Raw genomic sequence first — 72,089 nt, forward strand, 5'->3', positions numbered from 1 at the left:
TCTCAGAGAGAGTTATTGATGGTGCATCACTTATCTCCAACTTTCACTTCCCATTCAGCTTCAGGAAGTGTTACATTTTGTCCACTTGAATCCAGTTTCCATCCAGACCATAGAACTAGCACAATATTCTATAGGACTGGCACAGTGAATTTCCCATTTGTACAACCATATCCTGTTCTTCCCCTGTACATTTTGCCAGCTTCATTCTAACCCAGTTGCATTCCTACTTACCAAAATGTCATGCATATTCGTGGAAAGGCTCCTTCTGTATCCCTACAATCATCCACAATGTGCATTGGAATTCCTTCATAGTTTTACTTCCTTCCTCTTCCTAGATTTTAATACAAATTCAACACAGTCATTCAGCTTAAATTTTGAATTGGACTTCAAATAATACAATGATACATCACCAGGATCAGAAGCTTCCTCCTTCAAAAGATGACTCTCTATCAAACCTGCCTCATTCATGTCTAATCTTTGCAATATTTTCTTTTCTAGTCACCTAGCTTTCCACTAACCTACCCAACTTTTCACTCGCTTATCACCTCATCCTGCTCAGCTTGATTGACAGGGTGATCACTCATTTTCCAAGCTTTCCAGACATTATTCATCGACCATGAGCTACGGTTCCTTCAGTTTCAGGCTACGCCCACACTAGACCGGATAAATCCATAACCAAAGCTTTTTCTCTTCGTTTTGACCCTCCGTCCACACTGAAACAGCGTTTTCCTCCCCCGAAAATAGAGCTTTTCTAGAACGCCCTCTAGAGTGTGTAAATTTGAAAACGCCGCTTGGACAGAGCAGTGTGGACGGGGTAACCGGAGATTTCTAGAAACGCTGTCATGACGTGCCGGAACAGATGGCGGCATTTCATTGTTTTCCTGAACGCAACCCCCCCCCCCCCCCACACAACCTAACATTTTCAGAACAGGCGGCAACGAGACTGAAGCCAGAAGAGTTAGAAATGTACTCACCAAATACTTTGACCCATAACTTACTGAATAAATAAGTATACTCACTTTGCTCTGTTTTCTATCCTTGCTTGTATGAAGGTGGTTTACCTACTTACCTATCGAGCCAAGTTGGAAGCCCAGGCTAACCAGAGGGATGCCAGTAGACTATGGCAGGGTCTAAATGAGATCACTGGGCACAAAGAAAAGGCTGGGAATATCAATAACTGTAGCGCTTCTCTTCCTGACGAACTTAACGTATTCTACGCAAGATTCGAACAGAAGAGGAGCGTCCCGCCCCCTCTGGATGAACCGGACCTGGTGGCATCAAGATTCATTGTCACCGAGGAAGACGTTAGAAGAGCCTTCCTGAAGATAAATCCAAGGAAGACGACGGGCCAAGATGGCGTCCCAGGACCGGTTCTCTGGGCCTGTGCAAGCGAGCTAGCTGGAGTGTTTGCTGACATCTTCAACTGCTCCCTGCTTCAGTCTAAGATCCCCTCGTGTTTTAAGAAGGAAACGATAATCCCGGTGCCGAAGAAAAGCAAGGTGGCATGCCTGAATGACTACCGACCTGTGGCTCTAACATCAATTGCTATGAAGTGCTTTGAGCGATTGGTTATGGCACACATCAACCATAATCTACCGGTCAACCTCGACACTTTGCAAATCGCCTACCAGAGCAACAGTTCAATGGCAGATACCATCTCTCTGGCACTACATTCTTCTTTAGAACACCTGGAGAATAAAGACGCATATGTAAGGCTCCTTTTCATCAACTACAGCTCTGCCTTTAATACCATCATTCCAAATAAACTGATTCCTAAGCTCCGGAACCTGGGTCTTAGCACTCAGATCTGCAGCTGGATCTTCAACTTCCTCACAGACAGGACCCAGGCTGTAAAAATAGGGGACAAGCTCTCCTCTACAATCACTCTGAGCACCGGTGCCCCACACGGCTATGTACTCAGCCCCCTGCTGTACTCACTGTACACCCATGATTGTTTCAATCGAACTCAATATATAAGTTTGCTGATGACACCACAATTGTAGGCCGTATCTTGGGTAATGATGAGTCTGAGTATAGAGAGGAAATTAAGAACCTGGTGGCATGGTGCGAAGACAATAACCTATCCCTCAACGTCAGCAAGACTAAGGAATTGGTTGTTGACTTCAGAAGGAGTAGTGGACCGCACAACCCCATCTGCATCGGTGGTGCGCAGGTGGAACAGGTCAAAAGCTATAAGTTCCTCAGGGTGAATATCACAAATGACCTGACTTGGTCTAACCAAGCAGAGTCCACTGCCAAGAAGGCCCACCAGCGCTTTTACTTCCTGAGAAAGCTGAAGAAATTTGGTCTGTCCCCTAAAACCCTCACTAATTTTTATAGATGCACCGTAGAAAGCATTCTTCTAGGGAGTATCACAACCTGGTATGGAAATTGTTCTGTCCAAGACCGGAAGAAGCTGCAGAAGATCGTGAACATAGCCCAGCACATCACACAAACCAATCTTCCATCCTTGGACTCACTTTACACCACATGCTGTTGGAGCAGTGCTGCCAGGATAATCAAGGACACGACCCACCCAGCCAGCACACTTTTTGTCCCACTTCCCTCTGGGAGAAGGTTCAGGAGCATGAAGATTCGTACGGCCAGATTTGGGAACAGCTTCTTTCCAACTGTGATAAGACTGCTGAACAGATCCTGACCCGGATCTGGGCCGTACCTTCCAAATATCCGGACCTGACTTGCACTACCTTACTTTCCCTTTTCTATTTTCTGATTATGATTTATAATTTAAATTTTTATTATATTTACTTTGATTTGTACTTCAGGGAGCACGAAGCACAGAAACAAATATCGCTGTGATGATTGTACGCTCTGGTATCAATTGTTTGGTGACAGTAAAGTATAAAGTAAAGTATTTATGCAAGTACTTCTCTGACAATAGATGTGTAACAGTCTAATGTAACATTGTATGGAAATACAAGATAACACTGACGCAGACATGTTTTATACATTTAACAAGGGGCTTTATTAGTGCAACAGAGTTAGTCAGTTTTTCAATGTTCGTCGTCAGCCGGGTCATACTGTCCGTGAACTCCCTGTCGGTTGCCTCCGTACACTCCAGTATTTGTTTTTTTTAGTTTTAAGTCCTCCTGCACGAGAGCCAACAGTTATCCATCGTTTGGCAATTTCCTTTTAAGCTTTTCTAGTCTGTAACTGCACAAACGTGGACTTTCACAGCGAGATTCAACACCAAACATGTTGCTTGTTTTCTGGAGATGTGCCCTGCGCATGCCCAGTAGGAGGAGGTTTGCCCAAACACCCGTTTTAATGTGGACGGAGGTATTTTCAAAAACACCTGGTGTAGACGCCTATCGTTTCTACACGAAACTGGCATTTTCAAAATTATCTGGTCAAGTGTGGACGTAGCCTCAGCCGGCTGTGTGTCTCCCACTCCCTCCATTGCCATCCCAGGCAGATTCTTCAGGTGTTTGATTTAGTCAATATTTTTATCCCAAATTCAAACTCATTTTTATACCTTCCACACACTTTTACAATTTTTCATTGGATATGCAGTATCTCTTTAACCACAGTTGTTATCCACAAATTTCTTCCTCTTCCTCCCTACCTCTGAAAACCACAAAAATGCATTCCTCCACTCCATCATAAACTATAAATTACTTCAGAAACTTTTGTTAAGTTACTTGTCTGTTCTGAACAAATATAGGTAGATTCATTTCATAATGAAAATATTCTTTTGTGGTAGTTGCAGCTGTGCAAATAGTAATCTAAGTTATTAGAATCAGAATCAGGGTTATTGTGAAATTTGCTTTGCAGCAAACGTTTTTATTTGCAAATAGTCTATTTAGTTGAAAGACATCAAAATGTTGATTCAATTGGTAAACGTTTATCTCCATTTTCAATTATTTTAGCAATATGTTAATTTGAACACATAATATATACTGAAATATTGGAGTTTCTTTCCATATAATTGCAGGGTGAAGATTGTAATGCCTTGTTTTTATGGTTGTTCAATTGCTCTGCCTGCCATTTGAGATATTAAGCCTCAGCTCCATGTGCCTTGGTATCATACTTGATCCCAAGATGAGTCTTAGATCACACTTAAATGCCAAGTCCCACTTACTAACATCATCTAATTGTGTCCTTGCTCTGGATAAAAGTGAGGCACCATCATGTCCTCTCAGAGGGAGCCTGGGCACATCCTCAAAAGCCCCGGAAGAAGGACACTACTGCTGATGCCATGACCAGGTGCTGAAGGCAGTGGCAGAAAGTATCTCCTTGGCCATTAACAACAGTCGACACCTCTGCCAATCCAGAAAGCCCATGGTCTTTGTCAAAGCTGGAGACCAACCACAGCCTCAGCCCAGATCACCAGCAGGCTTGCTCGCTACAGCGTCTGACTGGCAGCTGAAAGTCGATCTTGGCAAGCAATTAAAGATCCCTGACTTCATGACGTCATCATCCCTGAGGCCTAACATGGTAATTCTGTCAGAAACCACAAAACAAGTGGCCATGGTAGAACTGACAGTTCCTTGGGAGACCAGATTGAGGAGGCGTTTGAGTGTAAAAAAGTCAAACACCAGTAGCTGGTAGAGCAGTGCCAGAGACAGGGGTGGAAGGTGCAATGTGAGCCTATAGAGGTGGGGTTTAGAGATTTTGCTGGCTGCTGCTGTGCAAAACCTGCTCTCTCCTCGGCATTACGGAGGCTGAACAGAAAAGAGCCATCAGGACTGTCACAGAGGCAGCTGAGTGAGCCTCCAGATGACTATGGATGAAGAGGTGTGAGCTATGGACCGATGCTGTTGGAACACAAGCCAGGGTCTGATCAACACTGGCTGGATCACCTGGGCGAGAGTGTCTGATGAAAGACCCAAAACACTCGATGACCCCAGGTTACCTCACTGATGATGTGTCCCAGAGCATCCTAGGATGTATCTCAGCATCACGTTGATTTCTTTTTAGCTGACCTCTAACCTTCCATAATTTTATAACCATCCAAAACTTCATTTTCCATTATTTCACGAGCGCAAGTTTGGTTCACTATTCATCCTTATGCTCACTGATCTATGGTGAATGTTTGACAAATAGCCTCCCAATTTTAAAAATTGTTGCTTGTTTTCAAATCCCTCAGTTGCCTTCTATGTGGTAAGAAAATAGACTAGATAGATAGATAGATACTTTATTCATCCCCATGGGGAAATTCAACTTTTTTTTCCAGTGTCCCATACACTTGCTGTAGCAAAACTAATTACATACAATACTTAACTCAGTAAAAAAAAAAATATGATATGCATCTAAATCACCGTCTCAAAAGCATTAATAGCTTTTAAAAAGTTCTTAAGTCCTGGAGGTAGAATTGTAAAGCCTAATGGCATTGGGGAGTATTGACCTCTTCATCCTGTCTGAGGAGCATAAGACATAGGAGCAGAATCAGGCCATTCAGTCTATTGGGTCTGCTCCTCAGATATGAGAAATATAGGAAATACCTCTGTAAACCTCTTCCATCCTTTACTGCTGTAACATTTCTGCATTCATCAAATTTTGCTCTTAGCTACCCTGTCACCAGTAGCCATATCTTCAACTGCCAAGGCTCTCAACTCCGGAATTTCCTCCCAACTCCAACCTCCTGGACTTTTCATCCCTATTTTAAGATGCTCTTTAAAACTGTTTCGATCAAGTTTATGTGGCAGGAAAATTACCCTTCAATAGAAATGATTATTATTGACCTGAAGCTTCAATACTGTTGCTCTCTCCACAGAAACTGCCTGATCTGCTGATAATTTCCAGCAGTTTTGGGGTTTTATTTCAGATTTCCAGCATCTGAAGTTTTTTTCTGTTTGCAACCTTTGTCCAAGCCTTGTTCAGCTATGCTAAAAATCAGTTTATCAGTGTTATTCCTATATTGTTTTCACCATTTTACAAAGTTAATACTGCTATTCAAGAACAAAACTTTTTAAAAAAATTTATTTCCAAGCTTGCAAAGATCCAAATCAACACACACAAAATGCTGGAGGAACTGAGCAGGCCAGACAGCATCTATGCAAAAGAGTACAGTCGACGTTTTGGATCAAAGCCCTTCAGCAGTACGAATCCCTAGCAACGTTTTCCAAACGAGTGAACGATTTTTCTTTGCCTTGGCTGAAATTCTTCCTACAGCAGTTCTTTCAAAACCTGTTAGATATTCACTTTATTATTTGTAAGACTTGGCTATGAGCATTTGGCTATCATGTGTCCACAAGCCAATGGTGACTATAACTCCCCATCAATAGCAAATAAACATGGGCTATACAGAGTCCATGAAGCAGCAAGTGGATCCTATATTAGAAACTCCTAATCTTTCTCTCTTAAAGATCACACCTACCTTAATTTAGGAAAAATACGTATTAAGCAAAATTCACTGATACAGTATGTGACTTTGTCTTTTTGTTCAAACTGTGCTTTTTTATTAAAATTGTGTATAATTTATGTTTAATTTCTGTTTTTCTTGTGAATATTATGTATCTGATTCTATATGTCTGCAATGCTGCTGCAAGTAAGTTTTTCTTTGTACCGGTGCATATGTGTACTTGTGCATTTGACAACTTTGACATTAATATGGGAATTTTGGGAAAAAGAAATCCTAACATCATGTGACATCATCAAGAACCTTGACCTGAAATGTCAACTTTCTGCTTCTTACGTAGTCGCTACAGACTCATGAGGTTCCTCCAGCATCTTGTGTGTGCTAATCGTTGGCACATTCAGTGGTACACAGGAGCAACTAACAATCTGCTGAAAGTACCCAGTGGGTTGAGCAGCATCTAATCATATATCATATGATGATGTGCTGAGCTAACTAAACTAGTAATTAAGAGCTTAACTAAACTTGTCCCTTCTGCCTTCATAAATTCATATTCTTCCATTCTCTGCATATTCACGTGCCTTTCTAAGAATCTCCTGTTTGCCTCCACTACCACTCCCGGTAGTGCATTCCAGACAGCCACCACTCTATGTGTAAAAAAAACTTGCCCTGCAACTTGACTCTGCCCCTCTCATTTTAAATGTATTCCTTCCAGTATTAGAAATGTACTGGCTGCCTACTCTGTCTATATACCACATAAACTTTTATGAAGCACGCACCAAAACAGACGTCAAGTGCTGCTGTAAGGTCATCAACTCAGTGAAAGATGCCCTTTGGTCTGCGTGAAACTTGTTGATCTTGCCGCACAGCAAGATGTCCCTAAGGGAATAGTGCCGGAGAACTACTGATACACTGAAGCTAGGTGCAGTATATGTAAAGGCTCGGTGGGGAAGAGCCACAATCTAAGCTGCTTCTGCGATCGCACCGGCTGGGGAAGCCCCTCAAATAATGAAAGGGTGTATCACCTTGTGGGGGGGGGGGGGGGGGAGGGACAACAAACGTGGCAATGGTGGTATGATTTTAAAAAATAAGCTAACACGACTGAATGCAATGACCATGAACGTAAAAGTTGTTTGTTTTTCGAATAAAGTTTAGTTTTGAAATATAACACAAATAAACTTCTATAAGGTCTCCCCTCCGCCTCTTTTATATCCTATCCGATATAATAGGTATCAGATGCCGCTGGACCTGCTGAGTTCTTCCAGCAGATTATTTGTTGCCCCAGATTCCAACATCTACCGAATCTCACGTCACCGATGGTACAGCGGATTGGGTTACAGGAAAGCTCTGCGCATGCATAGTTTGGGGCGCGAGTTCGGCAATGCTCGGTTCCGCTCGGCTCCTCTCGTGGTTGTCCTCATCCGAGCTCCCGTATTACCCGGCGTGCAGCTTGAGGCAAGATGGAGGAGCCGAGTGACTGAGGGATGTTGACAAACTAGAGACTGAATCGGGCCTTAGATCCTGGGAGCGGCGATGCGAGGTAGGCGCGAGAGCGGGAAGGCAGTTGCCTTGGCTGGGCTGCCGGCGATCGGGGCGCTGGCCCCGAACTGTTGCGGAGCGCAGGCCGAGAGTCGACCGGCAACGGACAAAGCGGCCTGGAGCTCGGTAGAGTCCCCGGTCTTCCCCGGGAGCCACGCCGGGTCCCGCGCCCACCAGCCCGGGAGCGAACTCGGTCTCGTGGCCACCACTCTCCCTGACAAAGCTCGTTCCCCACAATTGGCTTAACTTAATCCGACTGACCCTGGAAATTAAAAAAAAACAGGCATGTGCCTCAGTGAAAAAAGCGTTTCCACTTTCAGGTGATATTTTTGAACAAACGTTTAAAGTAACAAATTTAAACGTTAAAATGAAGTGCAATAAAATTGTAATTTTGCCCTGATTGGAATTTTAATAGATAATTTCCACTGTCAATCTGCTATAAAGTAAATTAGACCACACTATTTGCCATTCAAATCCTACACATCTGTAGGTAAGTTGGCTTAATTCAAAAAATATTTATTTAAAAAATAATGCACATATGCTGTGTCCTTTGGAGAATATTCTCTCTCTCTTCCCCCGCCCGCAGCACCATAGAAAACAATGGGATTCAGATTAGTGAGTGCTGATCTTGGGATGTTCCAACAGCTCAAATTATTTGGTTCAGTTATATTTCAGTCACCTGTGGTCTGTGTAGTAGTTCAGGACCTGGGAATGCTTCCTGTTGATTCTGTCAGTGAAATGACCTCTCAAGCTACTGCATTGGACTATCTCTGTTGCTGAGGAAAGCAATTTGAATCATTCTCTTTGTTTTTAAAACTACAGCAATTTTCTCATTATTTTTCTTTAAATATGGTATCTGTATCGCATTCCAAAACATTTTTAGTCTTCTCTCTGCTTAATAAATTCAGTTCTTGCCAATTTTATTCTCTTAACTTGAGGTCCAAAATGAATGCACGATTAATCAGAAGATCTAAAATTTAACTATAAAAAAGTGCAATATTGTACATTTCATTGTTGATCTTCCTGAAGTTCATATTTCAGATTGTGCTTAGTTAGGAACAAATTGGTACATTGTATCAAAAGCTGGACATCAAACTTTTTAATGGTGTTGGGCTTCATAATTTTTTTTAACTTTCAGCAATACAGCACAGAGTAGGCCCTTCGAGCCATGCTGCAGAACTCCACCCAGCAACTCCAGAAGCCTGATTAATGCAAACCTAATCACAGGACAATTTACAATGATCAGTAAATCTACCCAGTACGTCTTTAAATTGTGAGAGGGAACTGGAGCACCCGGGGGAAACCCATGCATTCCACAGGAGGACGTACAGAGACTCCTTAGAGAATGGCACTGGAATTGAGCTACCAGCTCCAGAACACCCCAGGCTGTAGTAGCGTCGCAATAACCTAATCATGGATTACAATCAGTACAGCAAAAGACACTTTTAATGCTTAGTTTTGCTTGTTCCCTTATTTTAAATATAAAACTAAATCTAGGAACCCCACAATTCTAAAATATTGAGGTAAAGATTTGAAAGCTTATATTTCTGATTAGTAAATCAGTTTTGTTATTTTTGTGCTGCTTCAGTCTGGCTTTTGGGTCATTTTAGATTACACATTATTATTTAACATGAGACCCTTCTGGAGTATTTAGTGAAATTGATGCCTCTAGACAGCTTTGAAAAAGAGGAGAACCCATTCTATTTTCTTTTATGGGCAAAGTATTTTGGACTTAAAGTGCTCTTTCATACCCATATTCTTTTCTAGTTTAATCACTGATAAGGACAGTGAGTGTAAAATGTGATTGGATACTTTCTGAACAGTATTTTGAAAGTATACAGAACTGGGGTGGGTGGGGGGGGGGGAACTTCTGTTCCTGCAGATGTGCCTTCTCTGTAGCTCTTTTAGTTCTTTTGGTGATCAATTTCAAAAAATTCTGTTTCTCAGGGTGAGTATAGTATAACTGAGACCATAAGCTATACTGTATAATAACATGAAAGGCTGAAGATTGAACCTTAATTTTAAAAGTTTAGTTTGGAGAAGCATGTATTAGAACTATCTAGCTGATGCATCTCTATATTGATCCCATGTAACATGCCACTGTGACTGTACAAGCACATTTACCCGTGTCAGTAGACTAGATTTTGTATTCAGTGCACAAGTATTCACTTCACATACATTTGTCCACATACAATGGAGCATACGGTGATATAGAAATCCAAAACTCTACCGGATCTTCTGGTGATGTCCTGCACTGGAAATCTGGCGCCTATATGCACGGGGTAAGCGACTGCTTATATCCTTAAGCAATTGGACTGAGGAATCTTATTGATGCAGTAAGTTGTAAATGGAAAATGTTATTTAATGGGCAGAGAGCAAAATGTAGAAAGGGGTAAGAAAATTTCCAGTATTTCTAGATCTTCACTGCTTAAAATTGGTAAGAATGAAGCTGCTAACTTATTAAAAATTTCAGTACCGGAGTGGTTTTGCAGTGATTGCATGTGACCTATATATCTTGTTCTTGAATGGAAAGGCCCTAACTATGTCCATAGTGTCTTGGAAGTCAGTTACTAAAGTAAGCTTGTGTATATTTGAGTGGCAAGTTTCTTCATTTGTATTAATATACCTGTGTGATTTGTTCCTTAACAATTCTGAGCAATGATTTTTTCTTTTTCCAGCAGAATTCGGGCATTTTATTTTACAAGCAAAAGTATATAGGTATAAAGGTGTTACCCACTTCTTAGTACTTCCATTCAGAATCCATGTTGCTTTGTAGCAATGTTTTTCTTTGCAGATTCAACTTAATCTGCAAAAAATGTTCAGTAGCTAGTACTGGAGATTGTGGAGTATATGAACTGCAGGAGTTAAATAAGTTCCAGCAAGACCGTGACCAAGTCCTGGAATTTTTATTGTGAAATTTGATCAAATTCTCAATCTTAGTGCGAGTAGTCCAGTATGGAGTTAGTCCATCAGTCATCCACTTACAGTAGATTGACATAAGAACAATGTTCATGCTAGATGAGCCAGGCTGACAATGGAAGCTACTTGACTGAAGCAACTCAAATAATGCCTTGAAATAAAATTGAGCTGTACTTAGTGATAAACTTAAGCTAAACACAGAGTTTAAAATATTATTATGAAATCTTAATTTATATTTTCATAATGGAAAAAATCTACCTTTGGAATGTGTAAACTTAATGATATTTAAAATTTAGAAGGGACAAGAGTAACTGCTCATTTCGATGGATGCTCCCTTTATCATGTCCCAAAAATATGCTTTAACTTCAACCTATTCTTCAGCAGATTAGCCCATGTTACACTTATAAAAAAAACATTTTTGTTTCATTCCCCATCCTTTAATTTTGTGTAAAGTAAATGGGTAATTTGTGTTAAATTAACAATATTTTTATTTTGTATGCTCATACATACTGAGTACTAAATTGTGAATGTTCAAGGGTGGTTTATAGCAAATTCAATATAAATTCTGCATTGCAGTGACTTAAGTACATACATAGATAAAATCAATTTTAGGGCTATAATCCATTAATGGCTTTGTCAGAAAGGTGTGGGATTTATTGAAAAGTTATGCTGAGAGTAAATGCAGTGGGAACATTAAAAGAAAAAGTCATCAAGACTTCCATTATGTCACACTTCAAACTGACTTATTTCCTTGTTGAGTTAATCAGGTCCACAAAGATGTGCCTATCAGCAAAAGTTAGTGTAGTATATTGAGAGGAGTTTCTTGAGGTATAAGGAATAACAAAAATAGAAATTAGACCTGTTTTGAGGAGATTCTCCATTACATAAATCTCTAAAGTTATTGTAGTATTCAGTAAATGGTTTGTAGCTTCTACTAGTGATTTAATTTTGTAGGAAGCCTGAATTAATTTTCTGTTGTTCATCATTTTTCCCTACAAGAGGTCTATATGTGTTGTTTCATCTTTCAGGTGCCTTAACAAGACCAAATTCATCTTTTGAACATACTTTTTTATATTGTGGTAGAAAGCTACCATGAGAGGTGCACTTTATCTGACAGACACTGTTTTCTGCTGAAATGCTGTGTTTAATACTATTTGCAAATAATTTGACCCAGGTGAAAGTTCACTTCCAAAAACTTACTTGTAGTTCACTAAATGAAAGCAAATCTGTTACTAGGTAATGATTATGATGTCACAGAGTAATGCTTTGAGTGGTTACACAACTATCCCTCCACATCAGATGATTGGCATTGTAACTTACTCTTGTGAACATAAGGATCCCAGCTTCTGTTACTGTCCTCAATATTGATATTCTCTTGTACCATTGTATTAGGAAATCAGTCATCAGTGCAGTATGTCATACCTTTGGCTATCAGGTGCATTTAAAGTTTGTAATCCTTTCAGTAGAAGCTTTTATAACATTGTATATACTTAGCTGTTTCATATGCCTAATATTTTTGTCCTCTCATTACTTTAGGAGTGTGCTATCGATCTGGCTTTGAATAATTTTAGACCTACATCATGAGCATTGTTCACGACAAATTAGGTAACGAATTCCTCAGGAACGGTGGGATGGAACCAAATTTTTCTTCTGGCATGATCATGTTCAGTCACCTCCCACCAATCACAAATTTTTCCAGCCTCGCTGCTCATTCTGTCACACCAGCTGTACCTCAGGATTTGATCCTCAAAAAAGATCCTGACGCTCCGGCAGAAAAATACCCATCAGAATACGTGCAGCCCATCTCAGATGTGAAAGAGAAGAAATTTTCCGCGCATGATGGATTTTTATTTTTTAAGAATAAGCTTCTCGAGGAAGAGGAGATGGGCAGGGGGCAGAACATCTTGACCCACAACCTAAATCATACTGGTGTAGTAAGTATCATGTTTTCCAGTCAAAGGCTTGCATTGCTTGTTAGTTGAATATTGTTATGAAGTTAAATCAGTTACTTTCCATTGTAGCAATAATGAAGATCTGTCGTTGGACTAGGCAGTCCAACTCAGTGGGCAGAAGCCAAAATAAGAAGGTGGAGGAAGGGGAAGTAACAGCTGGAAGATGATAGCTGAAGCCAGGTGAGGGATAAGGTGGGCTGGGGGGGTAGGGTGAACTTGGAAGCTGGGAAGTGATTTCTGATAGGGTAAAGGGCTGAAGAAGAGGAGTCCATGAGGAGAGGATAGTGGACCATGGAAGAAAGGAAAGGAGGAGGGACACAAGAGCGAGGGAATGGGCAGGTGAGGAGAAAAGAATGGGTGGCAGAGTAACCAGAATGGTGAATGGAAGGGTGGGGGACGGGGGAGAAACTACCGGAAGTTAGAGAAATCGGTGCTCATGGCATCTGGTTGGAGGCTTCCCAGACGGAGTATGAGGTGTTGCTCTTCCAACATGGCAGTAAAGAGGCCATGGACCGACGTGGGAATGGGAAGTTGAATTGAAATGGGTGGCCACCTGGACATCCGCCTTTTGTGGCTTTCAGAGTGAAGGTCCTTTGCAAAGCAGTCTACCATCTACATCGGGTCTGACCGATGTAGAGGAGGCCACAATGGGAGCACCAGATACGATAGATGACCCCAACAGATTCACAGGTGAAATATCACCTCACCTGAAAGAATTGTTTGGGGTCCTGAATGATCATGAGGGTGGAGGTGTACGGGCAGGTGTAGCACTTGTAACACTTGCAGGAGTAAACGCCAGGAGAAAGGTCAGTGGGGAGAGACAACAGGACAAGGCGTGACATAGAGAACATTCCCTATGGAAAGCAGAGAGTTGGGGTGATGAAGATGTGCTCAGTGATAGGATCCAATTATAGATGGCAGAAGTTACAGAAATGATGTGCTGAATGTGGAGGCTGATCCTTATTCCTAGGGAAGCCCTATTCCTGTCATGACTAGAAGGACGGGGTGAGGGTAGATGTGCGGGAAATGGAGGAGATGCAGATGAGGACAGCATTGATGGTGGTGGAAGGGAAACGCCATTCTTTGACAAATGATGACATCTCAGATATTCTAGAATAGAAAGCCTCATCCTAATATTAGATGCAATGGAGACAGAGGAACTGAGAACAGAATAGCATTTTCAGAAGAGGTGAGGTGGGAAGGGGTATAGTTGAGATAACTGTGAGCCAGAAGGTTTGCCAAAGATAACACTAGATAGTCTGACTCCAGTGATGGAGAGAGAGAGATTGAGAAAAGGAACAGGTGTCAGAGATGGGACAAGTAAATTTGAGGGCAGGGTGGAAGTTGGAGGCAAAGTTTATGAAATTGACAAACTCAGCATGGGTACAGGAAGCAGCACCAATTCAGTCATCAATGTAGTATAGAAAGAATTGGGGAGCAATACCCATGAAGGCATGGAACATGGATTGCCTCATGTAACCGATGAAAAGCCAGGCCTAGCTGGGGTCCATGCGGATGCTCATGGTTCCACCTTGGGTTTGTGAAAAGTGAGAAGAGCTGAAAGAGAAATTGTTAAGGATGAGAACCAGTTCCGCTGCACAGAGGAAGGTAATGGAGGAGAACTGGTTAGGTTTGTTGTCTAGAAAAAAGTGGAGAGCTTTAAGGCCTTCCCAATTGGGGATAGAATTGGACATCCACAATGGAAAATTAGGTGATTAGGTCCAGGGATTGCAACGTTCGAGAGCGTGTGAAATGTCACAGATGTAGGTAGGGTCTGAACCAGAGGGAACAAAATGGAGTCATGGTATGCAGACACAACCTCAGTGGCACAGGAGCAAGCAGAAATAATGGGCCTACCAATTATTAACATTGTGGGCTGAAGGGCCTGTTTCATTACTGTACTGTTCTGTCTTCTGCTGGGGCAGTCAGGTTTGTGGTTCTTGAGTAGGAAGTAGAAGCAAGCAAAGCGGGGTACATGATCCTTGAGGTTGGTGGCAATGCATGGGAGATCTGTTTTCTTTGTTGACATTTCAGTTTGCTATCAAACGTACACGGGTAAAATAGTTATCAATACTGTCTCAGTAATATACTATAACTTCAATCTCTGAAGGGCAGTCCTATCAACTGTGTCAACATTGACATTTTGTGCAAGATGTCCCTGAAGAGATGAACTGTGTCATGGCTTCTCATATCAGTAAAGAAAGGGACGCCACTACTACTCCAATGCATAATTGAGTCATAATCTACTGTACATCTCCCCAGTTTAATTTACTTGTTCTTGACATGAAGAACACGTGAGGAGTGTACTAGTTATTACTTACTACTGGTATCCCTGAAGGCAATCTAATGTGAGATTGCATTCCTTTATTTGTTCAGTAGTATTTGACTAGTGCACTAAACAGTTAGGAATGGGTGATATATGCTGATGTTAGGCATCTGCATCTCAGGGACAAACACTGTTGAAATAAGCATTTTCTAGGATTGGAGCATAAGCTTAATAACTTTGAGGCAAGATCACATGATGTGAACACAGCATAACATGAGGCATGTGATTTCCTGTTCTCATATTATCAAAATCGTATCTAAATTTCTTTGTTGTTTGCAATTTGGAACAACTTGACCAATTGCCCTACTGGACTGACACCATATCAAGTATTCAGTAAGATTTCCAATTTGACAGTTTTTTGGGATTATACAATATGATAGAGAAATATGTAGCTGGGCCTTTTGCCCAACAAGTAGATTCTGACACTCAACCACCCATTTATGCTCATGCTACATTAATTTTCCCTACATTCCCATCAACTCGCTCCTACACGCAATTGAGCAATTTGCACTGGCCAGTTAATTTATCGCCCATGCAACTTTGACATAAGAGAGGGAATCTCTGGTATCACAGTGAGAATGTACAGATTCCATAGAGGCTGCACTTTGGGTCAGGCAGTGGTTCTATTAGCTGCACGCTGTGCTGCCCGGAAGAAAGAGGTTGGTTGTGCCTATCTTTTAAAATATCTGCTTAGCTTGCCATGCTTGAAATATGAAAGTATGCTAACCAGTAATATCAAGGAGGTACTGAAAGTCTTTTTCATTCATACATATATGTGTATGTGTATATATATAATATATTAAAAGGGAGACGAGAGTGGATATTGGATAGGTGGAAAATGATGCTAGCAAGATAGTAAAGGGGGACAGAAATGGTGGACGAACTTGATAAATATTTTGCATCAGTCTTCACTGTGGAAGACACTAGCAGTATGCCTGAAACGCAAGTGTCAGCAGGCAGAAGTGAGTGTAGTTGTTATTATTAAGAAGATAATGCTTGGGAAGCTGAAAGTAGATAAGTCACCTAGACCAGATGGACTACACCCCAGGGTTCTGAAAGAGGTTGCTAAAGATACTGTGGATGTATTAGTACTGATCTTTGCAGGATCGTTAAAATCTAGAATGGTTCTGGAGGACTGGAAAATTGCAAGTGTCTCTCCACTCTTAAAGAAAGGAAACAATAGGCCAGTTAGCCAGACTTTAGTGGTCGGGAAGATGTTAGAGTCTATTGAGGATAAGGTTTCAAGATACTTGAAGGCACATGATAAAATAGGTCAAAGTCAGTATGATTTCCTTAAGGGAAAATGTTGCCTGACAAGTCTTGGAATTATTTGAGGAAATAATAGGCAGGATGGACAAAAGAGAGTCAGAGATGTTGTTTACTTGAATTTTCAGAAGGCCTTTGACAAGGTGCTGCACATGAGCCTTCTTAACGAGATAAGAGCCCATGGTTTTACAGGAAAGATACTAGCATAGATGATTAACTTGCTGGCAAGAGGCAAAGAGTAGGAATACAGGGAGCCTTTTCTGGTTAGCTACAGTTACAAATGGTGTTCCACTTTTTGCATTGTATGTCAACGATTTGGATGAAGGAATTGAAGGCTTTGTGGCCAGGTTTGCAAACGATACAAAGATAGGTGCAGGGGAGGTAGTGTTGAAGCAGAGATTGTGCCAGAAAAACCTGGACGGAGTGTTAGAATGGGCAAAGAAATGACAAATGGAATATAGTGTAGGAAAGAAAGTGTATGATCGTTCACTTTAGTAGAAGTAATAAAGGCATAAACTATTTTCTAAATGGCGAGAAAATTCAAAAATCAGATGTGCACAGGAGTCCTTGTGCAGGGTTCCCTAAAGGTTAACTTACAGGTTGATTCAGTGGGAAGGAAGGCAAATGCAATGTTTTCGTTCATTTGTTGAGAGAATAAAATAATTCATTGACTCAAAAAGAGAAAATGTGACCATTGCACCATTATCTCGGGATAGAGTCATTTTTTACAATTGGCCGATGAGCTATTTTATCCAAACTCAGAGTCAATTTAATTGGTGGCCTGAGATTTGAATGATGTCATTATTTGAACATAATTTTTTCCTTGAATACATTCGAAACAGAAATGTTCTTGGGAGTACTTTGGGCATGGGAAATGATATTCCCATGTAAGTTTGTAATTTCAAGATGTCCCATTTTATAGTGGTGTATTTCTCGTATGGAATAAAAAATAACTTTCATTTATAAAACACATATCACAGTCCTTGGTGTAAAGTGTTTTAACTTGGAGCATTGCCATAACTTGTTTGTTCATCTCAAGGTTTCTGTGTGGTGTTTATTTGTATGATCAGCGAATGTTTGCTTGACATTGGATTTGTTTGGCTCTACTTTGTTCATGGTGCTATTTCAGTCTTGCAAATTAATCTTCATTATTTGAAAAACTGTCCCACCTGAACTAGAAACATTTTCCTTTTTTTGAGTCAATGAATTCTTTTATTCTCTCTACAAATATAGTCTGACCTGCTGAGAACTTCCGGAGTTCTGTTCTTTTTATATTTAATTTACTGCTGTTTTCCCTTGTTTCTCTTCTTTCCCTGCTCTCAAGGCTCTGGTCCATGCTGAATTACAATTACCTTGCATCGCATCAGGCATCTCTTCAATAACTGCAAGTCAAAGCCGTGTATGAAAGCATCACTGCCAGGCTGTTGTGTCACTACACCAATCCCTGTATTAGGTTATCCAGCAGTGGTGACTGATAACGTCAGGACTTGGAGCCCAGAAAGTTAGAAGTTACCAGTAGAAAATGGAAAAAATTATTTTAGTTTATGCCGCTCGCCAGATCTTATTCCAGATGAATAGTTATTGACCTCTGACTTGTATATGACAATTATTACTCAAACTGTTGTCAAGACTGAGATTCTAAATCTCCTACCCTAGTACTGTAGTTACCAACCGTACTACTTGAAAGTTATTTGATAAATATCCAGTCAAAATTTTCAATAGTTGTGCTATTTCTGAATTAGTAATTTAGTGCATTTTGGCATCAGAGGTCATAATACAAAAGAGTACTTCAACCCACTAAAAGACTTGCTAGGTATGTTCATTCTTTGCTGCCTTTCGGTATATTTCAAGTTGAGAATGACCTGATCTGTGCTATCAGTAAGTTGCCATCCTAAAGTGCATTGTGTTTTTATTTAAATTGGAATTTCTGTTCATTTATATTTTAAGTGAATTGTTATTCAGGTTTAAGTTGGTGACAGTATTAGTGACATTTCTTTATTTTATAGTCTAATTAAATATGTTTTGGCAAAATTGTGTTTAAAATGACCGAGTTAACAATATATGCTCCAACTGTTTGAAAGCCAAATGACTTCAATATATCATTGTAATGCAATTATTCCAAATTCATATCCTCAGAATCACTTGCAATAAATTCCCAGTTTGATTATGACTCCTTCAGGAAATCATTCACAGAATGCTAACTACATTTTGCTAAGCAAGATAAATAAGGCCAATGCTTCGTCACTACTTGCATTCCTTGCATTGTGGGAAGGGGGGGTGGCATTCTGAGAAAAATGATTTTCCATAATACAAAAATGTATCAGCTGCATGTGCACTAAAGAATGCAAGAGTTGAAAAATAACTTATTTTTTTCACTCACTTTGGATGAGAGAAGATTTGATATTTCAGATTTTTGCGTAGTAGTTTGTGAATTAGGTAAGAGCAAATTTCCATAACCCAAACAGCTGTAACGTGGAGGTTGCCTGTACTTGTAGAGCTCTGGTTTGGGGTTCCATGCTTCCTTTTCTAGCAGGCATATCAAAGGAAGAGAGAAAATATTGCCTTTATTTGGAAAATTACTAAAACAAACTTTACAGCTGTCGTGTCTCAGTGTAGGAACAAATTGGTAATGATATGAATGTTGAATTGTTCTGAATTTTCAATATTTTCTTTGAAAGTTTGTAGTGTTAGGCTTGGCCTGGAGACCAGAAATCAACAATTACTAATTTTATTTTAAATTCTTCCAGTCACAGGTCAGATATGAAAAAGATTACCTCTCTGTTCCAAAACAAGGGTCTGTTAAGAGGGCAAAAAAACAAAATTCCCAATCTCAGGATACAAAACCCAAGCGGAAGCGAAGTGAAACCTCCAAGGTAGGGTTCTGTCGGTGCATGGAATATCCAAAAGTGGCTCAGAAATTGTTGTCTATTATATTCTTAAAGCCATTCAGAATGCTGTTGTTATCCCTTTTCAATTATGAGTTAACTACTTACTGATTTCAGCAGATTTTATTAATGATTTTAGAATTTAACTGGGTTGCTATTAAAGTTAAGTTACTCTGAGTTCCTATACACAAAATTTCTGTAAGCTTGCAATTAAAAAGGTAATAACAGTACAGATTACAATTTCAAAGCATTTTAGCATTTTGTTTCATTGTTGATTGCTGGCAAAATAAAGTCAGTCTCAGAGTTGAGTGAGTTTATGAACATATGCATGTCTGTTGATGTTGTTTTGTTGGCAACTCCTGAAGTTTAAAAATAGTGAAAGTTGTTGCAAAACAAAATGCTCAAAATCTTGAAATGATTCCAAATGTATAGATTTTAAATAGTGATTTGTTTTTTAATAATGATGGCAGTTCTATGCTCAGGTTTATATAGAGTAGCAGCAGCACCTCTAATAACGCACCAATCTCAACCCAGAAATATTTTGTGTTTTCTTTATTATTGCTGGGATAAAAACATAAAACGCCGCTATGAGAGTACTGTGGTTCACAAAGCCAAGGTATCGCTGCCTTCTCAGCAGCAAGTAGGGTTGAGCAAATATATCGACATGATGTATTAAAAGATCTTTTTATGGGTCTAAATCAGCAACAATCTGGATTCACACCGCTGCCAGAGTTCATTTGTTAATCTCTGAAATATTTGAGTTACACTGAACATCAGAGTGGAACAAAGTATTTCTGTAACTCATTTGTGATCTATCATACCTATATGTTATAAAATTATGTTTAATTATTATTTTAGTTAACACTTTTTAAGATACCATTTCTTAAATTATTCGCAACACTTGTAACACTGTAGCTGTCACAATCCAATTTATCAAGAAACTAATTTATCAAGAAACCACTACAAAGCATTTTCAAAATATTCTCTTAATGTCTTCTCTTATTAATCTTGACAGATTCTATATCTTGGCAGTTCCGTTTTTATTGATTATTTATAATTTTAGATGACGTGTGATACAACATCAGTATATAAAGAAGTGCTTGTAAACAATATCATACAAAATGGTTTGTGAGCAACCTGTTTTTTTTAAAAAATGGAAAATTTCATTTATATTAAACATTGCCAACATATAATTCGGAAGTATTTATTTCCATGACTAAATTGAGCCAAATGACATTATTTGACAGATATTTTAAATCTGTAAACAAACAAAATGCTCCTGAGCAATCTCCAGTTGAATTAATATTGATAGTGCTTGCTTAATCGTATTTTCTCTGCTAAAATCTTGACTATTAAAGCCATCAAATGTTTATTGCACAAAAAATGATGGAAAATAGATTGGGAAATGAAGCAAAGTGGAGATTGATAACTTTTAGGGGAATTATGCCTTGTTTTCAATGTACTATGTTTTAGAGATTTATTTGCAATACATTTGAAATCAGCATTGGGTGATAATCTTTGTGTTCATTGACCATGCACTTGTGTGTGTTATGTATGTATATCAGTATAAATAGATGCATTCTGCATTTCCCATTATAAATAATATATTCATCCCATTAATGGTTATAATTACAAGACAAATTTAGGTGGTCAAATTTCATTCTAGAGATATAGACTTAAGTATTTTAAATGAAAGACATAAATGGAAATGAGCACAATGTATGATTTCACAATCTCAAAATTATATCTGTACCTTTTCAACCAATTATTCATATTATCGAAAGATAGAACTTCATTTAAACTTGCTACATTGCAACTTTTTCTGTATTTCAGAAGTTCTACATTGGATATAAAATCCAATTGAGATGCTCTGAAATTATGAAAACTCACTTGCAGATCTTGTCTTTCTTGTGTGCCATGGCTTAGCAAATTGACCAGTTACCTACCTTCTCCTGTTGGAGAAAGACTAGTGTTTTAAAATTACTGAAAATAAAATTGGCATTGTCACATGATGTTAGATAATTTATTAGAATTTATTAAATTGCCACCAGTGCATCTGAACAGATCTCTAACCTTGCTGTGATATTCATCTTTTTTGTGACTTAATCAAATTATTCTTTGCCTTTAAAAAGGAATTATTTTCTCTCATAGCCTTCAACAGGTGGAGATGGTACCAATCTTTTACATGGTCCGAAGGTTCACATATGTGAGCATTGCTGTGCCTCCTTTCGTAGTTCTTACCACCTTCGTCGCCATGTCCTTATTCATACTGGTAAGGAATTAAAAAACATAGTACTGAAAATAAGCTTTAAGTTTTCCAATTTTGTTCAGTGTTCCTTGTGCTATTCGGCATTAAGGATTTGATACTATGCATGGTATTATTTATTGTTTCTGTGTATTTGAGCTTAATAATTTCAAGTGGCTTGCTCTATTAGTTGGTGTTTGAGGAATAATTTTATATTTATCCTTTATAGGTGAACGGCCTTTTCAATGTAGCCAGTGCAATATGTGTTTCATTCAGAAGTATCTCCTTCAGAGGCATGAGAAGATCCACAGTGGTATGTACACAGATTACATTGACATCTGTCTTAACCAGTTGTATTGCTTTTTTATTTTTCTTGCCATATGTTTGGAAAAAAACTTACTGTCCTAATGTAAATGCAATATGTTAATTATCTTCTTTGAAGTAAAGCTAACATGTATGTTACTTGAAGGAGAGAAGCCGTTCTGTTGTGATCAGTGTAATATGAGATTCATCCAGAAATATCACATGGAAAGACATAAACGGACGCACAGTGGAGAAAAGCCTTATCAGTGCCACACTTGCCAACAGGTATAGAAAACACTTCTTGTGTATGAGAAAGATATAGAATGTAAATGTTAAATTACACATATCGGATTAAATAACCTGGTTTGGATAGGCTGGTAATGGGTATGGAATTGTATATTGACTGATCCAGCTTCATAGTAAGAAGCAAATGCAGTATATCAGAAGAATAAACACAAAGTACACTGCAGATGCTGTGGTCAAATCAATACGTACAAAAGCTGGATGAACTCAGCAGGAGTCCTGACAAAGGGTCTTGGCCTGAAACGTTGACTGCTCATTTCAACGGATGCTGCCCGACCTGCTGAGTTCATATCAGAAGAATAATTGTTGAAGGTCACAAAACATGCTTTTGGTATTTGACTTATTAGTAAACTTGTTCTCTTTTCTCATATCAAACTTGTATATGGATTTTGACCTGTATAGAAAAAATAGAGAGAGCAAATTATGACAGAACTTTCGAACCCTGAACACATTGCAAAGTTGCTTATTTTTTCATACCCAATCTTAACAGCCATTATTGTAAGTGCATTGTCAAACATAAAGCATTTGCCAATTCAATGCAGCACAGAACAAACCAGTCCAAATTTCATCAGTCCTGATGAAAGGTCTTGGCCCGAAACGTCAACTGTACTTCTTCCTATAGATGCTGCCTGGCCTGCTGCGTTCAGTCAGCATTTTGTGTGTGTTGCCCAAATTCTAAAAATTGGTTGTCATGCAAAAGTGTTATTTCATTTATCTTTCCTTTCATGAAATTTATTGGCAATCCACCCCATAAATGTCCTGAGACTGTCACATTTCCACAGATTTCCTTTCAACAACAGCATCTCTTACCCCGCCCCCAGCATCTGGCTGGATACACTGATGATGAGAGCAACCCTTCACCCTGGGAGAAGTTGCTTCACATTGCCTGCACATCGGCAGAGTGCTTGGCACTAAACCTGAGAGACTTTGTTATATCTATTTTAGTCAACTCCTGTTGCGTTCAAGCTGAGTAGAGTGCTCTAAACTGTGCTCTACATAAAAAATTTCTAGCAAGAATGGAGTACTAGGTGATCATACGCTTGAGAATATAAAAGTTGAATTAATATTAGTATAATGATGAAATGATCTGTTCCTGTAATATTGTAGGATATTTATTGTTAAGATATTGGGGATTTTTTCTCATGAAAGAATCTTGGAGTTCTTTTATATCCAGTTAAGAGGGAAACAAGGCCCTGTTTATTGTATTACCATCAGCAAAAGTGCAGCATGCTTCTAGTGCTGCATTAAAATATCAGCTTAATTCTGTAGAACAGAGTTTGAACCCACAACCTGTTGACAGTGAAACCACAAGACCACATTTTGTAAAACAAACTAACATTCAGATTTTTTTCTAAACAATAAGTCGTCTCTTTTTCCCTTAGTTTTCCATTCCCCTTTTTTCCACATATGCTTTACATTTTGTAGGACTAAGTTTCTCTTTCTCTGAGCAAATTAATAATTAACCCCATCTTTGTTTGTCTTCCATCTTTGTGTGTAGTTTTTCATTGCTCCCATTGAATTTCTTTGTATCTACCATGAAAGCCCACAAGAAAATTAATCTCAGAATAGTATATGGTGACATACAACTACTAATAAATTTACTGTGAACATCACAAATTAACAGTCAAGTGTTAAAGTTCAATTATATATTTGAGAGAACAGGTGATTATGTGAACAGAAACTCGTTTTTGTTCAACTCATCATTCATATTGATGCTTGTCTGTGTATGTGCATGTAAGATATAATTGTTTTTTTTATCTTCAGTATTTTTCCAGAACAGATAGGTTATTAAAGCACAGGCGTACATGTGGTGAAATCCTTGGAAAAAGTGAAAATGGAATGGAACCTGGACCATCCGGTCAAATTGGAAATGGATGTTTCACTTCAACTCAGGGAACGACAGGAGCACGCAAAAAAACAAAATCTAAAGCTACATCTCAGGAGACCAAGGACAAGGCAGTCCGTAAAAAGAATAAATCTAACATGTCTGAACTGCAAAGTAGCTTAACCAGCTGCAAAGATAAATTGTCCGTGTATAACATGCATGAATATGCTGTTGAATTGCCAATGGGGTCCTCCAGTATAAAGTTGGGAAATGCAAACGAAGAGGATTTACAAACAAGAGCACCTAAATTAGTAATTAAAAAAGTAAATCGGAAGAGCCCTCAAAGGACAGGTGTGAACAATGCAGCACATCTTGTTATACCTACCACGGAGCTGATGAGACAAAAGTTAATGACTAATAAACAAGGAGCTGTAGAATTGAACAGCAGCACCAGCATGGATAATATTGTCTTGTTGCAGAACGCAGGCAATAAAACAGAACAGGCTAATAACTGCAACTATGACGATGCTATGCAGTTTTTTAAGAAAAAAAGATACTTGCAAGCTGCCTCCAATAACAATGACTATGCAGTGAGTATAGGACAAATGGCATCTCAGCAGTCTGTAATCCAGGCAGCAGTTGCCAGTGTGATGGATAATGAAAACTCACTTACTTTGCTGGATTCTTCTCCAATGAATGTGGATGTGAAAGTCTGTCATGAGAAGTCAGGAATTCCAGATGAAGTCCTTCAGAGCCTTTTAGACCAATATTCCCACAAACATGAGGGCCAGCATGATGTTGCTTTTGATATTGCTGACCAACATATACCAATCCATTCTTCGGGCGAAAATCCAGAGATGCATGAGGAGGCTGTTTGCCCAGAGTCACATCCATCACGTAGTGACAAAACAGGAATGCTCCAAGAATATTCTAAGTACCTCCAGCAAGCTTTAGAAAGAACAAGTCAAGGCGATGGGTTTTCGCTAACCCCAGGAATGCAGTTTTGTTCTACTAGTCTTCCATCAAGTCTACCCAGCCATAATTTATTCCCTGATAAACAAGCTTACACCACCCCTGCACTTGAGTGTGGTTTCAGTCCATCAATTACCTCAGTGTTGCCAACCACCTCACCAAAGCCACATTTTGGTTTGTTGGTCGGAAGTTCCCAACCTGGTATTCACTTTCCCAGTACAGAAACTGCTCATCAAAGGCTGACACCATCTCAAGAGTTGGTTGGGCAGTTGGAACAACAAAAGAACTTGGAAGGTAGTCTGAATCATCAGGTCTATCAGATTGAGAATTTTGCCCAGGCATTTGGTTCTCAGTTCAAGTCAGGCGGTAGGGTGCCGATGACCTTCAGCAGTGGCACCAGTGAAGAAGCAGGCCACCGAATAAGGACTACAGTTTCTGAATTCTCAGGGTACACTAATTTGTTGTCTGATGCTAATGAGCCAATTAGTACGGGAGCCAAGACTCCAACCAGCCAAAGTTACCGGTAAGGTCACAAGAATGACCAGGCTGGAGGGCCTTGAGTGCTTGATACCATGTTTTTAATCATGTGTAAGCACATTGTCAGTCCAAATGTTTATATATCAGGTTCTGAGAAAGAAAATGTAAAATTAATGAAGCCCTTCCAATGCAACATTTTACCATTTTGTTTGGTGCATTCAGTCTGTAATCCTGTTTAGAACAGTTTGTATTAGGAATAAATTTTAAACAGTGGATAGGCAGAAATTTAACTAAGTCTCAATTCTTTTTTTCTCAGTGGATTGAAAAATAATTAGCAAAGTAGCATGACTTGGATGGGGTTAAATGTTTTTGTGGGATTTGTTTTTTTAATTCAGCTGTACCATTAATGGAAGAAGTGTAGCTGTTAAAACATCAGGGAAATACTCAACATACAATATTGAAAAATAGAGACATCATTTCTATTGAGCTGTGGCTCTTGTTTATAGTGCAACTCAGGAAACAAATGCAGTAAGGGGAGATTTCTATTGAATCAAATTCCACAAGCTCTAATTTGAAAGGGGCACAGAACTTTGTTAGAAAAATTGCAATGTCCATCAGCGCATTCAAGCATTTGGTCCCTGACAACAGCTTTGAAGCCACAAGGCATCAGCCTCATTGACCCAAAAGGAACTAATATTTGACCAATTTCATTTCAGTATAGTAATTTTAAAAAAGTGAAAAATTTTTAAAAATTAGGTAGAGCAACACTTTATTTACCTCATTCTACATTTTAAAAGCCGTGAATAGGCAGGTACCAATGCAAATATCAGTAGTAAAAGTAGCATGAATCAGCGTTGCGTAAATATAATTCCTGTTGGATGCTATTGTTAAGGTTAGCAATGTTTACAGGGAAAAAGATAATTTTGTTGTTTTAGAAAATTGTAAAGTACAGGGTGAAAGGATGAAACCACAGTTCTGTACAGTGAAATCTGCAAAGTATATTGAAAAGTTCAGTATGCTAGATCATAATGTCCTTTATACATTTCATAGTGTTGCAAAAGCATAGTGTTATAATTCAGATTTACCCGTCAGTTTGATAGGTAACCTGTTAATATAATAGCCATTAAAAGTGTGTGGTAATTTGCTGCTTTGTTTTGTGTTATAAGACCTTGGAAAAACAAAAAAAGGTCACAACTTTCAAATCTAGTTAAGCCGACAAATGCCCGTTGGCCCAGTTGTACATACTCAGAGTAATTTTACTTTGATTCTGTATTCCATCCTAAATTCCTGAGGCCATAGATGATTACAGTACATAAGCTTCATTATTTATAATTCATAAATAGTTTGTGTAGTTTCAGGAAGTCATCTTGTAAAGTTGCTAACAATTATACTGTATGTTTGGAGAATTTTTTTTTACTCTGTTTCAAGGGTCAGTTAGGAAATCTCCCATATCCAGGAAGAATATATGAAATCCTTGGTAAACTCTGGTTGTGGTTTGTCTGTCAAGAACATTTCCTCAGGATTTTAACGTAGAAGAGATCAGATGATGCATTGATCAGCAATTACCTAAGCAACAATAATCATGATCTGAAGCTTTCTCTATTTAATTATCTCAACATGATGAAGATTACTCTAGGTCTTTCACCACAATCTGCTCACTGAGCCTAATTCCATGACATTTCACCATTAAGCAAGTTTAACAAATGTAGACTGAACAAATTATATAGGTTACCACCGTTTATAATTAAGTCAACACCCTACCTACTGTAAGTTTTGCTGATGAGTTGGCCTAACATTATTTGGACTGGTCTTTTAAAGAACGCATGAAGGAAGAGTTTTGGCGTGTACCCAGTGTGATTAAATAAGATTTTTAAACTGTTAAAATTAAAGCATTGTCGGACTACAAATTTGCACACACATTAGGTTTATATGAAGGAAGCCCACTTAGATGAAACCTGTCATTTTTACAGTGACTTTATCTTGAACACTCTTACTGGTAGCCCATTGCATTTATCTTAAATTCATGTATCATAATTCTGAATACATCTTTCAATCTACTGTGAATTATTGCTTTTTATTTCTATATTTTGATTTCTGATATGTTATTTAAGTGATCTTGCAAGGCTTAAGACCAACATATAATCACCTTATCCTAAAAACACCTTATGGCACTATTTAATGTCAACTGATAATTGTTCTCCTCTTTAGAATATAGCATATTCATTCTTTACACAATTCTCTGTTGATTTGTAAACTTCAGTAGTTGCTGCTGTCAGGATTTGACAGTGCATCTACTGAAGCTGAGAGGCAACATAGAAAAAAAACTATAAAAGTCCCTGTTTAATTGAGCATTGGTCTGGGCAAAGATTGTATACACATTAAAGTTTTCTTTATCTTCCATGAAGCTTCAATCAGAAAATCTTTCTGACCGGGATGTTGAGCCTATTTTACTGTTGTAGTCCATGATCTTCATTTGAAAACCCCAGCTAAATTCTGAGTAAGTGAAGTAAAGAAGGTGTGGGGGGAGGGCGGTTGAGTGCCAGTGGGGTAGGCGGGGGGCTGTGGTTTATTCCACAGTTTTTAATGCATTTTTAAACTGGAAAATTTGCATTTTGAATAATTTTGTTTTATTGACTAAGAATAAGGAGCTAAGGTTGTTAACACAGTGGTATAAAATTAAATCATCCTAAAAGAGATTTGGCTATTTATTGGAAGAGTAGTCGATTTTGAAGGTGTTTACAGTACATTTTGAATATACCTGTAACTAAATCTATAGTATTCCAACAGTGTTGAATGTTTTAAAATTGATTGAAATGTTGTTTTACTTCCTTGCTGTATGTCATGTTTGACCAAAGGTCAAACTTGCATTATGTAGAAATTGTGACTTGCAGTAAAACATACTGTAAAAAGTTTCATAAGTTGTTTTGGATGCTTCCCACATATTTCAGTTGAACTTTTATTTTCATGACTGCACCAGTGTAACAGCTATAACAAAGCTTTGCATTTCAAATGTTAATGGATTAAATGAAAAATTTGATTGTTTTTATATACCAAAAATCAAGAATTGTTACTTCACTATTTCAAATCTAAATTGTATGCTAGAACAGAATTCCATCCTATGGATGGGATGTCTTCCCCTTGTTGATATGCACTCATTGCTGAGTCAAGCTACAGTACTATAAATGAGGTAATGAGACTGGGGCACTGCAGTCCTGGTTTTGCAATGATGTGGTGAACAGGCCATACTATGAGTAGTTGTACAATGACTCATTGACAGTGAGAAAAAGAAATCAATATAGTTTTCTATCTTTGTATGCCCTACATTGTTGACATCTTGACAAAAATAATTCTTCATGAAGTTATTTTAGCATTGAAACAACACCATTTAAAATACATAAATATTTGGTTAGAATCTAATGACATTAAATCACTTAAAGTTGGTTTATATTTTCCCTACCATGTTGCAAATGGAGAAAACTAAAGTGACCAGAAATGGTTAACTCCATTTTGTTACACGCGCATCTGTAAAAGTTAATCTCTAAAATAACCTAAATTGATTTCTTCATTTATTCCTTGAAATGAGTACTTCAAATTTTATGCCAAATGAAAAATAGCTACAAATTTGATTTCTGGTTTGTTTGTTGTTGAAGTGAGCTGAGTGTTCTTTGTACTATGTACTTTGTAGTTTACAGTATTTGTTTTATTTTGACCTCTACTATTGTCTTCGGCACAGCACGTAACAAATGAACAAACAAATTGTCTTCATTGTTGCACACAGCATTGCTTTCTAGTTTCGGTCTCCAGTCATTTCAGTTATCTGATTGAAATTACACACACTAGTTTCTAGACCTTTTGTTTTTTTTCCCACCAGCTTTGATTAATACCTGATTAAATTTTTAATGTCTAGTTTTGCCTTGTTTACTTAAGGACTTTGTGCATTGAATCTGGTGCATAAACTACACAATGCCATAGAGAATAACAGTTACAAAATATTTTCTGATTATTTTTAGTGACCAGAATATATTAATCTTTTGCACTCTGTTTAGACTGCTTTTGTCAGCACATTCTAAACTAAATCAGATACTGTATATAACTGCTCAATTTCTGTAAAATATTTGTTAAATATGCCTGGATTATATGTTCTTGGCTAATTGCAAGCTTTCAATAGGTGAATTTTCTGACATTTGAATACTCAAGACCGAATATATTGCATCAGAAGAACCTTTCTTCTTGCACCTTCATTTCATTTTAATACTAATGTTTGACACCACAAAACAACTTGCGCACACAAAGGAACTTTTTAGTGTGTGTGTTTAAGGCTATTAGTCTATAGTTCGCATTGAATTTTTGTGAAATGTTCAACTGTTAAGATAATTTTGAGTTTGGATTTCAGGAACATTCAAATTGCAGTTGCGCTTAATGAAAGTTGTTATTTTTGTGCTGTTATTTTCCCTTCAATTCAAAATAGATGGCGCTATTTGATTATCAATATGGGGAGTAGACCTCCTCTTTTTAAAGCAATAAAGAATGTGGCAGAGTGAATTCCTGATTCTAACCTCTGTAGATTGGATGGAACAAAGTTGAATGTTCCTACTCAGTTGATTGTTATACACTTATCAGTATAGCAGACCATTGCAATTTTTTAAATCACAGATTTTAGAAATGGTTTTCTTTAGTTCTCATGCTCTAATAACTCATCTATTGTTCTTAATATATTTATCATTTTATTTAGCAAGATTATGTCACTTTTCTTTAGTTTAAAGGCATATTACAGTGTCATTTGCTGCTAGTGATCCAAATTGGGCTGTAGTGTTATCTTGAGTGGTGAAAATCCAGTTATCAGAATGATCGCAAGCAATAGTTGATTGTCAACTGCCCAGTATTAAAATTCTTATAGGTATTACTAAAATGGTAACTATAGCAATAAGTACATTAAGATCAAATTTAGCATACATTATGTATCTGGAAATAACTATTTCTTCATAGCTGGCCTAAAAATTACCCCTTCTAAGTTCATTTCTTAAGTGTGCACTCATTTTGGGAATAATATAGATGAATTTGGACTTGTAGATATTTGACAAAGGCATTGTCCCGGAGGAAATCTCTTCCCAAAGCGGCTGCTAAATTTACAAAGCAGGTTTTGCAAGATGAAATCACCACTGATGGAATTAAATCTGTTATTTCCACAGTATTTGATTCTAAGCATACTGTCCAATTGCCCAGAAATTATCCCAATGGGAGATGACTGATCAATTATATTAATATTCAATACAACTGTTAAAATTTAAAATGACTTTTTCAATTATTGGTTTCATCTGAAAGATTCTTTTTGAATAGAAGACAGTTAATGCAGTGTTACTTAAAATAACATTGTGTTTTCTGCAAGGTCACTAAACAAACTACGTGAACAGCTTCTTAAGTAACCATGTTATGTGGAAAGTGAACTTGCTTAAGGCTTCAAAATACCGAGGTGAAATATGACTTTGTTTTTAACCAGTGATTTAATTCAATGTGTAATATTGTCAGAATATGTATCTCTTTAAATGTGTGATAATTAAAAGGGCTCTGTGGAACACTGATCAGAATTAACCTCCATTTACAAGATGGAATTGTTTCATAATATAGGAACTTATAGACAAATGAATCTGTTGAAAGGGTTGTCAGAGAATCGTACTCAAAATTTAAAAATTATTTAACACTTTATCAGGATGGGTTTGTTCTAGCTATCTGGAATGTGAATTTGAGTAAAAGGCAATAAAGTGTGGGCTACACATTCCTTCCTCTTAACTGGTTATGTTCATCTCTAGGTTTTAACCTCCTTATGAAACAGATGAATTTTGTTTCTAGAACTGAGAATTTTTTCAAGGTTTAATTTTAAATGAAAGGACACTAGAACTTTTTTTTTAAAGTAGAAAACTAGATGATATTCCACTTCCTGTAGTATTTTTAAATCACATTCTCACATGAAAAGCCTTTAATGTGGGGTTACCTTTGTAGCACTGAATGCTTCAGCAAAGGATTCAATTTTTAATATTATTTTAATGTTCCATTATCTTTTTTTCCATATGTATTTTTCTAGGAAGTCAAGTTCAAGATTTTAACATTTTAATTGTGTAGTTGGTGATAGTAGAGAAAGAAGGTCAGCATTCCCTTTCTCACTTTCACAAGCAGTTGAAAACATTTTGCAGGTTATGGTGTTAAAAAGAACACTAATTCTGAAAGAACTATGAAATTTCTATTAGATTCCTGATCTGTTTGCGTTAGGACCAATAATATAATGATTTGAAGAAAACCTTATTATTTACATCATTTTCTGGGTTTATAAATTCCAGTTGAACTGGAGGTTTCTTGGCATGACTATCTACCTCCAACTCTCCACCTAGTCAAATCTTCATTTTGTTTGTTGAAGGAATTTGTGGGGGGAAAAGCTTGATTATTTATTTTCCTCTTGGGTTACTGTCTGATAGATTAATCTTTCATTCCTGGAAACTTCAGAGCAGTCATTGAAGAGTTGATGGTCCTGATTGCTCTTGAGTCTAGTCAGGAAACCCCTTGGCAATATGAAAATAACAGTAGAGATATTGTTAATTAATCCAGGTGGAGATCTATGCAATATTTTTCCAAATGCACCATATTTTGTTCCTACTAAAGATATCTCTCAGACTGCAACTTAGATGCCGTTAGCAATACCTTGATCTTTACACAACTGGGTCTGTATAAAAGCATGGATACTATGCTGATTTCTTGTGGAGCCACAGATAAACATTGTTTATCAAAAGCCATTACAGTGTATGCCTTGTAAATATTATACATTAATTATTAATACTTTGACCAGAATTCAGATAATGTGAATGTTCATAGGTAGATTTTTTGAAGTGTTGAAACAGCAATTATGAAATTTATTGACTACTTATCCTGTTGTTCTCATGAGGTGTGAACAAGCTGGAGTCAGTGATTTGTTAACACTGAAACAGGATTTTTAAGAAACAAATCAATTTCACAGTAAAATTGCATGCAAAGCAAGACTTTAGTCCATATTCTCTTCAAACCAGCAGCAACACAGTACATTTACAGGACAAATGATTTTTAAATCTCTTAGCTGAAGCATCTACTCTTATGGTCTTGTGTATCTATTATCATCATCCAGTCTCTGAATTACTGCAGGAACATCGCACTGGCCTATACTATTCCAGCTGTAGAATCCTCACAGTGCACACAGTATCCCAGCCAGAGAGCCACTGCACCAGTTACTGCATTCCCTTGTACTGTCTCGACTTTTAATAAAGGTTGACAATTGCATCAGGAACTCAATCACAAAATAATATCATTGCACTCTCCTCTATTCACCCAGGAATAGCTGAAGATGCCTCTTGCATGGCACATCAAATCATATCTTTTTTAAAAGACTCAGTAAATGGGCAAGCTTAGATTTTTAAAATAATTTCACAAATTGCAGTAAAAGGGAGTAGAGCTTGTTATTTTTGCACATGACTTATTCTCAACCTGTGTTTTAGAAGTAAAACTATGTCGTAGACATGAGTGAGGGGAGCTGAAGAGGTGAGGGTTCTACTCTAATGGTGTACCTAGAAAGCATGTCACAAAATAAGAGATTTAAAGCTACATTTGCAGCTATCAAAGCACCAAAATCAGTTGCAAAATTTTTGAACCAGGAACGTCTGTTGTCTATTTAAACCATTAGCCTTATATATTAACATACCACATTTACCTCACAATAACAGTTTTTGTAGAAAGTGTTTAATTGTGCATTTTTTTTTACAAGTTTGTAAGAAAACTGTTTACTTCCACTCATGTGAAATATATTTGTATTATGCAAGGACCCTTCTGTTACCATTGAGCAGTGTATCTTATTTACTTCACACTTGATTGAAATTATGTAATGGATTATGTCTTCTACCTTTTTTCCTGTTTGTATAGATCATGAGATATTTCATGTGAACTTTCTTAATGGTCAATTTAGTGTGTGTGGTGCACCATTTATGACATCAATAAAATGTTCCTGCCAACCTATCACTTGATTATATTTTATTTTTAAAGTTCATTACTCAAGCACAGGACAATGATGTTAACATGCTAGTTTGGTGTATACAGTAATACAGTTGTTATTAATCAATAGCTAAAAACCTGGCTCAGTGTTCCACCCATCCTATTCCTAGGTTCACAGCTTAGTCCAATTTCTTATTCCCAATACACATGAGCACAGGCCAACCAGCATTTCATAGAGTGGATGTCTTTGAAAGACATCCCTGTGCAAATTGTTTTTGGTCGGGGAAGGGATTTCTGGAGAGAAGATGCTAAAAGGTTTTTTACTCATGGGATGCTTTTACAAGGTTTAAATATCTGATCTATTATTGTCAATTGCTTTTAACATTTTTTTAAAAATCAGTTTTTAAATAAGGGAGTTGCTGTTAATTGATATCTTTACCACTCCAGAAGATACATTTTCTGTGCAGAATCAAGTTCTGATGTTATATGAAATAAATTAAGTATAACCTTTGACAGTAAATTTCTTTACATGGATGGATAAGGTGAGAGATTTTAAATTAAGATAAAAGCACAATTTATGCTGAACAATTCCAAATTTGTTAACATTTCCAAAGGGAAGTATTGTTTAACATGTTACAAATATATACTTATTTGCTTTGTTCATGGGGGATATATTCTCCACATAATTATCATTGGGTTTAATATTTCTGAGCAAAATATCTGGGAAGTATTATTTGTGTGGTGCCCCTTTGATACATGAATGTGCCTTTTGAGTTCAGTGACTTTCCTCCTGTGATGACTCGAGATGCAATCCACAAAAGTGGGCCAAATCTAATGCAACCAATTCCTTTGCATCAACAAGGTGATGGAAGGGTCAGTGACGGTGTTATCAAATGGCTATTTGCAGTTTTGCCAAGATCACTGGTAGGAGACATCTGAACTAAAACACTTAATTCCAGACACAAAATGCTGAAGGAGCTCAGCAGGCCAAGCAGCATTTAGGAAAAGAGGACAGTCGACATTTCAGACCAAGGCCAAAGGGTTTCAGCCCTAAATGTCAACTGTACTCTTTTCCTAGATGCTGCTTGTCCTGCTGAGTTCCTCCAGCATTTTGTGTGCGTTGCCCGGATTTTCCAGCATCTGCAGATTTTCTTTTGTCACTTAATTCCAGAAATTTGAGGGGGGGGGGGGGGAGGGTGTAAATGTGTGTTTGACCAGCACAGTCAGTGCAATAGCATCAATGAGCCCTAGCGAAATTGAAGTTGGCAGGTTTAAGGAGGGTGTGGTAATAAATTGCTTCATATTCAGTATATTGAATGAAGAGTTCCTCAGAGTGGTTCTTTTTTCTCTTGGCTTGGTTTTATCAAGATTATCATCCTATTTCTAACCTTAAATGTTTACTGGTAAGTGCAGTTCTATAGTACTTGCAACACAAAATAATTAACCTCACCAAAAAATGACGATCACTCAACCAGTGTTAAACTATTCAAAATACACAAGTGCCAATCAATCAAGAGAACATTTCACTCAAAAAAAGACTTTAACCACCACCTTTGAACCTCAACAGTTGTACCATCAATGAACACATCCTTGGCTGTCAATGGTGGAAAATCATTATCTTGAAATTTAACTGAACCAGTCTATTTTGTGTGATGGTACTACCTTGTTTTGAGGTTGGAAAAGCAAAACAAGGAATTGTAGTTCTGTACATAGGCATCCATTTCTTCCTCCAGCCTCAAAATCAAATTTATTCGTGATACATTGCATAATACATTAAATAACCGTATTAGGTGAACTAATGAGAGAATAGTCTGGTTATCAACTTGATTTGCAGTACAAATACACTTGCTGATTTCCCAAAGCAACTAAAATGGTCAGAATGATTCCTATGTCACCTCTATATCTAATGGAAAATGCTGCCTAAAGTAAGAACTTGCCTAAAAACGACTCAAAATTTTCATCCTGCTACCTGAAAAAGGAGCTGTCAATCCAGTGCATAGAGTCAGGTAATGAATAGGCGTGGAGGTCTCGCGTCAATGGTTTTGTTATGCTAAATTTGATTTGCACTCCAATGATGCTATATCTTGAGGGGTGATCATAGGTGTATAAAATCATGAGATGCGTAGATAGGATAAAAGCACACAGTTCCGCCTCCCCAGGAATAAGGGATCAAGATCCAGATGGCAAATAATTAGGACGAGAAGGGAGAAATTTAATAGGAATCTGAGGGGCAACTTTTTCACCCTGAAGGTGATCTGTATAATTAAGTAGTTGAGGCAGGCGCATCAACAACAGTTAAAAGGCACTTAGATACTGTACATGGAATGAAAAGTTATGAGGGTTATGTGCAAAAATGTGAGGAAATATGACTAACTTAAAAGGATATCTTGGTTGGCATGGACATGTGGGGTCTCAGGGCCTGTATGTATCTGATGCTATAAACCTGTGACCTCTGGATCTGTGTGCTGGAGGTTGTGGGGCTTGGAACCGGGATCTGGTGCCGCTTTTATCTTCATAACTGGCATGAATCCTGTATCATTTTGAAATATGGTGACCCTAATTTAATTGTCAATAGAGACAGATTTTTATTGGAGATCTGATTTAAACCTTGTAAAATATGCTCATAACCTGTCATTCTCCCTGATGTTCATTGTCTGTAAATATTATGTTCAGCCCTGAAGCAGGCACTTGGTTTACGAGTTTAAACTGAGTTTTAAATGATTCATCTCCTAAGGACTCTGGGGCTGTGGCCTGTTGATGATATTTCAGAAAGTTTCACAGATCGTTTTTTATTCACTATGAAGTTACATCCCTACCTTGATTCATTGTAACTCCAACCACTAGATGCTGCTGAGGAGCTAGAAATGATGAGTGACTGAACAAATACTTCGCTTGAAGACGGGAGAGATTGCAGAGATGCAGGGGGGTCTCAACCTGAAACATCGACAATTCCTTCCTCCACCACACCCACCCCCACCCCCAAACACTGCTGAAGCCATCGTTCCTACAGTGATCCAATACCTAGCACACTTTTAGTGGAAGGGAATATTCATAATGTAATCACTTCTATTTTGCATATATGAAAACATAAGCAGTTTGATCAGAGGTTATGGTATAGGCTTGGATCAGTTGAGAGTTAGAGCATGGTTTTCTGACTTATTCTAATCTCAGTATATAGAGCAATACTGTCAGAATACCGCTTTGAATGAGGCCCAGGCAGTCATTAGTCCATTGTAGTTCTCATCTTACCCAATATCATCTCAAAAGTACAAGTGGTTCAGCAGATGCTGGAAATCCGAAGCAACACACATAAAATGCTGGAGGAACTCAGCAGGTTGGGCAGCAGCTATGGAAATGAATAAACAGTCAGCATTTCAGGCCAAGTCTCTTCATCAGAACAAAAATGAACTCTGCCATTGGATCAGGACCTCACTCTGTCAGTCTGTGTGGTAGCTGATGTCAAATGGTAATTCTAAATTAACAGGAGTCTTGCACAGTAACTTCCACCCCTCTGTTCGAGGTTTCGGACTTAAAATATCAGAACCCCATGGATAATCCTAGGAGTGAGACCTGTACATCACCCCATTATCATAGCTGGGTGCCTCAGACCATGTAACATCACCACCCTTCTGGAAGGGCAAATTATCTATGGGATGGGTTTTGCCATCTAGATTGGGCTAGACTGTAAACTCCACCTCTCCAAAGCCATGGGATAAAAAATTGCCTCATGATCCTCTGACACACTCTTAGACACCCCAGTCTGGGAAGCTACGGGTGTGTCCAAAGAGGTCCTCAACTCCAACCTTGAAAAAAAAATGGTTTGCATTCCAGTGAGAGACAAACTGATACTCCTCAGTCTGAAGCTTAGAAACGATGCAATCCTCTTGCCAAGAAGAAATAGGGAAAATCTAACTTCAGTGGAGTCCTCCCTTGATAAAATGCTAGGAACACATTACTGTCAAAATATCACCAGGGAGACAAGTATAAGATGTCATGGCAACCCTCCTGGTCCAGGCACTGGTACCTATTAGACTGGAACTTTATCAGTACATAACTTTATGTTAAACCTCCAAATCACAGTAGTATTTCTCTGGCCTGGATGTGTTTCCTCAATTGGATATGCCAAAAGTATTAATGAGAATTTGAATACTATTTTGATGTTAAATTCTTTGTTCCCATTTAGAAATTCAACTGAAAAAAACACAAGGATATTTTAAAACTTGCATAATTTCCATTCATCTGCAATTAATGTGAAATTGAATTGGTGGAAGATGATATTCATTCAAATTCAAAACCGAACAAACAACATTGGATAAATTCATTCACACAACACTTGAATGTTCTGTCTTAAACCAAGATGATTGTGATTGGAGTTGGCCTGAAGACAATATAAACTAGTTAACACCAACATGAAACTGTCCTACTGATTTATTTTGCTTTTAAAGCAAAAACATACATAAACAAAAAAAATCAGACCTAAGTTAAAAATTGAAAATGTTACAGTCGGATGCAGCAGAATCCTAACTTCAATATTTTGAGTGAGAGAGCAAAGCAAATTTAATTTTGCAGGCCTCCAGTAAGGGGTCAATTTAAAATGCAGATCCCTTATCAGTTTAAAGTAAATTGGTGATTATAAAGAACACCTGTGTCTCTTTGTTTTTCATTAATCCGTGGAAAGACAAAGTGAACAAAAGTTAAAGATTACCAAGCAAGAATGAAAATGGCAAACTGAATTATAATTGGAGCCATAAACATCCTCTTATTTGAGATTTATACCCTCTGTTTAAAGTTAAGTTACTTGGATAAAACTGAATTCAGACGACAGCGCGTATCCTGTCTGTGTTTCTGGCAAATGTTCCAACAAATGCATTGTTTTGCATTATGTGAGAGTAATCTGCATGATCTGTGAAGAGAAATTGACATATTGCTTGGATGTGATCTGGATTTTTAAAATTAATGAATTATTGCTTTGCTTGTTCTACTTTAGTCAAGCATTTCCCTGGATTTCTTTTTGTCTCTTGGGCAGGACCTCGATTTTCAGAAGGCATTTGATAAGGTCCCACATAGGAGATTGGTGGTAAAATCAGAGCTCATAGCATTGGGGGGATGATATTGACATGGATAGAAAACTGGTTGGCAGATAGAAAGCAAAGGGTAACAGTGAATGGGTGTTTCTTGGAATGGCAGGTGGTGACTAGTGGGGTGCCACAGGGCTCGGTATTGGGACCACAGCTATTTACGATTTACATCAATGATTTAGATGAATGCATTGAGAATAACATCAGCAAGTTTGCTGATGATACTAAGCTGGGTGGCAGTGTGACATGTGATGAGGATGTTAGGAGAATTCAGGGTGACTTGGATAGGCTGAGTGAGTGGGCAGATACTTGGTAGATGACGTTTAATGTGAATAAATGTGAGGTTATCCACTTTGGGAGTAAGAACAGGAAGACAGATTATTATCTACACTGTGTAGTTAGGTAAGGGAGAAATACAAAGAGATCTAGGAGCCCTTGTTCATCAGTCACTGAAGGTGAATGAGCAAGTGCAGCAGGCAGTGAAGAAGGCTAATGGAATGGTGGCCTTTATTACAAAGGGAATTAAGTACAAGAGCAAGGAAATCCTTTTGCATTTGTACAGGGCCCTGGTGAGACCACATCTGGAGTATTGTGTTCAGTTTTGGTCTCCAGGGTTAAGGAAGGACATCCTGGCTGTAGAGGAAGTGCAGCGTAGATTCACAAGGTTAATTCCTGGGATGTCTGGACTGTCTTACGCAGAGAGGTTAGAGAGACTGGGCTTGTACACGCTGGAATTAAGGAGATTGAGAGGGGATCTGATTGCAATTTATAAGATTATTAAGGGATTGGACAAGATAGAGGCAGGAAATATGTTCCAGATACTGGGAGAGTCCAGTACCAGAGGGCATGGTTTGAGAATAAGGGGTAGGTCATTTAGGACAGAGTTAAGGAAAAACTTCTTCTCCCAGAGAGTTGTGGGGGTCTGGAATGCACTGCCTCGGAAGGCAGTGGAGGCCAATTCTCTGGATGCTTTCAAGAAGGAGCTAGATAGGTATCCTATGGATAGGGGAATCAAGAGATATGGGGACAAGGCAGGAACCAGGTATTGATAGTAGATGATCAGCCATGATCTCAGAATGGCAGTGCAGGCTCGAAGGGCCGAATGGTCTACTTCTGCACCTATTGTCTATTGTCCATTGCATTAATTGCAGTGGTGTTTGACAGAAATAGTCTCTGAGGTGAAAATCAGCATTAAGTCAAGATAGCATTTGTTAGTACTGTACCTGAAATGAGAATCTTCATGGAAATATCAGGGAAGGTGGGGAAAGAAGGATGTGTAGGAGATGATATTGGTTATGATGTATGGATGAGTACTGCTTATCTGCATTGGGATAGAAGTAACAGAGTTTTAGGTAAACTGACAAAGGTATAGATGAGAGTTTTAGCAACAGATAGCAGTAGTAGGGGTATGATTAAAAGTGGATGGTGTTAGTAGCAGAGGGATTATGGGATAGAGTAGATACTGACAACCTGGTTTATTCTGAGTGTAGCTGGGAGAGCAATCTTATGGAACTCTTTGTGATTCAAAGACTTTGGCTTTGATTTTGCATCTTTTTTAAATTTTCGCGATACGGTGCAGAGTAGGAACCCCCACCCCCCGGCCCTTTGAACCCTGCTGCCCCAGCAACTCCAACAAACCCAATTAATACTAACATAATCACACAACAATTTACAATGATCTATTAACCTATCTAGTCTGTCTTTGAACTGTGGGAGGAACTGGAGCACCCAGAGAAAACCCACACATTCTATGAGGAGGACATACAGAGAACCCTCACGGAATGGCACCGGAATTGAACTCCGGAATGCCCTGGTTATAATAGCATTGCACTAACCACTACACTATCGTGATGTGGAAAATTTCATATCTTTGATAAATTTGATGTTGGACAAGCAGTGTATGAATGAATTGACAGTGATGGGATTGGGAGAACTGGAGCTTGATGTTCTTTGGATCCCTGTGAAATTTATGCCCAGGAATACATAAGGCCAGACCCCACCAAGAGAGATGACTGGACAACATGCAAGCAATTATAGTAACACACACAAAATGCTGGTGTAATACAGCAGGTCAGGCAGCATCTATCAGAAGAAGTATAGTCAACATTTCGGGACGAGACCCTTCGTTAGGACTCCTGACGAAGGGTCTCAGCCAAAATGTCGACTGTACTTCTTCCTTTAGATGCTGCCTGGCCTGCTGCGTTCCACCACCATTTTGTGTGTGTTGCTTGAATTTCCAGCATCTGCAGATTTCCTCGTAAAGCAATTATAGTCCTTGCTTTTGTTTCTGGGTTCTCCAGTGTAAAGGCCCAGAAGCTGATTCACCACGCGGTCAAGACCACGGCCTTGTTTTTCTTCAAATTAAACATTTTTTAAAATACACACTTACTCTCAACTTTGTTGATGATTTATTGTGTTATTAATTTCTGAATCCACAGTCCAGCAGGAGGCTGAGTCCATCAATATCAAATCGAAGACTAGTGTTTAATACAGCACATACCTATACCTATTGATTTATCAGGTTGCCAAAGTCCACATGGATCTGAAACATAAATAGAAAGATAAAAAACATTAAAATTTGCTTAAAAAAACTAAAGTGACATAATATTAAGTGTAATTATTACCTGCACTCCAATTACAGTATGTACACGATTCTATGCAAAAGTTTTGACTGTACATGCAGTTGTTTTACTCTGTCATCTGCTCGTACCAATCTTTTTTTTGTATAATGTTATTTGACCTTGTAGCCTGGGGCATCTTGACTTCAATTTATGTTACGTTGTTCTTTAACAGGTTGCCAGTGGATATGGAAAATATGACTCTTTTAAAAGGGAGTGGGGGGGGGGGTTTGTTGCGTTCACCTGGGTAAACAGAAGAGCATGGAATTTAAAGCTTTCTTTCTTTTGTGCTGGTTTTATATACCTCCTGAAGGGTTAAATGCAATTTATCTTAAACAGGCTGGTCTGTTTATTCACACCCCTTTTAGATTTATCTGCATCTTCTCGTGGGTCTTCTTGTACAATTTAAGACTCAGGTATCAAAGCTCTCTTCTCTGCTGTAGTCCATTATTGATGGCAGGGGATAAAATGTTCAAAAGTTCAAAGTGAATTTATTTTCAAAGTATGTATACCAGCATATTACTATCCTGAGATATCATTTTCTTGCAGACATTCATAGTAGAACAAAAAAAACAGAATCAATGGAACATCACAGACAAAGACTGACAACCAATGTACAAAAGAAGACAAACTGCAAATACAAAAAATTTGAATCAGTAAGTAAATAAATAATATTGACAACTTGAGTTAAATAATCCTTGAAAGTGAGTCTATAGCTGTGGAATCTGATCAGTGTTGAAGTGAGTGAAATTATTCACACTGGTTCAGGAGCCTGATGGCAAAATGTTCCCATTTTGTTCTAAAGTTGTTTGTCGATCTGATCTAACAATGACAGGAAGCCTCTGTATGAGAGCTTCTAAAGTGGAAAAGCCATTGCACTGGGGCAATTCCACTCTCTTGACCTTGGAAGTCCGGGTCCAGTGGAACGAGTGGTTGTCACAAACTGGGGTCTTCCTTGGATGCAATGGATGATCATGACTTCTCCACAAAGCATCGCAGAACAGCCTTTCTGGCCTTTAGATCTCACCGTTGATCTCATCCACCCAGAGCTGACTTCACATGCTAGGACAGGCAGTCTCTGTCTTATGGGGGTAGGAGGTCCACCAGCTACCTTTACCTAGTTTGGCCCATCTGTCGAAGTGGTGTACCGGGGTGTGGCCGCTGTCGCATGCAAACAGCTACTTGGAGCCACAGGTGAAAGCTGTGTGTCTGGTAGGGCCCAAAGGTGAGTGAGCTGCCCCAGAATGGACACGACAAGCCCTTCCACCAAAGGTGCTGCCCCTCCCTGGATGCCCCAAACACCCCATTGTTCTAGTAGAATAGCAAGAAAACATTGAAAAAGTGGCAGAATATTCTGAAGTTTATTTTAGGTACATAATCAGACAAAATTTGTCATTGAGTCAAAATAGACAGGCACAAGGCACTGAGGAGATTTCAGGGTGATATCCTGGAGCTTGTGTCCCAGGAAAGTAAGAGCATGAATGCCTCGCTATTCAATATGGTCATAAGTACCAGTTACCCACAATCATCCATTGCCCAATCTTTCAAAAACTGTATTTACCACCTTTTTAAATACCTCTCAAAATGTAGTTTCTGCCATCTTCTGGGGCAGAAAACTCCAGAGAAACACCACTTACTGTCAGAAGACAATAACAGTGTGTGCAATCTGAATGGTTCAATGATTCAGCTCAGGCACCTGCTCCCTCATGATTCCAGTGATCCTTGTGTAATCTGCAAACAATCTAAAATCTTTCAACTGGACAATTTCTTAGAACATCAGTGCTTTGACCACCAATGCTTGTCATCATAGAGTCATACAGCACAAAAAAAGGTCCTTTGACCCATTATGTTCAAGCTGACAAATACTCCTCCATACAAATCCTAGCTTCTGGCATTTGGCCAGTAGCAGTTCCCATGTTTGTCTTGATATTATGCGAATCTCTCTGCCTCCATACTCTCTCAACCAAGGTTGGTTAAAGCCCTATTTACACCATATTCGGAGGTCTGTGGCAAATTGGACACCGCACCTTAGAAATGATATATGGGGATTAACAACAATGGTAGTACCTACCGGATTCCAGTCACACTCTGGATTTTAAAAAATCTTCATAGGTCCCTCCTAAACTTCCTATCCTTTACTATACAACTCTGCTCCTGGTTATATATACATCTTTTATGGGGGAAAGTATCTCACCACCTATCCACTACAAATTGTGTATACTTCAATCAGATCCATCCTCAACCCCCTCTAATCCAAGGAAATCAAACCCAGCCTATCGATTCTCCCTCATACATTATGTAGAGATACAGCACAATAACAGACCATTCTGGCTCACAAACCTGTGCAGCCCAATTATACCTATGTGACCAATTAACCTATTAACCCACACATGTTTTGAATGTGGGAGAGAACTGGAGTGCCTGAGGAAACGCACACAGTCATGGGGAGAATGTACAAAAACGGAAAATGAACCCAGGTCACTGTCACTGTAATAGCATTACACTAACCACTACGCTATCGTGCCATCCCAAAGTACAACATATTGGTGGTCCTGTGACATCTGATACATAAATCATAATAAATAAGGAATAGATCTTCAGGTAACACACACACAAAATGCTGGAGGAACTCAGCAGGTCAGACAGCACCTCTGGAAGTGAATAAATAGTCGACATTTTGGGCAAACTCTTCTTCAAGACTGGAAAGGAAGAGGAATGACACCAAAATAAAAACATGGGGGGAGAGGGGAAGGAGGATAGCTTGAAGGTGATAGGTGAAGCCAGGTGGGTGGGAAAAGTGAAGGGCTGGAGAGGAAGGAATCTGATAGGAGTGGAAAGTGGACCATGGGAGAAAGGGAAGGAGTGGCACCAGAGGGAGGTGATAGGCAGGCAGGAGTGGGAATAGAAGAGGGAAGGAGGAAGAAAAAACATTACCAGAAGGAGAAACACACACAAAATGCTGGTGGAACACAGCAGGCCAGGCAGAAGGGAGAAGGGAGAAGCGCTGTCGACGTTTTGGGCTGAGACCCTTCATCAGGACTAACTGAAAGAAGAGCTAGTAAGAGGTTTGAAAGTAGGAGGAGGAGGGGAAAATGTGAAATGATAGGAGAAGACCGGAGGGGGTGGGGTGAAGCTGAGAGCCGGAAAGGTGATTTGCAAAAGGAATACAGAGTTGGAGAAAGGAAAGGATCATGGGACGGGAGGCCTAGGGAGAAAGAAAGGGGGTGGGGGGGAGCACCAGAGGGAGATGGAGAACAGGCAGAGTGAAGGGCAGAGAGAGAACAAAAAGGGAAAGGGGGAAATAAATAAATCAGGGATGGGGTAACAAGGGGAGGAGGGGCATTAATGGAAGTTAGAGAAGTCAATGTTCATGCCATCAAGTTGGAGGCTACCCAGCCAGTATATAAGGAGTTGTTCCTCCAACCTGAGTGTGGCTTCATCTTGACAGTAGAGGAGGCCATGAATAGACATATCAAAATGGAGATGGAACCAGAAGGGGAAATCAATGTTCATGCCACCAGATTGGAGACTACCCAGATGGAATACAAGGTGTTGCTCCTCCACTCTGAGAGGGGCCTCATCATGGCGAAAGAGGACCAGGAATGGAGATAGGAATTAAAATGGTTGGCTACTGGGAAATTCTGCTTTTGGGATTCACTAATGCAGAGGAGGCTGCATCAGGAGCATCGGATACAATAAACAACCCCAGGAGATTTGCAGGTGAAGTGTTACCTCATCTGGAAAGACCATTTGTGACCATGGATAGAGATGAGGGAGGATGTGAATGGGTTGGCATAGCATTTCTGTTGCTTGCAGGGATAAGTGCCAGGAGGGAGATTAGTGGGGAGGGACGAATGGACAAGGGACTCATGAAGGGTCGATCCCTGCAGAAAGTGGAGAGTGGGGGAGGTAAAGATGTGTTTGATGGTAAGTTCCCATTGAAGATGGCCGAGATTGTGGAGAATGATGTGTTGGATGCGGAGACTCATGGGATGGTACATGGGGGACATGAGGAACTCTATCCCTGTTCAGGTGGCAGGAAGATGGGGTGAGTGCGTTTGTTTGGGAAATGGAGGAGATGCAGATGAGGGCAACATCAATGGTGGAGGAAGGGAAACCCCATTCATTGAAGAAAGAACACGTCTCTGATGTATTGGAAAGGAAAGCTTCATCCTGGAACAGATGTGGCAGAGATGATGGAACTAAGAAAAGGGAATAGCATTTTTACAGGAGATAGGTTGGGAAGAGATATAGTCAAGATAACAATGGGAACTGGTAGTTTTATAAAGATGTCAGTGGACAGTTTGTCTCCAGAGATGGAGACAAAGAGATTGAGAAAGGGGAGGGAGGTGTCAGAAATAGACTAGGTGAATTTAAGGGCAGGATGGAAGTAGGAGGCAAAGTTGATGAACTCGATGAGCTCAGCATGGGTGCATGAAGCATCACCAATATAGTCATCAATGTAGCACAGGTAGAGTTAGGGAGCATTAGCAGGGAAGGCTTGGAACAAGGACTGTTCTATGTAGCCAATGAAGAGGCAGGCATAGCTGGGCCCATGTGAGTGCCCATGACTCCCCCTTGAGTCTGGAGAAAGTGGGAAGAGCTGAAGGAGAAATAGTTGAGGGTGAGGGCCAGTTCAGCCAGATGGAGGAGGGTGGTAGTGGAAGGAATGGGTTGAGTCTATTGTTGAGAAAGAAGCAGGGAGCTTTAAGTTCTTCTTGATGGGTGAATAGAAGTGTATAGGGAATGAATATCCCTGGTGAAAGCAAGCTGATCAGGGCCAGGGTATTGAAAGTTGTTGAGGAGATCTAAAGCGTGTAAAGTGTTGTGGATGTAGGTCGGAAGGGACTGAACAAAGGGGGATAGAATGAAGTTGAAGTATGAGGACATGTTCAGTGGGGCAGAAGCAGGCAGAGACAATGAGCCTACCTGGACAGACACTTTTGTGGATCTTGGGTAGAAGGTAGAAATGAGAAGTGTGGGGTAAGGGAACTAAGAGTTTGGTGTCAGTGGATGGGAGATCTCCAGAATTGATGAGTTTAATGATGGTCCAGACTGGGGTCCTTTTCTGACAATTGCCACCCAGCCTCAGAAAAGTAGAGATCAGTTCGCCACACAAGAGAGAGCACAGTTGTTTTGTTTCCAGAAATAATATTGAGCATATTCTAAACACAACCTTCCCAGAGCAATTCACAGTGAAGCATATAATAATTGGAGCCACTTTGAGCAATGATTCACAGAAGAACAATGGCTAACTGGCTAGCAATGAGTTACACCAAATCAAGGTACAGGATTCCATTTGATTGGCTGGACAGCTCATTTCATGCTTCCTTGATGCCTTAACAGCACCAAAGCGAACCTGCCTTCATAAACAACAAAATAACGCTGAAATATCCTGTGAATGTGCTCAGAATCTCAAGTCTAAATTAAAGCAGTAAAATGATTGACGGAACATAAGACGTTGGAGTATTTGGCCCATCGAGTCTGCTCTGCCATCCCATCGTGGCTGATTTATTATCCCTCTCAACCCTAATCTCCTGTCTTCTCCCCATAACCTTTGATGCCCTGATTAATCAAGAACCTATCAACCTCTCCCTTAAATATACCCAAAGACTTGGTCTGTGTAACATTTGTGGCAATGAATTCCCCAGATTCTCCACCCTCTGGTTAAAGAAATTTTTCCTCACCTCTGTCTAAATGGATGTCCTTCTATTCTGAGGCTGTGCCCTCTGGTCCTAGAATCCTCCACTATATGAAACATCCTCTCCATATCCACACTATCTGGGATTTTCAATATTAAATAGAATTCAATGAGATCTCCCTTCATTCTTCTAAACCCCAGCAAGTACAGGCCCAGAGCCATCAAACACTCCTCATATGTTAACCCTTTCATTCCTGGGATCATTCTCATGAACCTCCTCTGGACTCTCTCCAATGCCAGCACATCTTTTCTTAAATAAGGGACCCAAAAGTATTCACAGTACTCCAAGTATGGTCTGACAAATGGCTTATAAAGCCTTAGCATTACATTCTTGCTTTTGTATTCTAGTCTTCTCAAAATGGATACTAGCATTGGAATTGCCTTCTTTACCGTAGATTCAACCTGCAAGTTAACCTTTAGCGAATCCTGTATGAGAATTCCTAAGTCCCTTTGCATCTCTGATTTTTTTAAATTTTCTCCACATTTATACTAAAGTGCATGACCATGCACTTCCCTGCAATATATTCCTTCTGCCACTTCTTTGCCCATTCTCCCAATCTCTCTGAGTCCATCTGCAGACACCCTGCTTCCTCAACATTTCCTACCCCTCTTCATATCATCTGCAAACTTGGCTACAAGGCCATCAATTCCTTCATCCAAATCATTGACATATCATGTGAAAAGTAGCGGACCTAACACTGAACCCTATGGAGCACTATTAATCACCAGCAGCCAACCAGAAAAGGCCCCCTTTATTCCCACTCTTTGTCTCCTGCCAATCAGCCAATCTTCTATCATTGCTTGTATCTTTCCTGTGATACTGTTAGGCCATATCCTGGAGTTAGGGGATATAGTGAATATTAACTTCAGCAACCAAACTTTAGAGCTGAATGTGGATTCTAGATTAAATTTAAAATGCAGCCCTAGGCAATATTTTCCTGGAGGTGTGGACACCAATTAATTGAAAACTAGACATAGCTGTTTAACATTCATTTTGGGTGTCTGGAGTGTGGGTGCAAAGAAGGAGGTGTGAAAATTATATGTAATTCAAAGGAAGCATTGTAACTATAGAATTGTCTTGCTGTAACCTTTGATCATTAACATATAAAGATGTCATATAATACTGGATAGGGAGGCCTCTTCCTCAGAGAGTGTCTCATTTTGTTGAATAAAACACTTCTGTATCCATTAGCTTCAGTGTCTCTCCAGTGACTGTTCACGTTACAACAATACCACAGACTCTTATCTGGTTTAACAGCCTCGTGTATGACACCTTGTCAAAGGCCTTCTGAAAATCCAAATATACAACATCCACTGATTCTCCTTTGTCTATCCTGCTTATTATTTCCTCAAAGATTCCAATATTCCCCTTAAGAAAACCATACTGGTTTTGGCCTATTATGTCATGTGCCTCCAAGCACCCTGAAACCTCATCCTTAATAATAGTCTCCAACATCTCCTGATGAAGGGTTTCGGCCTGAAACGTCGTCACTACCTCCTCCCATAGATGCTGTCTGGCCTGCTGAGTTCTGCCAGCATTTTGTGTTTTTATCCAACATCTTTCCAACCACTGAAGTCAGGCTAACTGGCATATAATTTCCTTTCTTCCACCTCCCTCTCTTCTTAAAGAGTGGAGTAACATTTGCAATTTTCAAGTCCACCGGAACCATTCCAGAATCTAGTGATTCTTGAAAACTCATTACTAATGCCTCCACAATCTCTTCAGCCTCCTCTTTCAGAACCCTGGGTTCTAGTCCATCTGATCCAGGTGATTTATCTACCTTCAGACCTTTCAGCTTCCCAAGCACCTTCTCCTTGCTAATAACAACAACACTCACTTCAGCTCCTGACACTCTCACATGTCTGGCATTCCATTATTGTCTTCTACAGTAAAGACAAATGCAAAATACTTATTAAGTTTGTCCATCATTTCTTTGTTCCCCATTACTACCTCTGCAGCATCATTTTCCAGTGGTCTGATATACACTCTCATCTCTCTTTTACTCTTTATATACTGTATCTGACAAAAACTTCTGGTATCCTCTTTTACATTATTGGCTAGCTTACCTTCATATTTCAACTTATCTCTCTTTATGGCTTTTTTAGTTGCCTTCTGTTGGTTTTTAAAAGCTTTCCAATCCTCTAAGTTCCCACTAATTTTTGCTCTATTATATGCCCTCACTTTTGCTTTTATGCTGTCTTCGACTTCCCTTGTCAGACACAGTTGCCTTGTCCTTCCTTTAGAATACTTCTTGTTAGGACAGCAATGTGAGTCCTTCATTGAAACGTGGATACTAATTTAACCAATGCAAATATTGGTGTACCAATATATACCAAAATTCTAAGATAAAGCACATTATTGGCAGAGGAAGTGAAGGTTTACAACAGGTTGTTTGCTCCCTCTGACACATCATTGCCAAAATGTATACAGTATACTATTTCTATTTATAATTTTTGTACAATATAATAATATACTTTATATTTGAGACTTGCATAGCGAGATTTCTTTATTAATATTATACAGATAAGCAGTTATTGGAGTATTTTACATTTTCATTTACTAGATATTAAAATTCCTGATAACCCATTTCCAAACATCTTTAAGAAGATAAGCCACTCCGATCCACTAGCATCTTTCTGGTGATGGTAGTTTCATGGTTTTGGATAGAGATCTGCAGGGTTCAGACCCAGCAAAAGTGAAGGAACAGTGATATGTTTTCACTGTTAAGGAGTGTTCTGAAGTTCTGTGAGTATTAGCAGATACCAATTCAAAGAAGAACCAGACTTCAGTTTCTATTGTAAATTGTAAGCAGTATACTGAAGTTAAAAACACACAGACTATAAGGTTTGCAAAATGATGACCATGAGATTTTTTTCATATGCATGAGCCAAACGCTAAAACAATGGGATTGTGTTAATTGGAGTGCATCAAACTAGGCACCATGGCTAAATTATTTGCACCATTATGACTTGAATTCAAACTGACAGACCAGGTTGGTGTTGCTATTTAGCATATCAAATATGGTCACAGGCATAGTTGCAATCAATAGCTTTGATGTACTTGATATTTCTGTCTAGTCAGAGACAGCCCCGCCAACATAAATTTTGGGTGTCTGACTCTCTATCTTCAGAGGCGTTTAGACTATTTGTGTGAGTTCAAAGGAAGTATTGTCAACTCGAAGTATTGAAGTAAACAATGTCATTGTAACTATTGAATGTCATTCTAACTAATCTCCTGCTGTTGCCTTTGATCTTAAAGGTATCAGAATGTGATGCACATTTGCGTTTGTGAGCCTCTGCTGAGACTGTTTCCAGAATGATGCTTGCTTGTTATGATGAATAAAGGCTTCTATATCACCAGCTTCAGTGTCTTTCCAGTGACTTTGATCACAGACACAACATTTGGGGACTTGTCCAGGATATGTCCATGACCCACTGTGAGGCCAGTGACAAACTGTCTAAGGGGATGAGTAATTTAAAGAGTTATACCCACGCTTTAGATCTATTCAGATTCATGACTGCGGGATCACGAAATATTAACGAAGTTAACGGAGAGCTGAACTAGTAAGTATATAACTGTTGTGTGTGTGCATGCCTGTGTGTTTGTGTATGGAACCAGCTATCAGACAGGTTGGGGTAATTTGGTGAGACAGTGGCTCTAGTGGTGATAGGTGGTTACTGATCATTCAGGATGCCAGAGAGGTGCACGCATCCTCATTCAGGAGACTGTTAGTGTCTTTTAAGAACAAGTTTGAAACCTTGGTGTAACAGACTTTCATATGAAAGGGAATACGACAGGCATCACGAGTTCAGTCGCACAGAAGTGACAGATTGCAGAGCACATACTCTATGGTTTTAAGTATGTACTGTTTAATTTTTATCCATCGTTTATATTTTGCGTAGCACGGAAATTATGAAGTGTGGAGATATTTGAGGGAGAGGTTTTACCCAGATGTATCTGTCAGGATGGATCTTGTTGAGGTCAGACAACATCAATTCGAGATTCGTGATGATCCCAGCCAGCCATGGACCTTGATTACCACCATTCACCCTGGGGAGAAGCAGAGCATTTTGTCAGAGTTGCCCTCACTTAAAGTCGCTTGTGGGAATTCAGAATTCTGGCGCAAGCTCTAAGAAATGATTGAAATTCACCAGATGCACGCAAAAGATATTCACGTGTTGGTAAAAGCGAAGTGCCCGAGGAATATGGCCCGGGGGTGTGGGATGGTATGTGGGAAACCAGTAGGAATGACAGTAGTGAGGGGAAATATCACTTCTTTAAAGGGGAAGTGAGGCAGCAACAAGGGGGAAATGGAATAACTGAGGAATGATTATGTCAGTTGTTCAGAGAGCTGATGAGCCTGCCATAGATTATGTAGAGCATAAATATCGAGTGTATGAGGAGTACTCAGGGTTGGACAGTCCAGGGAGGGATGATCCAACTTTCCTGAAAATGCTGAAGAAAGGCCTGAGCTCAGCCCACCAGGAAGTTTTAGATTTGCGGATAAGCGGTGGGATTGACCGACCTCAAGATAGTATCATGGGCTGGTGAGATAGACCAGAGGAGGGGGAAGAGAGGCCATTAGGTGGCTGTAGTGAATGTAGCTGCTATGATGATGCAAAAGACTTGCTTCGTGTACACCTAGCAAGGGAGTGCCAGAATAGATATAGATGGGTAAAGGAAAGTTATATGTTACAGCTGTGGCCTATCTGGCCATGTTTGGAGGCAGTGTCCTAAAAAGGGAGGAAGGTGTGAGAGTCACTCATCAAAACAGGCAGAAATGACGGCAGCACCGTCTCTGTCTGATTTTGACTGTCGACTAGATTATAGAGCTTGTTTGAGGTCAACACTCAGGTCAGACGAACAGCTAGCAGCAGCAGCTATTGGCAGTGGTGGTCACCCACAGATGTATACAAGTGGTTTATTAGGGGGGCAGCTATGTGATATGTTAGTGGACACAGGGTTGTCAGTACCAATAACTGATCTACGCTTGCCAATGACTGGAGAGGTGATTTTCGTTGCAGGTGCGGTGGGGGGGTGGGTTGGAGAAGACTGAGCGTTGGGTAATTGAGACAGAGAGTGCAGCTTCCTGTAGACTTTTGGGTGTGCCCAGACATGAGGGAACTGTCCTGGAGATAGATACAATGAGTAAGGCAGATGTTATCATAGACTCAGGAAAAAGGAAAATAACATCGACAAGACTGTGGTAGAGTTGCGATTAGCACAGCACTATCATAGCTCGGGGCTTCGAAAATCAGGGTTCAATCCCAGCATCCTCTGTAAGGAGTGCTTGTACTGTGGGATGTGTGCGTTTTCTCTGGGTCCTCTGGTTTCCTCCCACAGTCCACCAAAGACGTACCGGGTAGGTTAATCAGACATTGTAAATTGTCCCGTGATTAGATTGGGTTTGAATCAGGAGCTGTCAGGAGTTGCTGGGCAGCAGAGCCTACTCCACACTGTATGTCTAAATAAAATAAGTTAGACAAGAACAGCGAATGTGTGTGACCCACAGAGCAGACAACATGGCCCACAAAGAGATCGCAACCCCAAGCAGGGACAAGACATGTAACGATGTGCGTGAATCATGTCAGGAAGTCCCAAAGGGTAGGGGCGAAACACGGTCAAGAAGTGTTAAAAGCAGTGCAGTTGCCTGCAGAGGTAGCAGCAGTTACAGTGAGGACACACCAGGAGGGGGAGAGTAAGGATCAGATTGGGAATGAGTGTGCAGATCATGGAGCAAAGAGAAAAAAGGAACACCAGTCGATGGGAAATTGAAAGTTTCCAGGAAGAAACTATTGGAGGCAGTTCAGGAAGATTATATGACAATGTGAGGTAAAAGTGTTGAGGGACAGGGCAAAAGGAGGTCACCCTCAAAGTGGATCTCCCACCTGGCAAACCCCCTCTCTCACTTTCCACCTCCGACGTTTGCGCCACCCTGAGCAGGGTGAATGTACGGAAGGCAGCTGGTCCTGGCCGTGTGCTCAGAGTCTGTGCAGGGCAGTTAGCCGGGGTCTTCACGGACATTTTCAATCTGTCCCTGGCCCAGGCAGTCGTCCCCACAAGCTTCAAGATCGCCACCATTGTGTCAGTGCCAAAGCTTTCCACCGCCATGGGCCTGAATGACTTCCGCCCAGTTGCACTGCGGAGCATCAAGAAAGCTCACCTCTGTCCCAGGATACTGACGGACTTTTACTGCTGTACCATTGAGAGCATACTCACCAAATGCATCTCAGTGTGGTATGGCAATCATCCCATGTCAGACCGCAAAGCACTCCAGCATGTGGTGAAAACTGCCCAGTGAATTATCGGCATCCAATTGCCCCCCATTGAGAACATCTACCATAAACGCTGCCTGGGCAGGGCGAAAACCATTATCAAAGATGCATCTCTCCCTAACCATGGACTTTTACTCTCCTCCCATCTGGTAGGCGCTACAGGAGCCTCCGCTCCCGCACCAGCAGGCACAGGAAGAGCTTCTTCCCTGCGGCTGTGACCCTGCTGAACCTCACATCACAGTGCTAAGCAGTATAGCACCCATATTGTATTGGCTCAGTACTTTTATATTTGTGTGCTGTAGCACTTACTTTTTATTTGCAGTTATTTTGTAAATAACACTATTCTTTGCATTTCTGGTTAGATGCTAACTGCATTTCATTTCAAATAGACTGAACTACGTAAAAATCACAGAAAAAACTACACTAGACTACAGACCTACCCAGGACTGCATAAAGTGCACAAAACAGTGCAGGCATTACAATAAATAATAAACAAGACAATAGGCACAGTAGAGGGCAGTAAGTTGGTGTTAGTCCAGGCTCTGGGTATTCAGGAGTCTGATAGCTTGGGGGAAGAAACTGTTACATAGTCTGGTCGTGAGAGCCTGAATGCTTCGGTGCCTTTCCCCAGACGGCAGGAGGGAGAAGAGTTTGTATGAGGGGTGCATGGGGTCCTTCATAATGCTCTTTGCTTTGCGGATGCAGCGTGTAGTGTAAATGTCTATAATGGCGGGAAAGGAGACCCTGACGATCTTCTCAGCTGACCTCACTATCCGCTGCAGGGTCTTATGATCTGAGATGGTGCAATTTCCGAACCAGGCAGTGATGCAGCTGCTCAGGATGCTCTCAATACAACCCCTGTAGAATGTGATGAGGATGGGGGGGGTGGGAGATGGACTTTCCTCAGCCTTCGCAGAAAGTAGAGACGCTGCTGGACTTTCTTTGCTATGGAGATGGTGTTGAGCGACCAGGTGAGATTCTCCGCCAGGTGAACCCCAAGAAATTTGGTGCTCTTAACGATCTCTACCGAGGAGTCGTCGATGTTTAGCGGAGAGTGGTCGCTCCGTGCCCTCCTGAAGTCAATGGCCATCTCTTTTGTTTTGTTCACATTCAGAGACAGGTTGTTGGCTCTGCACCAGTCCGTTAGCCGGTGCACCTCCTTTCAGTGGTTGGGCCAGCAATCGAAGGGACGGTCGGAAAGGTATGCCACCAGTGTGAGCTCCTTGGAGCTACAGTATTTGAATAGAGACATTGCAAACCCTCCTGTATATCAATCAGAGGGATTTGGGTCAGATTATTCTAACAATCCAGAATCATGGCATGGAACCTGTTGCCAGGGAACCTGAAACAAAGATACCTTGCTCACAGAGTAACTACTGACAGCCATGCCTGATAGTTTCAGTTACCAGAGACTGAAGGGGCAAAAACACTGCAATGGGCCAGCAGAGAAGGAGGCAACATGCACATAAACAACAAGCTGCATTTTAAAGACTGATTGACATAGATAGGACAAAAGTATCCAAGAAGAGGATGTGATCAAATTTCTGGAACGTTTTATTGTCATCTCTGCTTAGTCTTGTAGATAGGCAGTTCAGGATGACAGATAGTGTAGATGTAGGTACATAGCAACATAGTAATTGGGGAAGGGATATGAAGTGAAGGGCATTTTTGCTGCCCCACTTAATTAGATCCTCCTTAAAGTTTGGCCTTCCTGGGACAGACTTCTGTCCAGGGGTCAAGAGGAAGGTATGTTAGGGCGTATTCTGGAGTTATGTGAATATAGCAGATATTAATTCAAACAAGAACAAAACTTCAGTTCTTATTGTAAATGTAGACAAGTTCAGGAAGCTGACAATTAGGCATTAGTCTTTATTGTAATTTGCAAGCAGTAAGCTGATGTTAAAAGCCCACAGACAACAATACTGTGAAAAATTCTTAGGCACATAGGTTTATATATGTACTTATCAACATGGAGTGGAGAGTGAGCTTGTAAATGTAAGGGAAGCAAAGGATGTTGGGAATAGTGGGGGTGGAACTCCACAGGATGGGTGTGGGACAGATGTCAGAGAAGGAGTGCTAGGGTGGGGAGGGGTGGTGCAGGTGCACACACACCCAGCCCTGAGACACCAGGCAAGGTAATTTGTTTCCAAACAACTGATTATTACAGAATGTCCCTCTGGTGCTTCCCACTCAATCGCCTTTTCCCAACCATGATTCCTCTCACCCTGCCCCCTTCCCACTCTCAGTCCACAATAGAGACCCATATCAGAATCAAGTTTATCATCACTCACATATGTCATGAAATTTCAGATTTTTTGGCAGCAGCAGTAGAGTGCAATACATTAAAATTAATACAGTACCCTGCAAAGGTCTTAGGCACCCTAGCTATATATACAGGTTTGTGATTCAGACTTTTGCACAGTACTGTATATGGTTTGCAAAATGATGACCATGAGATTTTTTTTCACATTTCCATTTGTGGTGTTCCAATACATCTACTGACCCTCTCTATTTTTTCGGCAGACATTATGGTTTTAAGAGGTGCAGTCAGAATAACATAGGCATGTAAGTGGAGTGCATTTTGTAAATTGTATTGTAGTGGTGCTATCATGCAAGTTGAGTATGACGTTCTCCCAATGGGTTATTCCCTTAATGGACGATGCCTGTGTTTAATGTGGGGAGGCTGATGTATGGACAGCCACCACATAGTCCTTGATAGATCAGGGTCAGGGTTCAGTGACATGGCATGCAAGATGTCTGGGGACCTGGGCTGCAGCCATCATCCTCCTTCTCTGCTGTTGTGATGTGTCATCATCTTCTGCCAGCTCCACCGTTGAGGTCTTGGTTGGATCGCCCTCTGTCTGGGACCTCCCCTTTGACTTTACCACCATGGGTGACCCTACCAGGAGCTAAACTCCAGACAGTAGCGCCCGCAGGATCTCGGGAACTCACCAGCCTCTCCTCCACAACAACGTGACGATCCTTGGAGATGGATATACACTGTAGATGGTGGCCAGAGTGAGTGGTTCATGTGCTGGATGTCAGTCGTACAGGCTACCATACCTGGATGTTGTTAAGCATTGCGTTTCTAGAATTGTCCTCATCTGAGCAAGTGGAGTGATAGTGAGAGGTCTATGGGGTATTGAGAGGTGAGTCAAGGGGTGTCTAACTGCAGCTCCCCATCCCAGAGAAGGAGTCCATGACTGAGATGGGCGTTGTTTCTGATTTGGAACTGGAAAGTTCAGCCCCATATTTGATGATGTCCACTGGTTTCCACAAATTAAGTAGCTCCTCACTGCACCATGCACAAACAATGAGATTACCATATTTTAAGCTCCATTGTTCTCAGAAAGGCTGATTCTTAAACAGTCATAGAGTAATACTGGCCCTTCGGCCGAACTTGTACATGCTGACCTAGGTACCCACCAAGATACCTCCATTTGCTCACTTTTAGCCATATCCCTTTAAACACCTCTGATCCATATACTTATCCGAATATCTTTTAAACGTTATTACTGTTCCTGTCTTAGCCAGTTCCTCTAGCAGCTCATTCCATATATGCACAATCATTTACAGGAAGAAGTGATCTGTCAGGGCCCTTATAAATCTTTCACTTCTCACCTTAAAGCTGAGCTTGCTAGTTTTCAGTTCCCTTTCCTTGGGAAAATGATTATGTGGGTTCACCCTACTTATGTCCCTCGTGATTTTATAAGTAGCTTTGGGAAATTTGAGCAAATTTTTTGAAGATGTAACTAGTAGAGTGGATAGGGGAGAGCCAGTGGATGTGGTATATTTAGATTTTCAAAAGGCTTTTGACAAGGTCCCACACAGGAGATTAGTGTGCAAACTTAAAGCACACGGTATTGGGGGTATGGTATTGATGTGGATAGAGAATTGGTTGGCAGACAGGAAGCAAAGAGTGGGAGTAAACGGGACCTTTTCAGAATGGCAGGCAGTGACTGGTGGGACCCCAGTTGTTTACAATATATATTAATGATTTAGACGAGGGAATTAAATGCAGCATCTCCAAGTTTGCGGATGACACGAAGCTGGGCGGCGGTGTTAGCTGTGAGGAGGATGCTAAGAGGATGCAGGGTGACTTGGATAGGTTAGGTGAGTGGGAAAATTCATGGCAGATACAATTTAATGTGGATAAATGTGAGGTTATCCACTTTGGTTGCAAGAACAGGAAAACAGATTATTATCTGAACGGTGGCCGATTAGGAAAAGGGGAGATGCATCGAGACCTGGGTGTCATTGTACACCAGTCACTGAAGGTGGGCATGCAGGTACAGCAGGCGGTGAAAAAGGCAAATGATATGTTGGCATTCATAGCAAAAGGATTTGAGTACAGGAGCAGGGAGGTTCTACTGCAGTTGTACAAGGCCTTGGTGAGACCGCACCTAGAATATTGTGTGCAGTTTTGGTCCCCTAATCTGAGGAAAGACATTCTTGCCATAGAGGGAGTACAGAGAAGGTTCACCAGATTGATTCCTGGGATGGCAGGACTTTCATATGAAGAAAGACTGGATCGACTAGGCTTATACTCGCTGGAATTTAGAAGATTGAGGGGGGATCTTATTGAAACGTATAAAATTCTAAAGGGATTGGACAGGCTACATGCAGGAAGATTGTTTCCGATGTCGGGGAAGTCCAGAACGAGGGGTCACAGTTTAAGGATAAAGGGGAAGCCTTTTAGGACCGAGATGAGGAAAAACTTCTTCACACAGAGAGTGGTGAATCTGTGGAATTCTCTGCCACAGGAAACAGTTGAGGCTGGTTCATTGGCTGTATTTAAGAGGGAGTTAGATATGGCCCTTGTGGCTAAAGGGATCAGGGGGTATGGAGAGAAAGCAGGTACAGGGTTCTGAGTTGGATGATCAGCTATGATCATACTGAATTGTGGTGCAGGCTCGAAGGGCCAAATGGCCTACTCCTGCACCTATTTTCTATGTTTCTATGTCTTTGTGATGTGGTAGGGAACCTGGGCACTTGGAAGAAGCTCCTACAGTCACGAAGAGCATGTGCTTGCTCCCCGCAGACAGCACCCAAGTTTGGGATTGAACCCATATCTCTGGTTTTATCAGCTGCATCACTGTGCCAACCCCGATGAGGAACTAAGTCCTCTTTTAATCACTTTGTCTGAATTTTGGGCCAAGTTGTCTTTAAAATTCGTCAGTCATAAAAAGTCTTTTGTTATGCAGAAGTCTTATTTCTCTAACTACTCTGAGGCTACATCCACACCAGACCGGATAATTTTGAAAACGCTGGTTTTGAATAAAAACGATTGGCGTCCACACTATGCGTTTTTGAAAATATCTCTATCCACATTGCAGATGCAGTAATGAGCTCTTTAAAGATTTACTGAGAATTTCTTATCAGCAATATACATTAGCATTTTGGAGGCACATCTGAGCAGATGAATGTTATGGAGTAGATGTGCGTGTGCTCAGTCAAGATCTCACCTTATGTAGTTCTGTTTAGGTGCTTATCGGAAAAGGCCTCTGCTGCTGCTGGTACACCCCCACCCCTGTCCTTCCTTTGTGCAACAATTCAATGTACGTACTCACCAACCAGAATTTATTGTTCAGTCTTAAACTCAGCAGAAGGTGCCAAACCTCAGCACTTGGATATTGATTTGAACAAATCTATTTTGATGGGAATTAGAGAGAAAGAGAGCACAACAGAACGAGCCACAGACACAGGTACAGCAGAGAAACGCACCCTTCCACCCAAGAGGTCCGTGCCAGTTGTCAAATGTAGATTTTTACGCCAAAGCAAATCACACAAAATGCTCTTCCCAGGCCTGATGCAGAGTAGGGTCTCAGCCCAAAACATCGACTGTTTATTCCTTTCCACAAATGCTGCCTGATCTGCTGAGCTCCTCCTGCATTTTGTGTGTTTTGCTCTGGATTTCCAGCAACTGCAGAATCTCTTATGTTTATATTTTTTTGCACTAAATTTACTTTCACCTATTTTATTCTCACCACATTCCCATCAACTTCCTCCCGACAACTTCCCTCAGAATCTACCATTCACTTACGCACTAAGGGCAATTTACAGTGACCACATATGCTACTGACATGCATGTCTGTGGGGCGTGGGAGGGAAAAAATAAACTCCACACAGATAGCACTGAAGGTCAGCATTGAGCTCAGATTGCTGTAGCTGTGAAGCGTTAGCTCTGCCAGCTGAACCACTGTGCTGTCCCCTGATGAGGAATTATCATTTCTTTATTTTGTTTTCTTTAAAATTTGGAATTGCTTACTTGAAAAATGAGCAGCTTCTTTCCATCTTGCTGGCTTGGCCAGGAGTTTTTTTTAAATTATACACAGGATGTGGCTGTTACTGGCTAAGTCAGCATTATTTTCTCATCCCTAAGTGCCTTTGAATCAAGAGACTTGTCAGACTAATTCAAAGGGAATTTTAGCCAACCACATTGCTGAGTCCAGAGTGATGTGTAGGTCTGATGAACTCCAAGCCTAAAGGACATTAGTGACAGATGAGACGTTGCATGTAAAAGCTATAAACACACAACTATTTCTTAATAACCCTCAATATCCATCTACCCTTCTTCTTTATATTATAAAGTAACAAAGAACCAGAAGAAGTGGATCTTAGAAACTAGAGAACATTTTCCACCATGTCCGTATTTTCGTATGTAATCACATAGAGATTTCCAGCATCTGCAGATTTTCTCTTGTTTGTGATTGCATGTGTAATGTTTTGATCTATGCTCTTTAAAACCCTGGTGTATTTTATTTAAACATTCCATTGTATGAAGTGGCATCAGGACTGGATTTCTCCTGAACTGCATAAGCAGAAGTGGGGAGTTAAAAGCAGGGATCCAGGCTTCTCCCAATTATCCAATCCTCATTGCTAAAAACTCTTTAACATGAAGATCTTTATAAGTCCTGCACAAGTTCGCGCTAACACATTGATGCGCATACTGTACATGCCCCACCCAAAACTAGTAAATTTAATTGCCCTGCAAATGCATTGTCTGGAAACCACAGCATAAATAAATAATGCACAAAATAATGAAATAGTTCCAAATAGGGAGAAAATTCAAAAATCAGAGGTGCAAAGGGATTTGGGATTCCCTCAAGGTTAATTTTCAGGTAGAGTCGGTGCTAAGGAAGACAAATGCAATGTTAGCATTCATTTTGAGAGGACTCGAATATAAGAGCAAGGATGTGATGGTGAGGCTTTATAAGGTATTGGTTAGACCATCCTTGGAGTATTGAGAGCAGTTTTGGCCCCTAATCTAAGAAAAGACTTGCTGGTATATGATAGAGTCCAGAGGAAATTCACAAGAATTATTCCAGGAATGAAAAGGTTAACATACGAGGAGCATTTGAAGACTCTGGGCCTGTACTCACTGGAGTTTAGAAGAATGAGGGGTGTATCTCATCGAAAACTATCGAATATTGAAAGTCTTAGACAGAGTGGATGTGGAGAGGATGTTTCCTATCGTGGAAGAGTCTATGACCAGAGGTTTATAGCCAGAGGGTAGTGAATCATTGCCACAGACGGTTGTGCAGGCCAAGTCATTTGGATATATTTAAAGTGGAGGCTGATAGCTTCTTGATTAGTAAGAGCAGCAAAGGTTACAGGGAGGAGGCAGGAGAATGGGGTTTAGAGCAATAATAAATCAGCCATGATAGAATGGCAGAGCAGACTCGACGGGTCCAATGGCATAATTCTGCTCCTATGTCTTATGGTCTAATTGTTCATGGACCATTCAGAAGTCTGAGGGCAAAGGGGCAGACCAAGATAATGCTGGTGAAACATGTCAACTTTTTGCGGTCAGCTTACACAATCTCTGAAGCACTCTCACTGAGATCTGCAGCATGTAATTTCCCTTTGGGTAACATACTTTAGAACCATCTTAACAAACTAGCGATTTCATTATATTCTGAAGGACTTGATGGACTTCACTCTCAGGAACGCAGATTCATATTATTATTAGTAATAAATATTACGGTAGTATGCCAGTACAACATGTTCCAGTGATAATAAACTTATTTCTGATTCTGATTTATTATTATTATTTTGCTTTGTTTTGTTTGTTTCATTGTATTTGCTGTGAATGCCTGCAAGAAAATGAACCTCATAGTGGCATATATGTACTTTGGTAATAAATTTACTTTGAACTTTGAATTCAGGGTACCTACTTCACGAAGCCCACATGATAATTCTGGCTTCTTGTAAGAGCTTATAATGCTGACCCCCGATGCATAGGGGATTTGTCTTTTTCAATAAAGGAGTACGTCCAATGAATGATAGTAACTGTCCCCTGTTGAATGGAAGTTCCTTGCAGTTCCTTACCTGATCTCTGTTGTCTGAGGGAGTGCTGTGGAACTTGCAGTCATCTGTCAACAGTCATTGCTACTGAGAAATTAGCATCTATCCCCCCAACTCTCTGCTCGGGGCTGTAGGGGAATGAGATAAGATTCAGACCTTGGTACCCCAAGTGACTCATCTGCTAATCTAGCCTGGCCCTATAATATCCAGGGACAAGCTAGACAATGGGTAGGCCATTGCAATGCATTCACTTGTCACTCATATAATCCTCGAGGCTCGCTTGTTTTGGCATGGAAAATCACTTCAATGTGTTCTTGGTCTTATCTTCCTGCAGTGTTACAGCTCAGCTCCAGTGGATTTCCTACAGGCCTTCAGCTGATCTTCAGAGCTGCTGGGAGGATGTCTGGTCAACACTGATGTTGTTCCGGAACTGGAGTTCCCAAACCCCAGCAGTCAAGTTGCAGAGTGCAGATGACATTTACACTCAGAGGAACAGCTACAAGCCATCACCAACCTTTCACATCCTTTCCTCCAGCCAGAATTGGATTGAGTTGAATTGACTTTATTACTTACATCCTTCATATACATGAGGAGTAAAAATCTTTACGTTACGTCTCCGTCTAAATGTGCAATGTGCAATTATAGCAATTTATAATAAATATTATGTACAACAGGGCAGTCAATATGACATAGAAATACAGTTGCGTCAACATGAATTAAGCAGGCTGATGGTCTGGTGGAAGAAGCTGTCCCGGAGCCTGTTGGTCCTGGCTTTTATGCTGCGGTACTGTTTCCTGGATGGTAGCAGCTGGAACAGTTTGTGGTTGGGGTGACTTAGCTCTCCAATGCTCTTTTGGGCCCTTTTTCCACACCTGTCTCTGTAACAGTCCTGAATAGTGGGAAGTTCACATCTACAGATGCACCACTCTCTGCAGAGTCCTGCGATTGAGGGAAGTACAGTTCCCATACCAGGCAGTGATGCAGCCAGTCAGGATGATCTAAATCGTGCCCCTATAGAAAGTTCTTAGAATTTGGGGGCTCATACCACACTTCTTCAACAGTCTGAAGTGAAAGTGGCGCTGTTGTGCCTTTTTCACCACACAGCCGGTATGTACAGACCAAGTGAGATCCTCGGTGATGTGTATGCCGAGGAACTTAAAGCTGTTCACCCTCTCAACCCCAGATCCATTGATGTCAATAGGGGCTAGCCTGTAGTCCACAACCAGCCTTATTTTCCTTGTTTTTGCCTTATTTTTGACAATGTTTGTCTCAGGGAGATCCTTCTACTTCACGCAGTGCTTTGGGATTGAAGCTGATATCCTTCCATTCTGTTTTGTTGCATGGTGAGGATGTTAATGAGGCCAATATGAGAATCACAGTCTCTAACATAGACCATCATGTGGACCCATAGCGAGACCCTGGAAAAAGTGTCAAAGAGCCAGATGGAACAAAAGCTGATGTCATTTATGAAATTCACGATCCCCTTGAGACCATAAGACATAGGAGAAGAATTAGGCCATTCAGCCCATCGAGTCTGCTTCACCATTCCATCATGGCTGATTTACCATCCCTTTCAACCCCATTATCCTGCCTTCTCTCCATGACCCTTGATGCCCTGACTATTCAAGATATGCCAGTACAGCCTTCAGACTGGTTGAGAAAAAAGGGTATTGATGATCACAACCTCAGACCTGGAACAAAAAAGTGTGTTCTTTTGAGCAGCAGTGATCCCTGCCCTCCTAAATGCTTCCGAAACCTGGGCTACCAGCAGGAGGTACTTCAAGGTAGTGGAAAGATAATCCCAAACTAACTGCAAAATCCTGCTGGTTCACTGTAAGGACAAGCATCCAGCATCAGTGTCCTCTCCCAGCCCAACGTTCCAACACTAAGGGTCTGGTTACGTTCAGTCAGCTACATTACTCAGGGCATATCAAACGAATGTCTAACAGCAGAATCGCGAAATCAAGATTCCATCATGAGAAGGTATTACTAGGAAATGTGAGAAAAAGATTTAAAGATATGCTCAATGCCTCCTTGAAGGAATGCTAAATTACCACTGACTACTCAAAGTGTCTGGTCCATGGCTGCTCAAAGAGGGGAAGATGCTTTTAAGATGGTATTGAGAGCCTCAGGGCAACGCTTTCAGAGCACATGGTCACCCTGTGGAAGGAGTTAAAGGAGCACAGCACCCACACAACATTGCACCCTGCCCCATCTGTGGGAAAGTTACAAAGTCAGAGTTATACAGCACGGGAACAGTCCTTCCGGCATGACTCTTCCAGGCTGACCAAGTTGCCTTCCTGAGCAAGAGTTTGCAGTGCCCAGTTTTCCCATTATAACACACAAAAACAGAGTGGAAGAAAGTCCAGCAACACACACAAAATGCTGGAGAAACTCAACAGGCCAGGCAGCACCTATAGAAAAGAGTATTCTTGTTCCTGGTGAGCTGTCTAAAAAGAAGGAACTCCTTGAGACAAAGCCAGCAGGAGCAGTCTGCCAAAAATAAGGAGATTTTAGTAGAGAAAATTAACTATTTTTATTTAGGGCAAGGCTTCACAGCAGTAAACGACCCAGTGTTGGCAATACCAGCCTAGGAAGTCATGTATTGGACCTAAACCACATAGCTACCAGGTCAACCGCACTATAATTTCTTGCTTCATTGGCAGCGGAGTAAATCCAGTAAATCTCCAGTAGCTACTGAATAGAAGTATGGACTTCAGTTGTGAAAGTTGCTGGATATTTTGAATGATTAATTAATAACAATATGCATTGCTCGTGCCTCATTTTTGCAAGTTTTCCTTTTTTGCTTCTCCCTCAATGTCACACAAACAAAGGAGCTGGTTGTGGACTACAGGAGGAATGGAGACAGACTAACCCCCATTGACATCAATGGATTTGAGGTTGAGGGGGTGAACAGCTTCAAGTTCCTCAGCGTAAACATTACCGAGGATCTCACGTGGTCTGTTAAATGGGCTCTGTGGTGAAAGAGGCACAACAACGCCTCTTTCACCTCAGATGGTTGTAGAAGTTTGGCATGAGTCCCCAGATCCTAAGAACTTCCTATAGGGGCACAGTTGAGAGCATCCTGACTGGCTGCATCACTGCCTGGTGTCCCTCAATTGCAGGACTCTGCAGAGAGTGGTGCAGACAGCCCAGCGCATCTGTAGATGTGAAATTCCCACTATTCAGGACAATTACAAAGACAGGTGTGTAAAAAGGACCTGAAAGATCATTGGATGTCTGAGTCACCCCAACCACAAACTGTTCCAGCTGCTACCATCTGGGAAGCAGTACCGCAGCATAAAAGCCAGGACCAACAGACTCCGGGACAGCTTCTTCCACCAGGCTATCAGACTGATTAAATCATGCTGGCACAACTGTATTTCTATGTTATATTGACTATCCTATTGTACATAATATTTATTATTAATTGCTATAATTGCACATTGCACATTTAGACGGAGATGTAACGTAAAGATTTTTACTTCTCATGTATATGAAGGATGTAAGTCATAAAGTTAATTCAATTCAAGTTTTTCTTTGGGCCCTCTCTTTCTCTCTTCGGCCTCTCTTTCTGAATTAATACAGTGCAGTGGAAAATATAACAAAATACAATTAAAACATTACAATAAAATAAAAAAGTAAATAGTGCAAAAGAGCAATAGTGAGGTAGTGTTCATGGGTTCATGGACCATTCAGAAATGTGATGGCAAAGGGGAAGGCGCTGGTCCTATAATGTTGAGTATGGGTCTTCAGGCTCCTGTCCCTCCTCACCAATGGCAGCAGTGAGAAGGGGGCATTCCCAATTCCATGTTCACTTCCGTAGACTATTTGTGTGGATTGAGCCACTGCCTTAGTTGAAATTGGTTCACTCGTTATGATCCTGTGATCAAACATGGGTCCTTCCTGGCTCAGTGTGAAGCTGATTAGTACATGTATCCATCAAATCAACAGTGGAACGTGAGATTTTTATTACATTTTGTTTCTATAAAACCATGACATTGTATAAAATGCGTTGTGGATGAGATATTGACTTGGAATTGGTATCCGAGGAGTTGAAATGATTAAGTACTTTGGGTTAAATATTGCATCATTTAACAATGTTTATTGATTCTTTACACAACATCAAGCTCAGTTACTCACCCTGTCTGCATTGCCATCATCAGCATTCTGAATTCTTAATAAATTTTTCAGAATCACCAGAATTATACAGAAAAGCAGTTGAGAGAATAGTAATCTGAATTCTTATCGTGTAACTTAATTTGGTCTTCAAAGTGGTTTTGCTTTGTAAGGCTTGCTCTTTCATTGTGTTTCTGCATCAACTGAGATTGTCAGTGCGAAACCGGCTGCAGCTAGAAGCACTTCCAGCTCAGTAGCTAACAGGGCTCTGAAAATGAGCTTTGTAATTGTCTTCAAATGTCAGAAGAAATTGTGTGCATTTCATCCAGGGTCCTTAGTAACCACCTTGTTAAGTGTTGTATCTGTCAGTGGCCAGACAGAATGAACTCTGGGATTAAATTATCACAAAGAGTAGGGGTGCCATAGTAGCATAGTGGATAGCTGGGCACTGTTACGACTCAGTGTGTCAGAGTTCTGAGTTCGATTCCAACTTGTATGTTCTCCCCATGAACACGTGGGCTTCGTCCAGGTGCGCCAGTTTACCCCAAATTCCAAAGACGTACCGGTTAGCTGGTTAGTTGGTCATTGTAAATGCTCCCGCGATTAGGTTAGAGTTAAGTAGGTGGGTCGCCGGGTGGTGCAGCTCGTTGGGATGAAAGGGCCTGTTCCGTGCTGTATCTCTAAATAAATAAAAGTAAAAGAAGGGTGAAAAGAGATGTAATAAATTACAGCAATAAATAGGAAAGGAAATTATAAAAATAAAAGGATAAGAGACATACTGTAATCAACAATAAAAATAGACAACAAAATAAAGAAAGTGAAAATAAATTCTAAATATGCTTGTGTATGAGATAAATGGTCTATGTTATATATGTGTGTGTGCACATACACACAAACACACACTGTTTCAGTTTCTTTTGGTACATGGTTTTGCACAAAGGAAAATGCATGTGGAGTGGCAATGGGTAAATACCAGTTAAAATTCATTGTTTTAAAGTGGTATTATGCCAAACTGGAAATGGATCTTTCTCTGCCGCACTGCAGTAATTTACTACTCTATTCACACAGAATGGTACTTCCAGGACATCAACACCTAACAACTAACTGGATTGCTTAGGCACAGTTCTCTGCAATAGTGTAGAATATACCAAAGAAGAACACGGTTTCGGATAGTAAGAATTTAGATATGTATCAACTCCATGCTGAAAATCTTACTGAATCAATTTCTGATTTATATCACTGATGACTTCTGACTTTGCAGATCTCCAGTATCATTTTGGCCAGAGAAATTAATTTGCAGTATAACTCAATTCCAGATAAACAGACATCTGTTCTAGGAATATATTTTCAATGCCACCAAGTTACCAGCAGAACTTAGTACAGAATACAGAACTTCTGATTCAGTTATACAACACTGTGTACTGTATACAGTCTTAAGCACAGAGCTCAGGTGCCTAGGACTTTTGCACAGTACTGCAGTAATTTTATGTATTGCACTGTACTGCTGCCACAAAAATAACAAATTTCATGACATATGTGAGTGATGATAAACCTGATTCTGATATGGGTCTCTATTGTGGACTGAGAGTGGGAAGGAGGCAGGAAAAGGGGAATCATGGTTGGGAAAAGAAGTAGGCAGAGGGGAGAGAATGGGAAGCGCCAGAGAGATATTCTATAATGATCAGTAAGCCAATTGTTTGGATTCACACGATCTTGCCTGGTATCTCAGGGGTGGGTGTATCTGCACCTGCACCACACCTCACCCCCTCCACCCCGGCACTACTTCTCTGCCTCCTGTCCCACACCCTTCCCACGGCATTCCACCCTCGTCATTCCCAATATCCTTTGCTCCCACCAGATTTACCAACTCGCTCTCTGCTCCACGTTGACAGATACAGCACTATGCAAAAGTCTTAGGCAGCCTAGCTATATATACGTGCCTAAGACTTTTGAACAGTACTGTAAATTTCCAATACAACTCACTGTGGCCTGCCTATCCAATTATAGGGGTTCATTAATTGAGATATTATAAACTTCTTATTCAAGTGTACAGTTTGTCAGAATTAATCATCTGTTCAGGCTAAGTGGCAGACCTAGTGCACAATTTTAAGATGCCATTTGCATTGCTTGAGGATATTCCTTCATTCCCACTATTAAATACAGCCCCATCTCTCCTGTCAGTCTAACTCCTAGAACAGCTTCTCGAATAATGAGAAAAAGAAATGAAACTGTGGACAATGTAAATCTGAAGTATAAGTAGAAAATGCAGGGGATACTCAGTAGATCAGAATCTGTGAAATTGAAACACAGCTATGGTCTCAGGTCAATATGCTTTCATCAGGCTGGTTACTGACTTAACTGAACATTTATTGTTTAGAAGCATTTAATCTATTTCCCTCTTCACAGAGACTGTCTGGCTCATTCAGAATTTCCAGCATATTTAATTTAATCTCACAACTGATGTGCCCCTACACCCTCCTTCCTACAGACAATGGGATTTGTCATCCACACTTGGTGGCAGCTCAGCACATTCTAATGTATCCCAGTTTTTCTATGTATCCGATTCATATCACTAGCTCTGTCGCCATCCATCATTCCAGGAGTCTTATTTTTGCACATTCCCTTAGGATTGAGGACCAATTACTGTTTTGCGGGTTGTGAGATGGCTGAACCACAGGCTCGTGCGCAGGTGGGCTGTTTGGTGAATGGAGTGCTCCTTATGCTGCTCGTCCAGGGCCTCTGTGTACTTCCAACTCATGTCCTTTACATTTTCAACATTTGCCCAACTGTGCTTCTGCCCCACTTTGAGCTGAAGGCTTCATGGACCAGAGATTCCCATAAGTCAGTGGGCAGGGGGAGGGAATGTTGCAAATGTTCACCAAGGCTTTCAACATTGAATCCTTCCCAGCTGTGTCCATATTCTGCCATCCTTGGTAATCTCTTTGGATTGCACTTGGATCAATTGATTATTTCAAGTGTCAGGTAGGTGAATAACGGGAGCTGATTCGGTGTATCCAGGGTCTGAGTGTTAACCCTGAAGACAAAGCAGATGTTGGTTTCCATATCCAGTGATTTTGCTGAGACAGTATTGACAGTATTTCTGCAGTGCCTGCTCTACATAGCTCTGGCCTCAGAATCTTATATATTCAGTAGGAGTCTCTGCTGGCAGAGATTCTGCCTGGTAGGCCACATGTTTTGTAACAGGTTTAAGGTCTTGATTATTAATACCTTTTACTCAATTGACCAAAGGATATGCTAGGCTGTTGAAGCTTGTGATGAACTTTGTCATTGCATCCTTCTATTTTTCCCATCTAGCAAACTGCTTGATTGACTCTGGAATGCCCAGCAAGTACTTACTGTCTAACATGCTAAAATGTCACACTCTTTCTTTAAGAAGAGAGATCAGTGCTATAATACTCACCAGACAAGAGGGCAGGCTGATAAATCAATAAATCAAAATTATCAAAACTCACAAATTTACCTCCATAGTTTGTCAAATAAAATGTAAGGTTACTTGCATAACCTTCTTGTCCTCAATGGTCAAGGTGCATCTATCCGAATGAAAGAAATGTTTATAACAAGTTCTAATAATGAAATGATGGTATTACTTTGAGCTTCTCTCAATAACTCTTTGAGAAGGTGCCAAATATATATATACTAGAATGCTTCCAGGAATGAGGCACTTTATTAGTGGGAATAGAATGGAGAATCTATGATAGTTCTACTTGGAAGATGCTGAATAAAGAATAAAAGTAGTATATAAAATAGTGGAACATACAGACAGAGTTGGAGAAGAGAAACTGTCCTCTTTGGAGAGTGAAGAAGCAAAGAACATAGAATAGAGATGATAGGTAAACAACCCAAAATGTGACAAGAAGAAAGCTTACTTTTAAACAGAAAATTGCTGGGGTCTCAAATGATAAACATGAGAGATTCTGCAGATGCTGGAAATCCAAACCAACACACACAAAATGCTGAAGGAACTCAGCAGGTCGGGCAGCATCTGTGGACATGAATAAAAAGTGAACGTTTTGGGCCAGGACCCTTCTTCTGGACTGGAAAGGAAGGAGGAAGATGACAAAATAAAAAGGTGGGGAAAGGAGAAGGAGATAACTAGATGGTGACAGGTGAAGCCAGGTGGGTGGGAAAGGTAAAGGGCTGGAGAAGAATGAATCTGATAGGAGAGGAGAGTGATCATAGGAGAAAGGGCAGGAGGAGGGGACCCAGGGGAGGTGATAGGCAGGTGTGAAGAGGTAAGGGGCCATAGTGGGGAATAGAAGAGAGGAGAAGAAGGGAAAATTTATTTTACTGGAAGGAGAAATCAATGTTCATGCCATCAAGTTGGAAGCTACCCAGACGGAATATGAGGTATTGCTCCTCCATCCTGAGGGAGGCCTCATTGTGGCACAAGAGGAGCCCATGGACCGAATGTCAGAACAGGAATGGGAATCGGACTTAAAATGTTTGGCCACTGGGAAGTTCCACTTTTGGCAGATGGTGTGGAGCTGCTCAACTTATGAGGGGTTTCATCAACGTAGAGGAGCATCGGGAGCCACGCTGGAGTATGACAGGCTGAGTCATGGAGACAGATTTTGACAATGCATTCTAAAAGGAACTGGATGTACTTGAAAGAGAAAGAAATAGGATCTGAGAGCTACTTTTGAATGAAGAATAATGCTTTCTTTTCCTACTAAGTACATCCAGTTCCATTTTGAATCCCATGTCTGAATACTTACCTCCACTACTTTGCTCTGGGGTAGCTACAATTTGTTGAACCTTCATCTATTAGGAATGGAATACATTTCTTACATTTCTCACTCTCAAATCACTATCCACTAAGTGACAACTTAGTAGTGCAGGTAATAGATTAGTACTTAGCCACAACAACATATTACAGTTGAATAGGCTGCAATGTTCATGCATAGATGGGATGGGTTGCTCAGAAAATTAAAGATCCTTTATTGCTGGAATCTACCCAAAATAATGAGTTTGCAAATAAAAAGGAAATAAACAGTGAAAATAAAACACAAAATACGTTGTAACTAGAAGTAAAGTAACACCAGGTCTGAAAGGCCGCTGCTGCCGTGCCGCACCGCCTCATGGGACTCCTCAATACCCAGAGCCTGGGCTGACACCTTACTGCCCTATTGTCTTGTTTATTATTTATTGTAATGCCTGCACTGTTTTGTGCACTTTATGCAGTCTGTAGTCTAGTGTAGTTTTTTTCTGTGTTTTTTACGTAGTTCAGTCTAGTTTTTGTACTGTGTCATGTAACACCATGGTCCCGAAAAACATTGTCTCATTTTTACTGTGTACTGTACCAGCAGTTATGGTTGAAATGACAATAAAAGTGACTTGTCTTGAAAAGCAACTCCATTTCAGCTTGTTCATAACTTCTCAGAACAGAGTTGACCTCACTAAAATATGGTTTTATTGTTGGTTAATTGTTACATTTTAAATGAGAGAAGCTTCTGAGCTTCCACTCAATTTTCCTTTGCCTGACGATAATTAACTGGTTGGTTGAATCAGCAGATTTCAGGTGAAAGGGATCCTTTAAACTGTATATCAATGACTTAGATGATGGAATAGATGGCTTTCTTGCCAAGTTTGCAGATGATACGAAGATTGGTGGAGGGGCAGATAGTGTTGAGGAAACAGGTAGGCTGCAGAAGGACTTAGATAGCTTGGGAGAATGGGCAAGAGAGTGGCAAATGAAATACAATGTTGGAAAATGCATGGTCTTGCACTTGGTAGAGGAAATAAATGCACAGACTGTTTTCTAAATAGGGAGAAAATCCAAAAATCTGAGATGCAAAGGGACTTGGGAGTCCTTGTGCAGAACACCCTAAAGATTAGCTTGCAGGTAGAGTCGGTGGTGAGGAAGGCAAATGCAATGTTAGCATTCATTTCAAGAGATCCAGAATACAAGAGCAGGGATGTGATGCTGAGGCCTCATCTTGAGTATTGTGAACGGTTTTGGGCTTCTCCTTTAAGAAAAGATGTGCTGGCATTGGAGAGGGTTTAGAGGAGGTTCATAAGGATGATTCCAGGAATGAAAGGGTTATCATACGGGGAACGTTTGATAGCTCTGGGTCTGTACTCGCTGGATTTTAGAAATTTAGAAGGATGAGAGGGGAACTCATTGAAACCATACGAATGTTGAAAGGCCTAGACGGAGTAGATGTGGAAAGGATGTTTCCCATGGTGGGAGAGTCTAGGACAAGAGGGCACAGCCTCAGGACAGAGGGCTGCCCTATCAAAACAGTGATGCAGAGAATTTTTTTAGTCACAATTTCTATAGTGAATTTGTGGAATTTATTACCACAGGCAGCTGTGGAGGCAAGGTCTTTGTGTGTATTTAAGGAAGAGATTTATAGGTTCTTGATTGAACATGGCATCAAAGGTTACAGGGAGAAGACCAGGAAGTGGGACTGAGGAGGGAAAACAAAAGATCAGCCATGATTGAATGAATGAATGAATGATCTTTATTGTCATTATACATAGATACAATGAAACTCTGTTTGGCTTCCTCTCAGGCAATTAAATAAAGCGGTAGATAAAAACAAGACAGTAATAGAAAAACAGTATTAAATAGATAAGTAGCAGAAAATAAGTTGCAGCAGCACCAGAATGTCACAGTAATGCACAAAGTGCC

At 40.2% G+C, this 72,089-nt stretch overlaps 1 protein-coding gene across 1 annotated transcript; it reads left to right on the plus strand.

Moving 5' to 3' along the window:
• The first annotated feature begins 7,738 nt into the window (after nucleotides 1-7,738).
• On the plus strand, nucleotides 7,739-33,359 carry znf281b (zinc finger protein 281b). The gene is made up of 7 exons (XM_073071603.1): nucleotides 7,739-7,859; nucleotides 12,314-12,711; nucleotides 19,069-19,194; nucleotides 21,358-21,478; nucleotides 21,681-21,764; nucleotides 21,921-22,039; nucleotides 23,822-33,359. The coding sequence occupies exons 2-7, from the start codon at nucleotides 12,358-12,360 to the stop codon at nucleotides 25,379-25,381; spliced, it is 2,364 nt and encodes a 787-aa protein (XP_072927704.1). The 5' UTR covers nucleotides 7,739-7,859; nucleotides 12,314-12,357; the 3' UTR covers nucleotides 25,382-33,359.
• The last annotated feature ends 38,730 nt before the right edge of the window (nucleotides 33,360-72,089 follow it).

Source organism: Hemitrygon akajei, chromosome 18 (assembly GCF_048418815.1).
Source record: "Hemitrygon akajei chromosome 18, sHemAka1.3, whole genome shotgun sequence".
In the NCBI taxonomy this organism is placed as follows: domain Eukaryota; kingdom Metazoa; phylum Chordata; class Chondrichthyes; order Myliobatiformes; family Dasyatidae; genus Hemitrygon; species Hemitrygon akajei.

Bases quoted from the DNA above. Each gene is read 5' to 3' on its own strand.
- znf281b (XM_073071603.1), top strand. From the start codon at position 12,358: ATGAGCATTGTTCACGACAAATTAGGTAACGAATTCCTCAGGAACGGT. The intron at 12,712-19,068 runs GTAAGTATCATG...AAATTCTTCCAG, and splicing joins ACCTAAATCATACTGGTGTA to TCACAGGTCAGATATGAAAA. The intron at 19,195-21,357 runs GTAGGGTTCTGT...TTTCTCTCATAG, and splicing joins AGCGAAGTGAAACCTCCAAG to CCTTCAACAGGTGGAGATGG.